Source organism: Primulina eburnea, chromosome 2, assembly GCF_022965805.1.
Source record: "Primulina eburnea isolate SZY01 chromosome 2, ASM2296580v1, whole genome shotgun sequence".
NCBI lineage: Eukaryota > Viridiplantae > Streptophyta > Magnoliopsida > Lamiales > Gesneriaceae > Primulina > Primulina eburnea.
This window is the reverse complement of record NC_133102.1, coordinates 37663279-37735367: the sequence shown is the minus strand read 5'-3', so window position 1 is coordinate 37735367 and position 72089 is coordinate 37663279. Positions and strand designations below refer to the sequence as shown.

Genomic DNA, 72089 nt, shown 5'->3' with positions numbered 1-72089 from the left:
CCGAGACATAGACCACGAACTTCATGGTAATCTCGTTTATGTGGATCTGATCGTACTGCCGATGCCAGAGTTTGATATCATTCTGGGTATGGACTGGCTATTAAGGAACAGAGTTTTGATTGACTTCCAGAGGAGATATGTTCTAGTCCGACCGCTTGGGAGAGAGCAGTTCTTATTCGAACTTGATAGGTACTTTCCTTTACCACGCATTATACCTTGTGTCCAGGCTAGGAAGCTTATGCGTAGAGGGTGTCGAGTGTTTTTAGCAACTTTTGTATCTGTTCCCGAGACACCCAGTCAGTCAGCCTCCGACTTCCCAATTGTTAGAGACTTTCTAAACGTTTTTCCTGACGACGTCTCTGGTATGCCTCATGTGCTGGAAGTGGAGTTTTCTATTGAGTTTATTCCAGGTACGGCACCGATATCAAAAGCACCGTACCGATTAGCACCGACAGAGATGGCAGAACTTAAGAAGCAGATTCAGGAACTTCTCTACAAGTAGTTCATTCGCCCGAGTTTTTCCCCATGGGGCGCACCAGTCTTGTTTGTGAAGAAGAAGGATGGTTCGATGAGGCTCTGTATTGATTACCGGGAATTGAACAGGGTTACAGTGAAGAACAAATACCCACTCCTGAGGATTGAAGATTTATTCGATCAGTGGCAGGGAGCTTCAGTATTTTCAAAGATTGATCTGCGTTTCGGTTATCACCAGTTGAGAGTGAGAGATGCCGATGTTCTCAAGACTGCTTTTAGGACTCGTTATGGCCACTTCGAGTTCCTTGTGATGTCGTTCGGTTTGAAGAATGCGCCAGAGATCTTTATGGATCTCATGAATCGTGTATTTCAGCCGTATCTTGATCAGTTCGTGATAGTATTCATAGACGAAATTCTCGTCTACTCAAATAATCAAGAAGATCACAGCAGAAATCTGAACGCAGTTTTGCAGACCTTGCAGAAGTATAAGCTATTCGTGAAGTTCAGTAAGTGAGAGTTCTGGTTAGAGAAGGTGGCGTTCTTGGGCCACATTCAGCGGTATCGAGGTAGACCCAGCGAAAGTTACAGCAGTCAGAGATTGGGTTGTACCGCAGAATGCATCAGAGATCCGTAGTTTCCTTGGGCTAGCAGGATATTATCGGAAGTTTATTCAGGGATTCTCCTCTATCGCAGTTCCACTCACGTCGTTGACAAAGAAGAATGCGAAATTTGTGTGGTGCGATGAGTGTCAGAAGAGTTTCGATACTTTGAAGCAAGCTCTTATCCCAGCACCAGTATTGGCCATGCCGCCAGGGCCTGGATACTTTGTTTTGTATACCGATGCTTTGAAGCTCGGTTTAGGCGCAGTTTTGATGCAGCATGGGAAGGCGATATCGTATGCTTCTCGTTAGTTGAAGATCCATGAGAAGAATTACTCTACCCACGATCTAGAGTTGACAGCCGTAGTATTTGCCTTGATGAATTGGAGGCATTATTTGTACGGAGAGAAGTGCCAGATCTTTACCGACCATAAGAGCCTCAAGTACTTCTTTACGCAGAAAGAGCTGAATATGCGTCAGAGGCATTGGTTGGAGCTAGTGAAGGACTATGACTGTGACATTAGCTACCACCCGGGCAAAGCTAATGTAGTTATGGATGCACTGAGCAGGAAAGTCGCAGTGATGGCTCATTTGGTGATTTCGAGACTTCTTCAGTTTGAGATGCAGAGGTTTGATCTAGAGACATATCCTCGAGGTAGAGTTCCCCGTCTCTCTACTTTGACGATTCAGTCTTCTCTCCTATACCGTATTCACAGTGGACAGTCAGCAGATGAGCAGTTGGCGAAGTGGAAGCAGAGAAACGAAGCCAAGGACAGTATCCTGTATACAGTTAGCGACGGTATTGTGAGGTATCGAGACAGAATGTGGGTTCATAGCAGCGGTTCTATTCGAGCAGATATTTTATCCGAGGCCCACATGTCACCTTACTCTATTCACCCTGGGAGTACGAAGATGTACAAAGATCTTCAGTTATTATATTTGTGGCCCGGGATGAAGAAGGATATCAGACGTCTTGTATCCGAGTGTCTGACGTGCCAGCTAGTGAAAGCGGAGCATCAGAGACCAGCAGGCTTGCTCAAGCCTCTTCCTATTCCCGAGTGGAAGTGGGAGAATATTACCATAGACTTCGTGGTGGGTTTGCTGAGATCAGCCAGAGGATCAAATGCTATTTGGGTGATTGTTGATCGTCTTACCAAATCAGCGCACTTCTTGCCTATTAAGACGACTTTCACCATGATTCAATACGCAGAGTTGTATATCCGAGAGATAGTCCGACTTCATGGTATTCCCGTTTTTATCGTGTCTGACCGAGATCCTAGATTCACTTCCTCATTTTGGAAGAGTTTGCATTCGACTGTGGGTACGAAGTTGTTGTTTAGCACAGCTTTCGACCCTAAGAAAGATGGGCAGTCAGAGTGAGTTATCCAGATTTTGGAAGATCTTCTCCGTGCTCGTGTCATTGATTTCTCAAGGAGTTGGGAGTCGAATTTGCCATTGGTAGAGTTCACCTATAACAACATTTTTCAGTCTTCTATAGGTATGGCTCCGTATGAAGCACTGTATGGTCGTAAGTTCAGATCGCCTGTTCATTGGGATAAAGTAGGGGAAATATCAGAATTGGGTCCGGAGATCATTCAGCTGGCTGCCGATGTAGTAGTCAAGATCCGTGATAGGATGAGGGCTGCTCAGAATCGATAGAAGAGCTATGCGGATCAGAGGAGGAGAGACCTAGAGTTTGCCGTTTTCGACCATGTTTTTGTGAAGATAGCACCTATGAAAGGTGTCATGCGATTCGGGAAGAAAGGAAAGCTCAGCCCTAGATTCATCGGACCATTTGAGATCCTCGACAGGGTTTGGACGTTAGCTTATCGTGTTGCTCTTCCGCCGAATATGGCCGAAGTACACAATGTGTTCCACGTCTCTATGCTGAGGAAGTATATGGCGAATCCTTCGCATGTCCTGAATTTTGAACCGTTGCAGCTCACTCTGAACCTGTCTTATGAAGAAAGACTAGTACAGATCTTAGACAGATAGGGAAAGAAGCTTTGGAACAAACTGGTAAAGCTAGTAAAAGTCAAATGGCTTAACTATTCGGAGAAGAAAGTTACGTGGGAATCTGAGCCAGAGATGAGGAGTCGGTACCCCGAGTTATTCGATGAGTTTTAATTTCGAGTACGAAATTTCTTTTAAGGGGGGAGAGTTGTAGAACCTGTTAAATCAGACTACGTATAAGCCATGCATAATTACTATTATTTAAATTAAAATGATTTCTTTTATATTTAAAGCATTTTAAAAGTTGTTTAGTCATGATAATTTATTTTAAACAAAAGTTTATTTTTTATATTTTCGGTTAAATAAGCGAGGCTGGACCGGAGTTCGAGTATTGAGATAAAATTTAATGATAAGAAAATATTCCTAGAATTTATTTAAGATAAATAATAATTTATTTAAATGAAAAAGAATGTTTAGAGATTTAATTAATTAATTGGAGTTAAGTAGTAAATAAGTTCCTTTATGTCCAATAATTTAATTAAAAGGTATGACCAATTGAGATAAATTAATCTAAGCCTATTTTATTTAAGAAATTGTAACTTAACATGTTAGTAATTTATTTTAAAGAATTAGCCATATATGCAAGATAATTACTATCCTAAATGAATTTATTAATTCACTAAAACACATAATAAGTGTTTAAAACTTTAAATAGTTAAAATTCAAGAATTAAGCAATATTTTACCCCATTTTAATCATAGAATTCGGCCACCTCCTTTGTAGATTTAATTAAGTTTGACAACTCACTATTTTTAATTCCTTTCCTTATCCTTTCTTGGAAGATAATTCCATCACTTTTAATCAACAAAAACTAATAATTAAGCAATATTTCTACCTTAATTTGATGAGCAAGATTTCGACCATTCACCTCTCCAAATAAAATCATATCACATCTCATTTCCTTATCTCTCAAACTCTATGATAGAAAGATTTTATCTTTCCATTCAATCCCCATTTATTTTGCAACTTCCTCATTCATTTCCTAGCCTTCTCTCCTTTCCTCATTCTCGAAATTTCAGAGTAGAAAACTTCAGAAAAATCGTGAGTTTCTTTGAGAGAAACAAGAGAGAAAAATAGAAAAGAAAGAGAACTCCGTCTCCGCCGCGCCGTGCCGTCGTATAGTTTGTTTTCTTTCTAAACAAAAATTTCCAAGCATGTATATCTTGTTTATTTCTCTTCAATCAAGTCATATAATTATTTTTAAACATCACATGTACATGATTTTATTAGAAAAACCGAAATATGACAGCAACCATGCACAAAAAATCTGCACAGAATTTTCGGCCTTCCTTGTGCCTTCACGGTTTTGGTTTGTTTTTGTGGTTTCAGGGTTTGGCTCGGTTCCAGGCACTCAAGGCTGCATCTATACACATTATAGAATGTGTTAGGGGGGTGTTGGTTCATCGTTTTAGGTTCATTCGCCCCAGCAACACGCATTTGACAGCAACTTTCCATAGCTGCCATTTCGAGTCTCAATTTCTGATTCTTGTTTGTCTAAGGCAAGGGTTCGGATCTTGGTTAGCCCAGGGCTTGTAACCATGGTTGAAACCCTTCCTTAGCATGTCTAGGACGTGACCAAGATGACCTTCCATTGCTTGATTCATGGTCCCATCGGTTTTTTAAAACAAACAAGACAAGTGCCCCTTCGGTTTTCATTTCTGTTTTGTGTGAGTAGTTTCGGTTTCGAGGCTTTTGATGGATCTTGGTTGGCTTTTAGCCCTTAAATTTGGTTCATACAACACTTCATCATGTCTAGATCATGCCACGTTCGATCATATGGCCACTGGAATGAAAATGACAGCAAATTAAAAGCAACACCCCACACGTGCAGTATGTGTTCTCGGGTGAGGCTTTGAGTTGTCTTAGGTGTTGGCTTGGATTGTGGTTGGCCTAGGGCCCTTAGCCATGGTTAGATCCACACCTTATGATGTTGGTTAGAGGTTATGATCGGTGGTTCAAGCCCCAATAGCCATTAGCCTTGTAAACGAAGCAAGGAAGCACATCAGCTGCTGCTGCATTTTTTGACAGCAGCTTTGGGTTCGGTTCAGAGGTGATGTTTGAGTTCTTGGTTGGATTTTAGCCTATGGCCTTGGACTGGACACTACCTAAATGAGTTAGGAAGGCCACATTCTTGGCCGTTCATGATTTGGTTAAGTTTAGAGGTTGTACGAGAATTTACGATGCAATGTGCCAAAGTGACTCTCGAAAGAGCGTTTCATGATTTTGGCCTCCATTCCCATTTTTCGTGCATTACAGCCCTAGGGATTTATTTTCCATCATTTTATGTGTATTTTAATCATAGCTAAACGATGGTTTAATGTTGGTTCGGGTTGGTACGAAGCCATGGTTGAATACTAAGTTTGTTGGGCGTAATTGTCTCGTTTTTTGTTCGATTATGAAGTGTTGTTCAAGTTAAGTTTATTTGCATGTTTCTCATGTTAGAATTAGGTTGCAGCGAGCCTGGGAACGATCCAACTCAATTGGTAAAATTAAACAGGACTTTTAATTATATTACGTGTATAAAATAAATGTTTATTTTTGAGATATATGCGATATGTCTTGTGGCCAACTTACGCTTATGGGATTGCTTCATCCAGTGACTTACGACCGGTTTATGTTTATGTATGGGTACGGATATCCAGTCCAAGGGCTGTGATGATCTTTATCGCCGAGTATACTGTGGTTTAGTCTGATCAGACGTGCATGTTATGTTATAGGCCACTTGCGTAGAACATTATCTCTACAGAAAATTATGATATGCTAATTTATGACAGGGCTCTATCGAGCAACTCTTTTACGTACGATTACCCATATATGCACGAATTTATAGTTATCCATGACACGATTTTCACCTTACGCTTTACGATACGATATTTTTATGTCACGTGAAATTTTATGATATATTTACTTGTTATTCACGATATATGCATGTTGAGTCTTTAGACTCACTAGACTTGATTATTTTAGGTACTGATGACGTCGAGACCGAGGGCGGGGACCAGTGAGCTAGCTTGGATCGGCAGTAGTGAGAACCCGAGGACCTCATTTTTTATCATTTACTATTTATGCTCAAACTCAGTTTTACTTTGACGAATTATTTTAAGTTGTTGTTTTGAAAACGATATTTGCTTCCTTGTTGTTTAATTAAACATTAAATCTTTTTATCAGATTATTTTATAAATGATGTATGTTATTTATTTAAAAAGAAAAATTTTAAATAATTTCGCAAATTTTCAAATACGAAATACGGGCTTCTACATCTGAAACTCGTCCAAGCATTATAAACTTTCAGTTTGGATTCAGCAAATGCGTTGACCTGTTCCCAGATAAGGTCAATGTGAGTTTGAATTGCATTTGATGGCCTGGGCTCTTCGATCAACTTGCCCTTCCTTTCTCATCAGACAGAATGTGTGGAATGTTCAGTCCAAAATGAGTAGCGTCCACTAGTTCCTGAATTTTGATTCCTTTGGGTCGAGCAGGAGCAAAGATGGTAGGTCGATTGATATTGATCAAAAGAGCTAAAACTCTTGCTGATTCCTTCTTTTTACTAGCTGTGGTGATGACCTTTTTGGATGGATCAGTTGGTGGAGGTAACTGATCTTTAGCTGAAACATCAGCTGGAATGGCTTTTAAAGGAATAGCCTGAATAGGCTTTTGAGCGTCTGATTGCTTCAATCTATCAGCTGGGAAAGATTTCAACATTGCTACCGGCTTGGTTTTCTGTGTCCTTTGTTTCTTTGTAATCTTCTGAGAAGGTGTCTCCTCAGAATCTGATTCACTGGCAATCAATTTTCTCTTGATTGTTTTCAGTTGAGCCAAAGTTCTTTCCTTCTTTACTGACTTGGGAACATCCTGCTGCGTCCTTATCTCCTTTTTTATCTTTACAAACTGATCAGGAGAGATGTCCAGTTTAGTCTTGGGTGGCTGAACGTTCTTGGCATTGAAGACTTTGAATTTGACTGATTTTTCAGCATTATCAGCCACTATCCCCTTGATCTTCAAAAGATAACTGATTTGAACTGCATACCCCCTTGACTGCTTGGTTAATTTGAGCATGTTGCGCAGAATGGTGAAGATGATATGCCTCCAGTTCACCTTCTTTTCAGCCATAATCACAGTCATCGCTTGAAATTTTTCAAATGTAAGGGCAGCAAAAGAACCGAACTTAGCGAAGATCCCCTTAGCCACAATATCAGCCAGCAGTTGAATTTCTGGCTTCAACTCTTTCTTGGGTTCGGAAACTTTGATTTTCTAACCATCTGCTGACAACAACGATTGCATCTCTTCAATATCGGATGTATTAACCTTAGAAACGTTTTTGAGCCCATCAATAGGCAATAAGAACAGTTCTCCAAAAGTTTCTTCAGAAATGGTCAACAACTGACCATTGATAGTAGTTATGACGTTTCAACCAGAATTGACATACCCATTTAAGTAGAAATCATGAAGTTCCTTTGGGTAGATTTCCTGAGAATATTGTCCCAGAAACGTCCTCAAACCAGCTACTTCCAATTTCAGAAATACGTTCTTGATATATGTCTCGTTGATTGATAGAACTGATTCAAAGTCAATAGTCATAGCATTCAAAATGCGTGCTGGAACTTGATTTGCCATTAGAACTGAATGATTTTCTGCGAAAAAGAAAGCTTGAATTTTCTTTTGATCTGAGAATCTTAGGTAAGCGTAAGAAAGAAAAACTGAAATTGAGCGGGCAAAGTACTTATGTACGTGATTGTTCAAATTATTGGACACGTGTTAGTCCAAGAAATTTTGAATAAAAGATGTGTGTATGTGTGGTAAAAGCGTGTGTTGAAAAGACATGGATTATAAGGGTCCACGTTTCAACCTACTATTTGTTGAAAGACAACATTTAATGCTTTGATAATCAGTCACGTTACTTGATTTGGAATATAAAATGGTTAATCTGTTAACTTATGTGAGAATATTAGAGAAATAATCAGTTGAACGATCAGTTATGAAACTGTGTCTTTTTCAGTTGAAGATTTACTAACTGATGTCTTCTCAGTTAACCTTTTAAAGCAATATTCCCCCTTAATAAATGTATATTTAAATTACGAGAAGTTAAGCAAGACGAATTAAATTAAATCTTATGCTTAGTAGGTTAATCGTCTGCCGTAATGACTTCGTCCATTCAGTTGACCCTGGGCTATAAATAAGAATAGCTCGGTTAGTTTCAATCATATTAGCAAAGAATTATCCAAAACTTATAATGGCAGGTGCAAGTAGCTCGAAGACTCCTGATATGGACGAAGCATTTAAGGACTCAACTCTGGAGAAAAGAAAGACTGACATGGAAGATGAGGTCTTCCACAAGATTCTCCAATACTGGGAAGAGCTTCAAGAACTCTAGTTCCTCCAGAAGTGTGGAGAGGCTACCACCCCGAAACTGGTGGAAAAAATGAAGAAATATCGGGAGTGCTTGCACGTTGCTGATATGGTGGACATCTTCGCAGATGAAGGTGTCTACCTACTAATGTTCCAGAAGGAAAGGAAGCTCCTAGAACAAATTGCTGAATCAGACAGCTTCCTTAAGACTTCCACTGGAGATTTAACCGGTTGGTTGGCCAAGTGGAGGTCTGTTGTTGAGGAAGAATATTTCACTGTACTTCGTGCTTATTTCTTTAAATGAATAAAATGTTTCTCTAGTTTATCTTTGTCTTTTATCTTCCTGCAAGAGTTAATCTCATCGGTTGATAAGTAAATCACGAACTGAACATAGTAACTGACAAAAGATTAACTGACATTAGTTGAAATTCAAATAGATAAAAGACGAACTGAATGAACAGTAATTGTCAATAGAACTGATTAAGATAAATCAATTAATCCAAGTATATTGTGAAAGTGAGAAAACATAGTCTCAGGCAATGGTTTGGTGAAGATGTCAGCTGCTTGCTGTTCAGTTGAGACATATTCCAGTCTGATGTCCTTTTTCAAGGCATGATCTCTGATGAAGTGATGTCTAACATCTATGTGCTTGGTCCTTGAGTGAAGAACTGGATTGTAAGTGATAGCAATCGTGCTAGTATTGTCACAAAATATGGGGATTATTTAGCAATAACTCCATAATCTTTCAGTTGTTGCTGGACCAGAGCAGTTGGGCACAACAGCTACCAGCACCAAGATATTCTGCTTCAGTTGTGGAGGTAGCAATGGATGTCTGCTTCTTGCTGAACCAAGAGATCAGTCTGTCTCCTAGAAACTGACATGATCCACTTGTACTTTTATGATCAAGCTTACATCCTGCATAATCTGCATCTGAATATCCAACTAGATTGACAAAGGAGTCTTTAGAAAACCATAACCCAACATTTTGAGTGCCTTTAAGATATTTTAAAATACGTTTGGCAGCTGAAAAATGTGATTGCTTAGGGTTTGCTTGAAATCTAGCACACATACAGACAGCAAATACAATATCAGGACGACTAGCAGTTAGGTACAATAATGAACATATTAAACCTCTGTAAAGTGTCGCCTTAATTGATATTTCCCCTTGATCAGTGTCCAGTTTAACTGATGAGCTCATGAGAGTACTAGCAGCTGAACACGATTCCACGCCAAATTTCTTCAGCAACTCCTACGTGTATTTAGTCTGACTGATAAAAATGTCTCTGTCTCCAGTTGCTTCACTTGTAGTCCAAGGAAAAATGTCAGTTCTTCCATCATGCTCATTTCAAATTTCTCATGTATCAGCTTAGCAAATTTCTCGCATAATTTGGGGTTAGTTGACCCAAATATAATGTCGCCAACATAAATTGAAGGAGTAAAATGTGATCATTCTTTGAAAATTTGAACAATGTCTTAACAACTGATCCAACAGAAAAATCGTGATCAGTTAGAAATTTTTAAAGAGTCTCATATCAAGCTCTTGGAGCTTGTTTAAGACCATATAAGGCTTTGTTCAAATGGTAGACTTGATCAGAAAAATGATGATTGATGAAACCTGGAGGTTGTTCAACATAGATTTCTTCTTGCAACTGACCATCAGGAATGCACTCTTTACATCCATCTGGTAGACTTTGAAATTCTTGAATGATGCATAGGCAAGGAATATTCTGATAGCTTCCAGTCTTGCAACTGGTGCATATGTTTCATCATAGTCAATTCCTTCTTCTTGCATGTATCCTTGTGCTACCAGTCTCGCTTTGTTGCGCACAACTGAACCGTCTTCGCTCAGTTTGTTCCTGTACACCCATTTTGTACCTATAACAGTTTTTGAAACTGGTCTTGGAACTAGGTTTCAGACATTGTTATGGGTAAATTGATTCAGCTCCTCTTGCATTGCATTTATCCAGCTTGGATCAGCAAGAGCTTCATCAGTTTTCTTTGGTTCTAATTGTGATACAAAAGCTGAATGAATAAATAAGTTGAGCATTTGATTTCTAGTTCTCACCGGATCAGATGGGTTACCTATTACCAATTCTGGAGGATGTGATTTCTTCCATCGTATTCAGCATTTGTTGTATATAAGACAGCAACTGCTTCAGTTTGCAACTGGGTGTTTTCTTCAGTTTCAGTTGCTGCTGCATCAGTTGGTAATTGACTATTCTCAATAAGCTCCGCCAAATGATTATTAGGAACAGCTTCCTATTCAACTGGTTGATCTAACACTTTTGGTTCAGGTGTTTGAAGGTCGTCTTGATTGATACGATTTTCTTCTTCATCATCATCTTCCAAATTGATATCTGTAAATCTATCCAGTAGCTCAACTGGATCAGTTGGCTTATCAGTTAGTACATTTTCTTCAAAAACAACATTTATAGACTCTTCAACATTTAGTGTGCTCTTGTTAAAGACTCTATCAGCTTTGCTAACTGAAGAATCTCCTAGAAATATTCCCTCTGCAGATCAAAGGCTTTTAAATGATTTTTGCCATTGTCAAGAATAAAACATCTGCAGTCGAATATTTTGAAGTAAGAAACTACACTTTTTCGTCTATGCCAGATCTCATATGGAGTATTCAAATTATTTTTATTAATCATCGATCTGTTCTGAGTATAACACGCAGTATTTATTGCCACTGCCCAAAACCTTTGAGATATACCAGAATCAACAAGCATTGTTCTAGCAACTTCTTTAAGGGTCTGATTTCTCTTCTCAGCTACACCATTTTGCTAAGGAGTTCTAGCTGATGAGAGCTCATGCTTAATTCCAGCATTTTCTAAAAAATTTGAAAGAATTTGATTGATGAATTCAGTTCCTCGATCGGATCTGATTCTATTAATTCCAACTGATTTCTCATTTAATAGTCTTTTGAAAAGCTTGATCAGTTGTGCAGCAGTTTGGTCTTTGGATTTGAGAAATATAACCCAAGTAAATCTTGAAAAGTCATCCACAACCACCAAGGTGTATTTCATTCCCCCTAAGCTCATGACAGGTATTGGATCAAATAGATCCATATATAACAGCTCTAAGCATCGGGAAGAAGATTTACGGCCCTTGTTTTTAAAAGAAAATTTTACTTGTTTATCAAACTGACATGCTGAACAAATTTTATCTTTGGTAAAATCCATTTTGGGCAAACCAGTGACAAGATCGTGATTACTCAGATATGCAATAGATTTAAAGTTTAGGTGGTTTAATCTCTTATGCCACAACCAGTTTTTAGAAGATTTTGAAACAATAAAACATACTGGTGCATAAGGTTGATAATTCCAACTGACTTTGTAAGTGCTTCCACACCGTTTGCCAGTTAGGATGACCTCATCACTCGAGTCTTTGACTGAAAAAGAGTTTTTGTCAAACTGAAATGAGAATCCATTATCGCATAACTGACTGATACTAATCAGATTATACTTGAGATTCTCAACTAATAAAACATAATTAATGATAAATTTACCATGGATAAGCTTACCCTTACCCACAGTTTTACCTTTGGAATTATCTTCAAAACTGATATTTGGTCCAGTGTACTTGAACAGTTGAGATAACAAGTTTTCATCTCCCGTCAAGTGTCGTGAGCATCCACTATCTAAGTACCAGATTGATTCCTTGCTTGTACCTGTTACCTGCAATCACACACCAGATATAATTTTGGTACCCATATCTATTTGGGTCCAAAACTGATTAGTCCTTTAGGAATCCAAACGTGGATTAGTCTGATTGACTGCCCAGTTGCTGTATTCCAGATGGTCTTTCTCGATTTGTGTGTGCTTGGTGTGTAGTGTGCAGATGAGACAACATGTGATTTAGCTTTGTTCAACTGATTGTTCAGCCGATATCTTTTCTGAACTTGCTTGTTGTTATAGTAATTGGAGTAGCTATTTGAATAATTCCTACTGAATCTTTTTGACGATTGACTACGTGAGTCAGTTAAAACTTTTGGGCTATAACCAATACCATATCCTATAGCCTTGTTCGTACTTTCAGTAGGCTGTTCAACCAGTTTACTTGGCTCAGTTTGTTCTTATACCACAACTGATTTGACAAAAGTGAATGTATTTATCCCTTTATCCATATTCAGTTTTGGTCGAGTATCATTGGAAGACCTTTCATCTTGGTTACTGAACCCTAAACCAGTTTTATCAGTAACTGATTTCTGTGAGTTCTGTTTTTCAGTAAATATAACAGATGATTTACTCCAAGCATGAATAAGCTCACTTTGCTTTGAATTTTCAAGCATCAACTTCTGAATCATTGATTGATTCCTGCTTCTTTCAGCATTGAGCTCAGCAATCTCCCCTTTTAGACTCAACACATCAACTGATTCATCAATTTTAGTTTTATTGTCTATGAGATCAGTTTGCTTTGCTCTGGCCTTTTAAAAATATAAAGCAAACTTGTGGTACTCATTAACCATGTCATGAAGAGTTGAAATGAGTTCTTCTCTAGTGAAATTAGTTGAGCTGAAGTCAAATACATGTTGACTGTTTGACTCCACTTCTGTATCGCCAGCCATTACACTTCACTTCCTCTTCACCATCACTGGAACTGCATGAGGTTTCTGGCTCTGACTCCTCGCTGTCATTTTCTGCCCATTTAGATTTACTTTTTTCACCTAAGAGCACCTCATGTTTCTTTCTGAAAGACTTTTTATCATCCTTGGGTCTCCTTTTGTGCTCATATGACTTCTTCCTTCTTTCAGTCGAGCCTTAACTGTCCTTCTTAGGTTTGGGACAGTCAGCAATGAAGTGACAGGGTTTGCCACAGTTGTAGCAAGCGTTTGATTCCTCTTTAGAATTGTTTCTCTGATAATGCTTCTAGAAGTTCTCTTATCTTCCAAATTTTTTTATGAACAATGACATCGCATCATTGCTCAGTTGATCAGCAACCTTCTCGACTGAACCAGTTGGTTCTGTTCTGACAGCAGCTAAGGCAGTTGTGGCTGCTGGAGTAGAAGTTTCTCCTTCTCGAGTTTGCAGCTCAAACTCATAGGCCTTCAGATCAGAAAATAGGTCATGAAGCTCAACCATGTTTAGATCCTTGGATTCCCTCATCGCTATGGTCTTAATGTCCCACTCCTTGGAAAGACCTCTAATCACTTTTAATGCAACTTCTTTGTTGGTATACAATTTTACAAGTGTACTTAGCTCATTGATGATACAACTGACTTTTTCATCATACTCATGCATCGATTATCCAGCTCTCATCTTGATGTTGTCAAACTTCTTAACAGCAACAGAAATTTTATTCTCTTTAGTTTGTTCATTTCTTTTACAAAGCTGGATTAGTTTTTCCCAAATCTCTTTTGCTGTCTTACTCATCTTGATTTTACTGAACGTTACTTTGTCCAGCGTTTTGTACAGTATATCCTTTGCCACATTGTCCAGATTTGCTTTTCTTTTGTCCTCAGCAGTCTATTCATCTCTAGGCTTTTCAATTCTATGAGGTGCCCCATCGGTGATTGCAACTGTTGTGTTGGCTTTCAGAATCTTCATTGGTCCGTTAGTGATGACGTACCACATATTATCGTCTTGTGCAACTAAGTGACTCTGCATACTGATTTTCCAATTATCGAAGTCTTCTCTGGAAAACATAGGGATTTTATTGAAAGATGCCATGATAATCGGTTTGAGTAGAAATATTCTGAGACGAGATACAACCGCTCTGATACCACTTGAAAGGATTGGTTAGAAGGTGATAAGTGTTTAGAAAGGGGGTTTGAATAAACACTCACGGATTATAAATTATTTTCGAAGATTGGGTTCGGTTTAGTGACAAATTGACACTCAGTATCTCGTCGGTCGATAACAATCAGTTTAACTGAAAAACAGTTGCGGAAGTAAACTTACAGGGATAGAATAACTAACTGAAAATAATAACTGAAATAAAATGCACACGATTTGTTTCTGGATGTTCGGAGAATAGAATAACTCCTACGTCACCCCTTCTATCACGAAGATAGGATTTTCACTAAAAGACTTTGATCGAATACAAAAGTTGTACTGAACCACTTCAGTTTGGACTTAACACTGCCAAAACTGAAACTCTTAGTTCACAATAACTTTTACAGTGCGTGACTGAATTTAACACAACTTAATGAATCTAACAATGATTTCAAAGTGCTAACAAGCTCGTAAATGTAGCCTTGATTGCTACTGATAAATCTGATAAGAGTGAGATTTTGATATCTGAACACCAGTAGTGATTTTAGCAGCGTAACAGCAAGCTTGAATAGAATAGTTTTTCGTTGTTGATTCTCTATTTCTTTCAGCTGCCTTCTTCACCTATTTATAGGCTTCTCTTCCAATGTTAACAATAAATATAATTTGAATCCATATATTTGTTGATTGCCATGTCAATATTATCTGACATTCGTACACTGTAGATTCTGAAATTCGGCGTTCCACTCTGAGTTGCAGTCTGCTTTGTACTATTGTCGGTTGAATGCCCTTTTCAACTGATGACGTGTTGCAATATCTTTTGTGCTCTCGACTGAGTAATTGGTTTACGACTGATCAGAGAGTTGACTTGAAAATTCAGTTTCGCTCAACTGATCAGTTTCCAACTGATCAGTCAGTTGTCAATTCATTTTAGCTGGTATCAGTTGCCTTTAATATTATGCACATTAATCTTCAGTTAGGCAACTGATAGTTGATTTGCGAAGCCTGGTTACTTGATCAGTTAGTCCAAAAAATTTGATGCTTAGTTTGTCAAATCACTGAAATTTAGTTTCCGACAAATATTACCCAAGTAAATCTAGAAAAGTCATTAACAACAACAAGAGTATATTTCATTTCCCCTAAGCTCGTGATAGAGATTGGACCAAACAAATCCATATGCAAAAATTCCAAATATCTTGATGTTGATTTACTACCTTTATTCTTGAAGATAGATCTCACTTGTTTGCCAAGTTGAAATGCAGAACAAACATGATTCTTTACAAAATTAATATCAGGTAAACCATCAACTATGTTATTCTTCTTGAGATTATTGATAGACTTGAAGTTAAGGTGATTCAATCTCTTGTACCATAACCAATGTTTATCACTAAGGGAGGCAACTAAACATGTAGGAACATTAACATGATCTTTGTGACATGATACTTTTTAGGTGTTGCCTTCTCTTATTCCAGTTAAGACTATAGATTCATTGGCATCTTTAACTGTGCAGGTATGTTTTTGAAAAGCTACTAAGTAACCATTATCACACAGTTGACTAATACTGATGAAAATATAAGAGAGATTTTCAACCAAGAGCACATCATTTATAGTAATATTACCATGGATAATCTTACCCTTACCCACGGTTTTACCTTTTGAGTTGTCCCCAAAAGTTATCTTTGGTCCAGTACAACTCATTATTTCTGAGAGTAGACTCTTTTGTCCAGTCATATGTCTGAAACATCCACTATCCAGATACCATGTAGAGCTGCTTGTCTTGGCGTTCTTCAACTGTTCTTGCAAGAACAAGTTTTAGTAACTAGTACCCAATCTATTTGGGTCCAAGCCTTATAGGTCTTTTAGGAACCTACATTTGTACAATTGTAGGTGACCTTGTACTTTGGGTATTGTAATGCCCGAGATTTAATTGTGGTAATCAGACGTTGATTAATTGGTAGAATTGAGGTTGTAGGAGCTCACGTGGAAAAAGCCGGGTGTCGGTGCAAGACCAACAAGATGTTTGTACAGAACTCGTGGCGCCCGAGCGGTAGAAAGAGACCGCCCGAGCGCCAATGCACAATAAAAATGATACTCGAACAGAACGTTTGGCGCTCGAGCGGTAGAATATTACCGCCCGAGCGCCAATGTGTGATAAGAAAAGGCTTGGGCAGAACCTTCCGCGCCCGAGCGGTAAATCGTGACCGCCTGAACGCCGCCTGAAAAGTGTAAAAATGAGACACGTTTCAATTACATGCAAGGATATATATATAAATATATATAAACGTAAATCTTCAGAAATTCAGGAAGGAATAATGGAGAAAGGGCCGAGGAAAGTTACGAAAAAATCCTTACGCCTTTTGTTAGAAATCCGTCCGTCTGATTTTGAATCCGACTTCGGTATTGAGTTCCTATCGACGTAGGCTACAACTGGACGTAAGTTTTGCTACGTTTTGATATGTTTTGAAATTAGTATTGTCAGAATCTGATAGGATTCATATATGATGTTCTTGTCATGTTAGACATCGTATAATCGAAACTGGACTGAAGAACAAATACCATATGGAATTGTTATGATTTTCGGAGTAGTTTGGAGTCGACTTATATCAGAATTGAGTTGTTATTGATTTTGAGATGTTGGAATTGATATCTGACTGATATGATATGGCTGGATATATTGAGATTATGCCGTTATGTTGTTGAAACAGAATTTGATTGAATTCTGTTTATATCCAGTATTTATTTGAACGGGTATTGATAGTATACTCCTTGGTATTGTCATTGCCAGATTGATATTGACAGGTTCTGAGTTCGAGACTTCGACAGAGTCAGAGTATCAGAAAGAAAGGTATAAATTAATGTTGAGTTGAGATTGCACAACTCGAGTGAGGTTTGACTCGAGTTTTCCTAAATCACATACTTAGTTTATTACATTGATATTTGTAATTGATGAGATTGATGTTTGTTGTCTATTGATTTATAACCACTGCATGTATTGACTACTGAGTTGTTTATTCATTGGCTGATTCGCCTAGTCACCGGCTGATTCGTCTGGTTATTGGCTGATTCGTCTAGTCATTGACTGATTCGTCTAAACTTTGGCTGATTCACTTAATTACTGGCTGATTCGTCTAGTTATTGGCTGATTCGCTTAATTCTTGACTGGTTCGTCAATTCTGCGGCTGTTTCGCCCAGACAGTGGATATATCAATTATATCGATGCCGTTTAGGGATTGATTCATTCCTATCGACTGAGATTCGGTATATTTATCATTATCCAGACATCGGGATCCCTAGGTTAGAGTTGAGTCGAGTCTGAGACGACGCGTTGTTTGAGTCGAGTCTGAGTTTGAGTACGATTCATTGCTTGATATTGATTTATGTTTCTGATTTGATACATGTTATGAATATTTATTATATGCTTTTATATATGCTTTTATATGATTGCATGTTTACATTGTTTATACTGGGATTTATTCTCACCGGAGTTATCCGGCTGTTGTCTTGTTTTGTATGTGTGCATTACAACATGTGGGGCTGGATCAGGGTCATGAAGAGGATGAGAGAAGACAGTTAGCGTGGAGATCCGAACTTAGGAGTATATCTGTTATATCACCTGAGATATAGTGAAGAAACAGTAGTTATTATGATTTCTTGTTGTACAGGACTGGTACTTAGATCTGATTAGTGATCTTGTAAATGAGATAAGACTTATTTCATATGCTGCGTACTCTCGTGTTTTAAAAAAAATTTAGAACCTGTTTATTTTAATTGATTAATTATTCCCAGCAAGTGATTAAGAATTGAATTAAGTTCGGGTCCCCACAGGTATCCTCAGATGTGTGTGCAATAAAAGGTCTATTATTTCTAACAGAATGCATTACAGGATATTGTTCTTCCCTTCTGTTCTTATCGTCTGGTCTGTATCTCTTCTGAATTGGTCTGAAATTATGGTACTGGTAGTTTCTAACCTTCATAGAGGGTTGTCCTCCTGAGTTGAAACCTCTACAAGATCCAGCACTCTGGTGGACTCTTCTCTTAGGTTCAACATAACCCAGACCATAATGTTTTCTTTTGTTCGTCTGATTTACAAACCTTTCAACTTGAATAGTTACTTCTGGTTTATGTATCACACTGGACTTAACAAAATGAATGTATTTCTCTTTGCTCATATCCAGGGTTGGCTTAGTACTTGTTTTAGAAGTGCTTTCATTATTACTGAATCTGAGACCACTCCTGTCTCCATATTGCTTCTATAATTCTTGCATCTTCTCTAAAGAACAGAAAACTTATTTCATGCATTTACCAGAACCAATAGCTTTTGATTCTCAGACCTCATTGTCTGGTGATCTGCATTTACTCTGTCATTCTCAGTTTTCAACTTACTTATCTCAACTCTTAAATCATTGCAGCTATTTTCTTGCAAGCAAGTAAACTTAGTGATTATATCTTTTAAGTTATGATTTTCAGTTTTAACTTCCTCGAATAATTGAGAAATTCTTGAGTACTCTTCCACCATGTCATGCGTACTTTAACCAAATCAGTTTGTGTAAATTCATCAGAATCAAACTCATAAGATTTCAAGTCTGCAAATAAGTCATGTAGTTCTAACTTGTTCAGATATTTTGAGACTCATCGTCATTGTCTTGACGTCCCATTCTCTGGGTAAAGCTCTCATCACTTTGAGTGCTACTTCTCTATTGCCATATTCCTTTCCCAAAGCTGCTAGCTCATTTACTAAGCTGCTGACACATTCATCAAACTCGCTTAGAGTTTCTCCAGCCTTCATTTTTAGATTTTCAAACTTTTGTATTGCTACATACATCTTGTTTTTTTTCTGTTCATTTCCTTCAAAAATCTGGATGAGTTTCTCCCAGATTTCTTTGGCTGTAGGACACATCTTGATTTTGCTGAAAGTGTTTTTATCAAGTATTTTGTAGAGAATATCCTTCGCAACATAATCTAAGTTTGCTATATTCTTTTCCTCGCATGTCCATCCACTTCTTGGTTTTTCAAGCATTTGTGATGCTCCATCAGTGATAGCAATAGATATATTAGGCTTTATAATCTTCAATGGACCATATGTTATGAAAAACCACATGTCATCGTCTTGATCTGCAAGATGAGCTTTCATTATGATCTTCCAGTCATCAAAATCTTCTTTTGAGAACATAAGGACTTTACTGAAATATGTCATTTCTGTTGTAAATTTTTGGGAAAAGAATAGCCTGCTCTGATACCACTTGTTGGGGATCGATATCGAGTTTAGAGGGTGGGTGAATAACCCCGTTCCTTTGTTGGACGTTTTTGCAAAGGGTGCTAGAATCCTGTTAGATATTATAGCTTATCTTGTTCGAATAAATATTATGCATATCACAATAATAAGTGCGGAAACGATCTAATGATAAGAGGGTGAAAGCAATAAAACAGTAGGCAGTAGACAGTTGTTGTTTATGTAAATTCAAAGATTAAATCTTCTACGTCTCTCATTCTTCTGTTTCCAAAAGGTATCACTAAATGACTTTGGTTATTACAGTACAACTTTTGGACATACCCAATTCAGTAGGACTTACCCGTAGCCTACTGAAACTCTTGGCTTTACAAAACTGTAAAATGAATATAGCAAAGTTCTGGAAAAGACTCTTTCCCATATTACAGAACAAGATGTAGTAAAGTGTATAGCTTGTGAAGAGATAACGAAACAACAACACAATATGTTCTTAAGATCAGATATCTAATATAAAGTTTGTGTTGATTGTCTGTATGTTGAGCTTGAAGATAAGTAGTAGTTGATGATAGCTCAAATTGGCATTGTAATAATCGTCGCGTTGATAATAATAATAATCTGGTTTTCTATAAAGGATTGACCATTATATATAGAAAGCTTTGAGTCCAATGTCTATAAGTAAAAACGACTTTTGTGACGTCTGAGCAGAATCAGCTTTATCACCTAAAAAGGGCCCTGCAGAAAGCTTCAGAGTAATCAGTCTTGTTTCATACCAAAACTAGTAAGGAGCGATAAATGTCTTTGTACAACATTAATGGTGCAATTAATACTAGTACTAGGTAAAGTAGCGGTAACATTTAAGACTGTAATGATCACGCAAAAGACGTTAAGTTCTGATAAGTTAAGCTTCTGTTTTTCTAAGTTCTGCTTCTGCTTTTATAAGCCGAGTTCTGCTTCTGCTTTAAAGTGATACGAGGGCTTCTGCTATTTATAATGTCTTCTGATTTAGCTATTACGGCCTACTGATTTTGACTCTCATCATCACAATTCAATTAAGTCTAACAAAAACTATTTCATTGTATTTTTGTTGCTAGTAAAATTATTTGATTGCATATTTAATTCATATAGTATCCATTATTAAATGTTATATCATGATATATCTTTACGTATTAATTTTGTATCAATAAATTTATTATTTATATTAATTTAGTTCAAATTTCCTAATAATTCGGGTTCTGCCCAACGTCCCAAATCTGTAAAAGTTTTTGTGCGAGTCAAATTTATTTACCAAACAAGATAATCCGACATATTTTATACGAGAAAAAATATCGTATTTTAGGTATATCGAGATTATCGTTCCTAAAAAATATCGAATTTTCGATAACCGAAGATTTCGGTACGCTGCAGTAACAATACCAAATTTTTTAGTACGGTCACGTAATAAAATTGAAAATTTCGAATATCAAAATTTTCGCTATGCATATTTGGCAGTTGCCAGTTTTGTGAACTCCTTGCATCTGAATCAACTGATGAACTCCTTTATAAGCATTTTGTTTGATCACATCACACTAAAAACCCTAAATTCAACTCCTTGAACTTTGACTTTCTCAACAGGAAGACAAAATTCGATAATTATGTGACCCTCAATGGATCAGGTATATAGCTAGATGTTGGTTCACATCTTCATGTAATTCAGAATAATATTTATTTTTATTCGGGCTTACCCTAACTAGCCACATTCTTTTTATCAACATCTTCATCAAGAATGGCAGATTTCATTTCTGACTGCAATCATCGGATCACGATAAAAGCGTTTAATAGCATACCACATGATCTCCTAGGTATCACTTATAGTGCCTGCAAAAATCTTAATTTATAGTTAGCGTAAAAGTATGATCCCTTCAACTTATATATCTCGATCGAATCATTGGTATATCGAGAGTTGCAGTGCATCATCATATGATCACCCATATATGTGAATGGTCATCTCCATATCCTTACAAATGAAACATGACGTTAACATCACAGATGCTAGTCTCGAATTCAAGTGAACTTTATCCTTATTTTTTGTAGCTGAATCGACTATAAACATGTTTACAATATATGGTACACTGCCTAATGAGTTTCATAATCTTATGTCGCGATGTAGATCTCGTGATACATATTATATATTTAAGAACTTTATCTATGTAACTTACATATGTATTAAGATAAAGCAAACGTCATAATTGAATAAAATCATTAAATGTTATTAAAATAAAACGTGTTTTACATTAGAGTCAATAATGCTCAAGCCACAAGTTGGTGCGTTAGGCACATACTTTAACAATATGTACCGAAAATTTCGGTATTGTATCGGTATAAAATTTTATTATACCGTAATTTTCGGTATGGTATACGATATATAATTTTCAGTACGATACACTACGATATATCACTTCTAGTCTTGTGAGTTATTATCGTTCTTGTCTAAATTTTCTAGGTAAAAATCTTTAAATTTGATAGATCTTCAATTTTGAATCAATCTTTAGTTGTTGTGTGATAAGTTAATATTTTGAAGATTAAGACCTCAATGGTGAAAATTGTTGTGTTTATACTTAAAATCATAGTACTCGACTCAATTCAAATATCGAATAGTAATCCAACTTAAATGATGTGGAATCTTTTTTTATTATTAATTTTGTTATGAAAAAGTAAAAATTTATGGTAAAAAGTAAAAATCTCAAACTCTCAAAATTTACCAAACTACACACTTTATAATATTTTTCTCTCTACTCAATTGTGATTTTCTTCACAAATGAGATATCTATTTATAGGAAATCTTTACAAATAATCCAAAAATAAAATTCATCATCACCTACATCATCACACACTAATTTTCAATATTTACAACTCTTATTTTCAACATTCAAATATTCAATACACACATTTTAAATTATTTTTCAACATTCCCCCTTGTGATGATGATCATGATACGATGATGTCTTCATTACGTGTTTTTGTACTGCCTCGTTAAAAACCTTACTAGGAAAAACCCATTGGGATAAAAACCATAGTAAGGGAAAAAGAGTGCAGTCACGTAAACTCCCCCTCATGTTGACACGAACAATTCTTTACAAATTTCGTAGATTGCGCATCCCAATATTATATATGTGCTTTCTGAATATTGACGTAGGAAGTGCCTTTGTGAAGAGATCTGATGAGTTTTCAATTGATTGAATGTGACTAACATCAATACATTTATTCTTCTCAAGCTCCTTGGTGAATGCGAAGAACTTAGGAGGAATATGTTTAGTTCTGTCGCTTTTTATGTATCCTTCTTTCATTTGAGCAACACATGCATCATTATCTTCATATAGTATCACAGGCTTCTCATCGAATGATAATCCGCATGAGATTTGGATATGTTGGGTCATTGATTTTAACCACACACATTCACGACTTGCTTCATGTAGTGCAATAATCTCGGCATGATTTGATGAAGTTGTTACGAGCGTTTGTTTCTGTGAACGCCAAGATATTGCAGTGCCTCCACGAGTAAATACATATCCAGTTTGGGAACGTGCCTTGTGTGGATCAGATAAGTATCCAGCATCAGCATAACCAATTATACTTGGGTTAGCATCTTTTGAATACAAAAGTCCCAAGTCTGTCGTTCCTCGTAGATAACGGAATATATGTTTAATTCCGTTCCAGTGTCTCTTTGTTGGATATGTGCTAAATCTTGCCAACAGATTCACGGCAAAAGATATATCAGGCCTTGTACAATTTGTAAGGTACATAAGGGCACCGATGACACTTAGATATGGTACTTCTGGACCAAGAATATCTTCATCATCTTCACATGGACGGAATGGATCTTTTTCTATGTTTAATGATCTAACAACCATTGGATTACTTAAAGGATTTGATTTATCCATATTAAAACGTTTAAGGATCTTTTCTGTGTAATTTGTCTGGTGAACAAACATTCCACATTCTTTTTGTTCAATTTGTAAATCCAGACAATACTTGGTTTTTCCAAGATCCTTCATTTCAAATTCTTCCTTCAAGTATGACACAACTTCTTGAATTTCCTTATTCGTTCCAATGATGTTTAAATCATCAACATATACATCAATAATTACGCATCCGGATGTTGTTTTTTTAATGAAAACACAAGGGCATATTGAATTATTTACATATCCCTTTTTCATCAAGTGATCACTTAGTCGATTATACCACATTCGACCTGATTGCTTTAACCCATATAATGATCTTTGTAATTTCACAAAATAACATTCCCTGGGTTTTGAACTTTGTGCTTCAGGCATCTTAAATCCTGCAGAGATTTTCATATATATATTACTATCAAGTAATCCATATAAGTAAGCTGTAACAACATCCATAAGACGCATTTCTAAATTTTCAGATACCGCCAAGCTAATCAAATACCGAAACGTAGTTGCATCCATCACAGGAGAATACATTTCTTCATAATCAATTACAGGCCTTTGAGAAAAACCTTGTGCAACAAGTCGAGCTTTATATCTTACTATTTCATTTTTCTCATTTCGCTTTCGAATAAAAACCCATTTGTATCCAACAGGTTTTACACCTTCAGGTGTAAGGACTATAGGTCCAAAAACATTACGTTTATTTAGCAAATCTAATTCAACCTGGATGGCATCTTTCAATTTTATCCAATCCTGCCGATTTTTACATTCACCAAAAGATTTTGGTTCATGATCTTCGTTATCATTTATGATGTCGATTGCCACATTATAAGAAAATATATCATCAATTTCATCTATATCTTTTCGGTTCCATATTTTTCCAGTATTAATGTAATTGATAGAGATTTCATGATTCTCGTAAATTTTTGGTTCTGACAAAACATTTTCATCATCATGTGTTTCTTCAGGAACACCATTCTCTATTTTGTGATCATCATGTGTTTCTTCAGAAACATCATTCTTTATTTTGTGATCATCTGTTTCTATATGAATTTTCTTTTTCGAGGATTTTTATCCTTGGAACCGACTGGCCTTCCACGCTTCAGGCGTTTAATGACATCATGAGTATCTTCCATTTGTTTATTTGGAATTTCAATTCGAGCAGGGGCATGTGCAGCATGTATATATAATTTAGTTACCCCTTTTGTGTCTACAAATGCAACTGGTATTTGATTTGCTATTCTTTGCAAGTGTACAATTTGTTGTACATCTTTTTCACATTGTTTGTTCTTGGATCCAGATGTAACAATGATGATACAAACCATGTAATTTCTTTTTCGGTATGTTTCTGTTCTCCCCCTAACATTGGGAAGATTTCCTCATTAAAATGACAATCAGCAAAACGTGCTGTGAACACGTCGCCTGTCTGAGGTTCAAGATATCGAATGATTGATGGACTATCATAACCGATATAAATTCCAACCTTTCTTTGAGGTCCCATTTTTTTTCGTTGCGGTGGTGCAATAGGCACATACACCATACATCCAAAAATTCTCAAATGAGAAATGTCTGGTTCTTTACCAAATGCAAGCTGCAATGGGGAGTATTTATGATATGCACTTGGTCTGATGCGAATTAATGAAGCAGCATGTAAAATTGCAAGTCCCCATATAGAAATAGGGAGCTTTGTTTTCATAATCATTGGTCTAGCAATCATTTGCAGACGTTTAATCAATGATTCAGTCAATCCATTCTGTGTATGTACATGAGCAACAAGATGCTCAACAATGATTCCCATAGACATACAATAATCATTGAAAGTCTGGGAAGTAAATTCACCAGCATTATCAAGTCTAATTTTCTTGATTGTATAATCGGGAAATTGATTCCTCAATTTTATTATTTGAGCAAATAATCTTGCAAATGCAACATTTCGAGTTGACAATAAACATACATGTGACCATCTGCTGGAGGCATCAATCAATACCATAAAGTATCTGAATGGTCCACATGGTGGATGGATTGGTCCACAAATATCACCCTGAATACGTTCAAGAAACATTGGTGATTCAGTTTGGATTTTGACTGGTGATGGTCTTATAATAAGTTTTCCAAGAGAACATGCTTTACATTGAAACTTATTATTCTGAAAGATCTTCTGGTCTTTCAGTGGATGATCATGTATATTTTCTATGATTCTTCGCATCATTGTTGAACCAGGATGTCTCAATCGGTCATGCCAATTTGTTAATATTGAAGAATTATCAACTATCATGTTTGATTTAATGGGACTTATATGTGTATAATGCAATCCAGTAGGGAGCATTGGTAGTTTTTCAATCACATATTTCTTTCCTGATTTATATGTGATAAGACATATATATTACTCATTCTCTTCATTCATTGTTTGAGTATCAAACCCATGGAAATATATATCATTAAAACTCAACAAATTTCTTTTCGATTGTGGTGAATATAAAGCATCATTAATCAAAAATTTTGTACCATTAGGTAAAAAAAATTGTGTTTTACCACATCCTTTAATCAAGTCTACAGGACCTGATATTGTATTCACCGTTGTTTTTGTTGGTTTTAGTTCCAAGAAATATCTTTTATCTCGGAGGATAGTGTGCGTTGTACCACTATCGAGTATGCAAACTTCAGCTTTGCTCATAGCATTTTCCATATTTGAACTTCAAAAAAATATGCTATGAAATAAAATTACTGACAATACATATATAAATATAACATATATCATAATTGTACAATAAAACATTATTATATGAAAAAAAAATTATGGTACATTTATATTCTACCACTATATTGTTCATTTTCAGAAAATCATTGAGAAAATCTGCAGCATCAAAATTGTTCATTTCTATCCCACCAACATGTTGATCATTTCCACAGAAATCATTCATAAAATCACCAGTATCAAAATGAGTTGAATCACTCAAACGGTCACTGCGTTCAGTGAAGTTGGTCTCCTTTTCTTTCCCCTTTAATGATTCTTTATAAAGTTTGCAAAGATTCTCAGGGGCTCGACAAATACGGGACCAATGTCCTGGAGTACCACATCTGAAACAAGAACTTTCATATCTTTTTGAGTGATTCTCATTAACACTTGTATTCTCATGATGCCTTTTCGGTGGATGGTTTGAGACGCTCTTTTGAGATGAGTTATAAAAATAACTATCTCTATTGTTTTCAAAACCACGGCCTCGACCACGACCACGGCCAATTCCACGTCCACGTCCACGTCCACGTCCACGACCTCGACCTCGACCAAAATCTTGTCTTTGAATTTGATTTTGGTTTCGATGTTTAAATTCATTTTTACTTACAGCATTTACTTCTGGAAATGTTGTTGATCCAGTGGGTCGGGACTGATGATTTCTCATTAATAGCTCGTTGTTTTTTTCCGCCACAAGAAGACAGGCGATGAGTTCAGAATATCTCGCGAATCCACGTACTCTATATTGTTGTTGTAGAGTAATATTTGATGCATGAAACGTGGAAAATGTTTTTTCAAGCATCTCAGATTCTGTGACCTCATGTCCACAAAATTTTAATTGCGAGATTATTCTATACATCGCCGAATTGTAATCACTGACTTTTTTAAAGTCTTGGAATCTCAATGTATTTCATTCATCCCGGGCGGTCGGAAGTATAACTTCTCTTATATGTTCGAATCTTTCTTTTAATCCCTTCCACAAAGCCATGGGATTTTTTTCAGTCAGATATTCACATTTCAATCCATCGTCGAGATGTCGACGCAAAAATATCATGGCTCTTGCCTTTTCTTGTGACGTGCATATGCCATTTTCTTTAATGGTCTCACTTAGACCCAATGACTCAAGATGCATTTCTACATCTAGAGTCCATGGCATATAATTCTTTCCCGTGATGTCGAGCGCAACAAATTCGAGCTTTGTTAAATTTGACATAGTGGTACTAAAAAAATTACGATGCATTTTATTAGTTAATAAATATTGCAATACAAAGTAACGGATAAACAACAAGTACAAGTATTTGTAAAAATAAAGAAAACGCACGAGGAGGATATTCTCCGATAAATACAAGACTCGTGAGTATGATAACCAAAATAATTAAAAATATCCTTGAGAAAGCCATCTTCTTTTTTCTTCGAAAAATTTGATAATAAATAATTTTTAGAGAAGAAGAGAAAGTTGGAGTGATTGAATGTGTTTGTGAGATCATATTTATAGGGCAAAAACTAGCCGTTTTTTTACTATTTATGACCGTTGGTGTACAAAAAAATAAAGGTATGTATTTCTATAATTTTATGGTAATAATATGATGTATATAATATTAGACATGTTTAAATAATTATGTATATCATATCACATTATTATAATGAAGTGTCATAATTTATTTTATTTAAAAATCTTGTAGGCTTTTATACTTGTCGTACCCCTTACCGGGAGTGTGGGATGTCGTCTTAACATCCTCCCAGGATTTATAACAAGTTTTTGAAAAATTTATTTTTATTATTTCTAATAATAACATTATATTATATATTAAATAAATAACAGTAAAATAAATATTATTACTTTTGTTACATTTTTCTTCTGTTTGGAGCTTGGAAAAGTATGTAGGACTTTTAGAGCTTCGTGCTGATAACGTGTTGTGAAAAAATAAAAATTTATGGTAAAAAGTAAAAATCTCAAACTCTCAAAATTTACCAAACTACACTTTATAATATTTTTCTCTTTACTCAGTTATGATTTTCTTCACAAATGAGAGATCTATTTATAGAAAATCTTTACAAATAATCCAAAAATAAAATTCATCATCACCTACATCATCACACACTAATTTTCAATATTTACAACTCTTATTTTCAACATTCAAATATTCAACATTCAAATATTCAATACACACATTTTAAATTATTTTTCAAAAAATTTGACAATGGGAAATTTTGTTTTTTTCACTCAGACAATGGGAAACTTTTGAGAATCCCCAAATCATCATCATATTATAAAGCAAGCAAGATACACCAAGTCACTAACTTTGGTGTCTTAAATCTGCATTTACTATTGTGTAAAGACATTTTATAAGATGATTATTATAATAATTAGATATGACATTCAATGATTATGAATAAATAATAATTTGTTTAGTTTAATAGATTAAAATTGTGATCATAATTGTGATTAAATAAAAAGTTGCAATTTTTTTCCCTTTAACTATGATAGAAGGGAAGAATGATTTATTAGTAGTTTTTTTCATTTTCTTTCTTTAATATATATATATATATATATATATATATATATATATATATATATAAACATATTAAAAATAAAAACCCAGATAGACAATAAAAAAATTATTTTACCTCTGTAAATAAAAATTATATGTTACTAAAATATAGATATACTTGTGATGTGCCAAATTCATTAGTTTTTATTAATACATAAAAATTATATGTTAAATTGCATCTGTCACCCCTATGAAATTGTTAAGATATCGTGAAAAAAAAATGATCTACTACTCCAAAATGTTTTCAAACATCGAACACACATATTTCCGTGTTTTTAAATTTTGAACACGCATACCCTTGTTTGTTTGTGTTTTCAAGAATATGTGAGTTCAAGATTTGAAAACTCGGAGACTTAATACTCATTAAGAAAAGTGTGTAAGTAACCAAAATTATATATTTGATGAGTTATAAGCTCAATCTAATTATTTAGTCCACTTCGCCTACAAAAATAAAAGTCTGCTAGACACTTCTTCATGATCCAAAGTACACTATCTCATTTTTCTATCTAATCCTCTACAACTTTTAGATAATATTGGTGAATTGTTTATTGATTTCAGCATCTACACAACATAAACCTATTTATGAGTCATTTGTCTACAATTATCTAGACCCGTTTTCGAGTCAGACACATCGTCTTATTTCGATATACGTAATCCGATCAATTATATTTTTTTGTTACATCACATGAACCTGTTTACGAGCCCGTTGTCTACTACTATCTAGACTAGTTTACAAGTTAGACAACACATCGTCATACTTCGATCTACCTAATCCTATCGATTATATATTTTGATTACATCAATGCTAATATTAAATCTACCTAATCCTATCAATTATATATTTTGGCTACATCAATAACTAATATTAAGCAAATTACTCACGAATATGGATTCAAAGATTTACTTTAACACAAGTCAATTATTAAATTCGAACCAAACAAAATTATTCAAATTTAAAATATTTTAGCCTTCAGATAGTTTATGAAAAAAGGACAATAATATGTAGATACTGATAATTTACGTGGGCCAATAAGAGAAACCCTCGTGGTCATAGAATATTCACATAATATCTTTGCAATAATGACGTGAAGTAAATGAATTTGTTAGTATGATTTATTTTCATTAAAAAATAGAATAAGGTGACATGTTTCTTATTATGCCCTCTGCTTAATTACAAGTGTATGGACTGTAACTAATTAATTAATATATGTAATTCATGTATCTAATTGAGGAAATTTTGATTTTTTTTTTGTGTGTGTTTATTTATCTGTTATTTTCGTTATTTATGTTGTTGAATTTCAGTATTTATCTTTTACATTTCGATTTTTAAATTTTATCCATTTTTTATTGATCGTATTGATGTGATACTTAATATGTTAGATCATTTATCATCAATTCCCTATTTTTTGATGTTATTACAATAAAAATACTAATTAGAGATCAACAAATCGATCGATAATGGGTCTTTATTTCTTAATAGAGACCGATTAGCGATCGTTCTCAATATAAAAAAACTAGTTCACTAATTATAAAAAATGTCACAAATTAGAGAATGGCATATAGTTTCTCTAATCCGTCTCCAATTTGTGACGACGGTAAAAACTCAATTACAAGAAATATATTTTGAATATAAAACATAAAAAAGAAAGGTTAAAGACAGAATGTTTTCGTCTCGATATCTAATCAGATACCATATCATAAATTAGGTCTCTAACTAGCGACTGAAGTTCAAAATTGGTCGGACAAAGTAAAATATATAGTTAATAGGAATGAATAAACGGTAAGACGAAATTTAATAACATCGATCTCGAATTGAAGACATTTTTTTTTATCGAGTCTTACAAACTAGTGTTTCCCTTGTAACAGTCTATGAAAAGATTCATACCCAGACTAGTCCTACCCATGCTACTGAAAAAAATTTGGGCCCTTATATATTATGCTTTTAAGTTGACCTACTGATCCATACATCTATTTTTACCCTTTTCGCTGAATTTCAACCAAAGTTTCAAAAAAATCTCTTCATTTACTCAAGTTTATAAGAGTAGGTCTTTTGTGAGACGGTCTCACGAATCTTTATCTGTGAAACGGGTCAATCCTACCGATATTCACAATAAAAAGTAATATTCGTAGAATAAAAAGTAATATTTTTTCATGGAGGACCCAAATAAGAGATCTGTTTCACAAAATACGAACTGTGAGACCGTCACACACAAGTTTTTGTCAGTTTATAAATATACAAATAATTTTATAAATTTTAATTTATTCAATATAGATTTTACTAATTTTGTTTGTACTAAAAACTTATTGGATCAACCATGTTACCTTGAATCTAAAAAAAATTAATTTTTAAATGAAACAAATTTCTCTTCATATACTTAAATAAAGTAGTTCGAATTACTTCAAAAATCAAAATGATACAAAGCAAAACAAAAATTGTACCGAACAATGGACTTTGTGAAAGCCCACATGTTTGCAAGTGGGCCTCTAGATGCATTTATTCTCTATTCACATGGACCCAGCCAACTTCTTCAACTTTGCCACCGATATCCAATTCTTAAAAAAAAAAAAATCTTTATTTGGGAATATAGGAAACCAAAAATTGAAATTTTGAGTAGTCATGACTCGGATTTCCAATAGAACTTTTAGAAAATTTAAGAAGAGACTGACCCCGTGCAATTTTTTTCATAAAAAAACTTGAATCTTATATGATATTTTTACAAATAAAAGTTTCTTCATTCCCAATTCCATCACTGGGTTCTAAAAAAATATTCGCAGGTTCAATTCTTGTTTATCAACATGTATACACGTACGCTTGTCCGTTCGAAAACATAATAATAGGGATGTAAACGAGCCGAAACGAGTCGAATAATATCAGGCTCGAACTAGCCTCATTTAAGTTGGATATATGCTCCAGTTCGATTCGATCTTTTATCATGAGGTTCGAGCTCGGCTCGTTTTAAAATTATTAAGCTCGCTAATAGCTCGTTTATTATGTTTAACGAGTTTGGCTCGAACTCAGCTCGTTAAGCGAGATCGTTTTCAAGCTCGTTAAACAAGATCGTTTTTTCGAGATTGTTAAACAACCTCGTTTTTTAGCTCGTCGATTATTCTTCGTCAAGAGGTCAATTAAGATATGAAAATTTAAGGTGATAGACTTATCGTTTTATAGTCTTTAATCACTTTTTTTACGCTCAAATTTCGATGTGCAGCAATGCTAGTTATTATTGTACATTCAAGACCCAAAAAACTAGTCGAGTTTGACACAAATGAGCTGATATCGCCAGTCGAATATCCTTAATCTCGAGCTCGACTCGATAAAATTGTCGAGCTCGGCTCAATAAGCTTAACAAACAATCTCGAACAAGCTTTTTATCGAGTAGCTGGAAAGCAGTTTACATCTCTACTTAAAAGAACAGATTACCATATTGTATAAAAATAAAGAGAAATTGCAATTTTGATCTTGTATGTTTTTGTTTTGTTTTGTTTTGTTTTTGTTTTTTGTAATATTGGTTTTATATGTTATCGAATTTCAATCTTTGTCCCAAGATTTCAATTTTTGACAATTTTCATTGTTTATTACAATAATTGTCTCTGTTATGAAAGCGTCGAACCGTCACACTTAGACTAATATACGATCTAAAATTTGAATTGTATGGTTACCACCAACTATAAATTCAGTAGATCAAATGTTATGATTTCAATTTTCATTAAATGCCAAAAATATAATTATTGGCAGGAGATTGTTCAGGTACAATAATTTCCTCTACGAGGAGTGTGATTAAATTGCGACATTTAGACCATTGCACAACCATGAACTATAAATGTCGGTAAAACAACAAACGCCCGGTCTTATATTAGTCTTTTTCATCATAAATGCTTATATGACACTATACATGTAAATGCTACATCAACACCTCATTAGTGTCATATCGGAAAAAAATACTAGAATTGCACAAAAAGTAAACAAATAAAGATATCAGACTAAAACCGAAATTTTATAATATAGAAGATCGAAATTACGATCAGACAAATATATAAAATCAGAAAATGGTTTATTTGGAAATAATAATTTGAAAAATGGTGAGCCAAATATTCAAATTGAAGATATAAATCTCTCGTCCAAAAATATAAATATCATAATGCTTTATGGATGAGTGATTTTTCAGTTAATCATAGCAAGAATCCAAAAGGCAAAGTGGGTTGGGCAAGTCATAGATCACATATAATTTGTGCCACTATTTTATCTCATCGTTTTTTTTAGTGAAACAACATGTCTATTATATTGTATTTAAACTTATTATAAAATACCCAAATTACTAAAATTTATATTACACATGTCACAAATTAAATATAAAATACCCAAATTACTAAAATTTATATTACACATGTCACAAAAAATAAAATTAATATGCTTATACAAGTAAATCGACTAGCTTTTGTCAAATAAATGAGAAAATATAATTTTTTTTTATTTTTTTCTGATATAAAATTTTCATTTCTTGAAAAAAAAAATTGGAGATAAAAATGACAAAATTAGTTCAGCCAAATACCTAATAACATTTTCCAATCTTAATTGATTTTCAACTATGGTTGACTGGTCAACCATCGAGTTTTTAATGCACATGAACAGTCAAATGATTCCCTACAAAATTAATGTTAAAAAGGAATAAATAATAGTTAGATTTATAATTGCATCACGCGGTGGAACTTCAATTTCAATGACCTAATTAATACGCACACATTAGTATAGTGTTTTTCATAATTTTTATCGATATAGATTTGTTTTTTTCTTTCTTTCAAAATAATCAAATCTAATTCTCTGGATCATCTCAACTAATGAAAACATAAAATTAAAATAATTAACTTTAATTAGATTTATTACAATAAGAATCAAACCTTCTTTTTTTTTCCGACCTTCTAAATGTAAAAATAACAAACGAAATTCAATGAAATCGGTTTAAACAGGAATCGAAATTGTTTAAAACAAGATTCGGAACCATACCCAATATTGTATTTGATCAGAATCAGAACTGTCGATTTCAGAACTGTGTTCAGACCTATCTACAACAATCCATTCTACTACACTAGTTATACAACCACCATTTGGTCATAAAATCAGACGATGAAAGATGCATAATATGAAGATGATAAATCAATATATCTAGATAAGATAATCATTCGACAATAATTCTCTGTAGAACTTGAGCTCAACATTAAACAAAACAATGACGAATAATTAATCAATGCCTTACCAACCACACCAAAAAGTTCTACATCTAATATCTATCAATGCAAGTATTGTAGAAGCAATCTCAAGTACATAGACCATGATAGAATAAAAGAATCAATTGTGTGGTAATACACATGGATGAAGCAACAACAAAATGGTTGGGTCCTATAAAAAAACAAGATCCAGCATGGAATTTCTATGCATATAATAAAGCTGCCTAATCACGCACATGTGATGTTGTAACCCAACAGTCGCCATGTTTCCAATTCGCAAATCCGTTTCACATCGACTGGCCCAAAAATTTAGACCAATGAAATAATAATAATAATTATTATTTTTAAAAAATAATAGACAAAGAACAATGGAACATATTTTGAAGGTGTTACAAACCCGAGACAATATTTTTTTAGACGAATCATACATAAATTTTAAATTTTTTTTTTTTTTGCTCGAATTTGAATCATCATCCTCCAACTCTGTCCACCCCCAACTACTATAAATTGCCCCCACCACCTCTTCAATCAATCTCACGACCCCCCTTTGTGTCTAGAATCACATATCACTCATACAAGAAAACACAAACTTTCTCTCAAGAACCATAGCTCCAGCTAATACATGGAGTATTACATGGATGAGGCATCCAAGGTGAATAGAGCTGACAAGAAGAACAGCGATCTCCATTTCTACAGCAAGTCATCTCTATCAAGGAGTGTTTCTCAAAGGAATTTTTCCCAGAAGAATTCTTCCGGTCTCTCAAGAAGTTCATCACATAAGATCCCTTCAACTAAGTCCAGTACTCATACCACAAATTCATCACAAAGGTATTCTGAATTCACCCGTATGGCCAAGGAACAGAAGTCGAAATTTTATATTGTAAAGCGGTGCATCAGTATGCTTGTTAGCTGGAAAAAGCACGAGGATTCTTGAGTAGAAGTAAACAAATTACCGTAGCTCCTCAAATTGAAGATGTTCTTCGCCTTCATCGTGATAGAGATGGATCTTGGGTTTATAGTAATCTGAAGAAGTTTCCTTCCATCCCTGATGAGAGAAGTGATGAGGAAAAGAGTGCAGTGTTACACAAAACATGTCATATGCGATAAACATTGCAAAATGTTCTCCAATTCTCTCAACATTTCTCTTGAATGAATTACTATATTATTTATGTATGTATGCATCTTCATATTTTTCTGTTTTCTTCAGTGGATTTTGATCCATACACAAATGATTGGATTGTTTCAGTCATAATATCATCATACTTCATCTGGTCTGTATGAGATAACAGATTCAGTAACTTGACCCCTTGAAGAAATTCAACATCATCGTCCAAGATCAAGGCTTTAAAAGCATTGACAAGATCAAATACTAGATTGAAATTTAAGAATTTTACCGCATAAATAATTCATTTGTTCACTTTCAATGTGTAAAAGTAATGCCATATAGAAAGGCAGTTCGTGCAGCTGTTTTAGAGAAGCAAGTTTGCAAATTTGTATCTCATTCCAAAGACCAAAACCTTGTAGGGATAGGAATGAATTCATGTCGAGATTATATATTGATACACCCAGAAAATAATAATTGTATTTTTGCTAAGTTTCACAGGATATAATTTTCAGAGAGAAACAAAACACAAAATTTATGGTCTATCCAATCATGCCAACTGGTAGGTAGATAGTAAAAACGGTCACAACAGAGCGGGCAGTTCCATTAGAACATCGACTACAACTGGGGCTGGGCATTTCTTAGTAAGATTCATGTGAAATTTACTACTGACAACCAAAAATACAGCAAGAAATATTTCAAAAGTTGAGGAATCTATGGTACACCTGAAAGCATAGTCACAAGCATGCTTCTGGACATAACCACTGAATTCCAGTGATCGAGTCTCATCTGTATAAACGGAAAGATTTGCATGGTTTTTTCTGCTTTTTTTCCCTTTTTTTTTAACTGGCATGCTAGATAACTAAGCGTGGCAATTCAAGATTATCTCACGTGAACAAATATCAAAATCCGAGAATTCAAGCACTAGAGCTGTTGCACAGAAATTGCAATAAGCTTCCTCTGCTTTTCATCCCACTTCAAGGGAACAATATCGAGTATGATGGTTCCATTTTTCTTCAATAACAAAAGCTAATGAATAGTGTCTTTGTCCCATTAACAATATCAATTAAAATGAAAACACAATGCCTCAAAACTACTCACATGTAAAGGGCCAAACTTCGAGGTCAGCATTTGAAGTGACACTATCTTCAGTCCTGATCGCAAGCTATGATAAAATCTGAATTTTTTTCTTCACATCGATCCAGAAAATATGCAACAACAAAAAAACAACGCAAGAACAGGAAGATGCTTAGTCACGTAAAAGTGAAGATTAGGAAAAGCAAGATTTGCTTTCTCTGGAAGATGACACGAGCATGTTAAATGCTTTGATTTCTTTTGGGAGGGTGGTTGACTGTGGATGTGGGCTGTGAATAATGTTTCTGTAGCAATAACTGTATTCATGCGGTTTACTGGAATTTGGTATGCCAAACTAAGACTGCTCATTCTGCATTCATATATCTGGTTGATGCTTGCTCATCCAGTAAAAGGTAGAACTGCACATGAGAGGAGCTACATATTTCTTCAGCATCATTTTTTTCCATCAATTCTGAGTCAAAAGCTTGAGAAATCACCTCTATAACTTAATCAATTTCCTACAACAACATACCTCACAGGCCAAAATAGTTTTGTTTCAAAGCATCATAGAAGCAAATCGCAGCATGAATTGTCAGATGTTTAGAAAAATTTTACCATGATATACTTGAACATAGTTTCAAAGTATGCAGAAAACCTTTGTATATAGAAATACAGACATTCCTCCAAAATCTTTACAAAAGTAGATTCTTGCAGAACACCTTTAGGAAGAAATGCAAAGCTAATAATTACTTTGGATGTGAAAAATTAAACGTTTTGATTTTTTCATTTACATGGATGCACAAATTCAGTAATTTGATGCGTCAAATTTCGCTTAAAAAAATAGGTGGTTATTGTCTTGTTACTATCGGATGAACAGGAGACACAATTTCTCAGAAATTTGGTGTGCTACCGTGTTTCATATTCCAGCACAACATAAAAACTATAACCTAACTAAGATTCACAATATTTTTTCCAATCAGAAGGAATATTTGGAAGCAAGGGATTAGAGGCTTTCTGAGTATCATACATCTAGATTCGTGATTAAAAGGAACATATACTTAAATGACAACCAAGAATTTCGGAACTAATAAGCAGACTTTTGCTCTAGATAGTTCCATTACTTATGGAAGATCACTTCAATTACGATTTCAGGTCTAAATGCTTCGTCAAAGTTTAAAGCCAGGGCCCAATGTTCTAATGAAACACACTATGTCGCGAGTCCTGATAGTGATAAAGTAATGGCCATGCACAGACAATATTTATTGGAAGCATATATTTAATACAGATACAGACTGATAATAACAATAAAACTGAGGAATCACACAGAAACTAATTTATGTTGGGGAAGAGGGTATAAACTTACCAAGAAACTTGGAGTTTGTCACGTTCGGAAGAGATGCATCCAGTGGGACTATGCTTTGTGAGCCTGGTATTCTACTCAAGGTGAGGCTCCAAGGAGTAGTTTCTTTCGAGCAGATTACAACAGGTAAAGGAGATAGCCACTCTAAAATGTTCATGCATCCTGGTACAATATACCAAATCATTTAGTTCCAAATGCATCTAGGCAATCGACGCTAATATCCTTGAAGCATCGTTTTAAATCCACAAACAACAAGCCGTTCAGAAAGGGACAGCGGTGCAAACGTTTAAAACCAAATAAGCAATCCCAGAACCAGAATTCTGATCGCAAGGGAGGCAAAACTAAACAGTATCAGACTATATTTTAGCGGGAGTAACTCCAAATGCTTGCTCAGTTGTAAAAAAAAATCCATATGGAAATGGTGCTGAGTCAAAGCTTAATGCTGATTGGTTCGATTTCGTTAAGGTACTGCATGAGTCAGAATATCACGCGTCACCTCTCACCATCTCAATCATTTCATCAAACAACTTGAAGGCCTTGCAGGTTATGCCTTCATCATTTCAAACACTCACAATACATATCTAGTAGACCACGATAGAAGGATAATTACGCATTATGGGTTCTACCCATTAACCATTTGCTCTTCATAATGCTCAAACACATATTTTTTTGTTCTAACTTGCAGAACACATTGATCAAAACACTGCGAGTATAAACTATGTGCCGAAAATTTTCCGAATTCCAACGCAGCAGTCAACAAATTTAACAAATTCTGAACTAAAACTCACATGGAACAAAAAACCATAATATAGTAGCCATTTCCAAGCTCCCAATCTCCCACATGCTCGGTTTGTCCCCGGCATATAAAAAATAAATGCAGCTAAAATATAATCGATTGCTCCAAATTCATCTAATACATGAAAAAAGAGTCAACGTTTGCTTGTAAGACATCTATATGTCTGTATAACTGAGTTGTCGCAACAACTAATATATTAAATAAAAATTATTTATTAGTATTAATATATTCATTTATAACAAATTTAAAATTAATGAGATATTAAAAATATATATTTTTTATTTAAATATCTACTAAGATTATAGAATTTCACATTAAAATATAAAAGTACTTTTATGATTTCAGTAGAAAAAAAAAATTTATTTGAGAAACTTGAATCTACAATCACATAAAAAATAATTACACATTAAATAATCAGATTAGTATTTACAATTTTTTGTATATCATTAAATAAAATATTATCAATAAAAATTAAAATAACTATTTGAAAAGAAAGAAAATATATTAAATTTTGCTATAATATATTTTTAAAGGAAAAAATCATTAACAAATATTACAATAATAATGTGTTATGATGTTAAAAAATAAGCAAAAACTTGTGTGAGACGGCTTCACGTGTCGTATTTGTGAGACGAGTCTCTTATTTGGGTCACCTATGAAAAAGTACTAATTTTTATTGTGAATATAGATAGGGTTGACCCGTCTCGCAGATTATGATCCATGAGACGGTCTCACATGAGACCCACTCTAAAAAATATTAGAAATCAATAATTTAATTAAATTATTTGTCAACATATTGCCGAAAGATAACTCAATGTATAAATTTTTTTTACCTAAAATAAATTCTATAATTTTTTATTAGCAATTCCACTCAACTAACATATCATACAATGGTAAAAAAATTCAATTTGGTGACAGAATATTGTTATTCTTATTTGAATGTTATCTTAAATGATATCAACATTTTTTATATAATAAATTTTAAATATAAATATGTTCATTGCATAATATCAATAAATTAATTAATCAATCAAAATCTCATATTTGCTGATTATAATAATTAATTATACAAACACAAAAACTACTATGAGATATTGTCTCATCTGTCAATTTTGTAAGCTGATCTCTGAATTGACTGACTCATAAAAAAATATTACTTTTTATATCAAAAATATTATTTTTCATTATAAATATAGATTGAGTAGACTCGTCTCGCGAATTTCTCACGGATATAAATTCGCGAGACTTCGTGAGACTGTCTCACAAGAGACATATGAAATAACATTCATACATCACAGAGTGAAATACTACTATATGTAAAAATTGAGATTTTGAATAAAATACTAAATTCCCCCCAAAATGACTATTCTGAAAATGAAAGAATATCATGAATTTCAAAATATGTATACTATTTAATTCTACATATTTTTTATTGATATATATTTTTTGTATAAATAATTTGCTCTAATTTCTGTATCACATTAAGACATTCAATTTTCAATAAGAATAACAGAAAAAAAGTTTTAATGTTCAGTGTCATCTGTGAAATAAATCATTCAAAAATTTATCGGAGTTTAAAATCTAATTGGTTTGTGTTACAATTTACATGCATATGGAAACAACAGAGATTTCAATTTAAAATGTATCTCCCATGATGAAGAGGTTAATAATATTTTCATACATTTTTTTCCTGATTATAAGGATATTATTTAGATTTTTTTTAAATTTTATGGGGTTTGCGCATTCATTGAACAATCAAGTGTCTTTCCATGGAAAGAATGAAACATCCTGTCAAATAAAGTCATATCTTTGCAATAAATTAATGTCACCGTGGAAGAAAATCACACGAAGTATGAAGACAAAAACAGTTACAAAAGTAGTTTTATCGTTAAAAATATATGCGATATTTTTTATGATATACTTAATTTTCTGTTATTTATTCAGTTTTTACAGTACCTCACACTAAGTATTCAATTTATATTTCAGTCTAATTTTGCACTATCATTAGTTGACTGATTTATATTGATAAAAAAGATTTCAGGATCAGTTCAATCAAAGAACTGATTCATATCCAAAAGTTTGCAAAAAGCCGGAGTGTTTATTCACCCTTTTCTGAACACTCCGAGTGAATAAACCCTCAAATCGTTAATTGTGACTTTGTTCAGCTGTAGGTCGATGTATCCATCTACGTATAACCATGGTACCAGTCAGTGAGGACATCAGCGACACTCTCACCCGTCAACTAAGCATTGGTCTTACATATTGTCACATCCTTTCGATGAAAATACGATCTTCGGGCTTTCTTTGGAGCCTTTTCTCGTAAACGGGCTCCCTCTAGGGACTTCTCCCATAAACGGGCTTCCTATGGGGTCTTTTCCCTCACGATATCCCCAATCATATCCTTTTATGTTACAACCAAATCATCTCCTTCAACATTTCATTATTTTCATCAGTTATAAAAATTCATGCATATATATATCATTTTTCTTTTAAACCAAGTATTCGACATGTCTTTTAGTATTAACGTTTCATCATAAAATTCCATAAACATTTAAAATGAACCTTTTAACATTCATTATAGCATTTAGGGCACTGCCAAGACGTCTAACATTTTTCAGGTGTAAAATGACCGTTTTGCCCATGAAATCTTAACTTTTTCAATTTATCCTTAGACCTTAGAAAGACAATTCGAATCCATCCAAAATTAATATAACACCTTAAAATACACCCGTAAATATTTCTTATACGTAAACTTACGTTCCTCGACTAATTTCCCAGTTCTTTTTAATAGCTTAATCATATGTCTCGGTTTTACCCCGAATCGACTTGAAACTTAACCAAACTTTATCAAACTTGAACCATAGCTTATTAACACCTAACCATACCTTATACAACCCAAATTGATCCAATTAAAGCCTTTGCACAAGATTAGAACAGCCGCTGAAAATCTGCACTATTTCATTTGAACCGTAGCTTGATCAGCCGATATGTCCCTCGACTCCAGCCCTTAACCACCATGTTCAGACCCTAACCAGCCATCCTAGGACCTAGACTGAACCTTAGGACACTCCTGGACCAGCCTCTACAGCCCTTACACGACCTGCCCTCCAACCCGTGCCCTTCAAGCCCTACACGACCCCAAACGACTTGCAGTCTTCCACCTCCCCTTCCAACCCTTTCACAGCCCGTCTAGGACCATGACTAGACCACTCTAGGACCCTTGAACACAACCTAAACATGAGCCAACAGTTGTGCCCACCTAGAACCCAAGTTCGAAACCCTAGGACTCTAGAAACCCAATTTTCGTGCATCATGTTACACTATCTTGTCCAACCCTTAAAAATGTACCTAAGGACCCTTAAACATGTGGAAAAACGAGCTTTCTAGTAACCCTACCATATTAGCCCTTTTGTGCATCGCAAGAAAGATTTTTAAAAGATGAAAACTCTAGTTTTGTTCATGTAGCCACTGTACCGGACGGCGGGGATATGAGCGACACTCTCACCCGTAAACTGAACCTTGGCCTATCATACCATCATATCATGTCAATGGAAATACGATCGTCGGGCTCCCTCTGGGACCTTCTCCCGTAAACGGGCTCTCTCTGAGGCCTTTTCTCTCACGACATCTCCAATCATATCATCGTGTCATCGTGGTAGTCACAACTAAATCACTTTCTTCAAAATGTGTCATCATATTCATCACTTAATAAAAACATACATAAACGTAACTTTTTCCTTAAAACCAAACATGCACTGTAATTATCATAATTTCATAAAAATCATACACGTGATGCATAAACATTTAAAACATGATAAAATGTGCTCAGGGCACTGCCAAGACCAAAATCTCATCTCGGATGCAAAATGACCATTTTGCCATGGAAACTCAAAAATTCTCGATTTAACCCTGGACCTCTAAAATTGACCCGAAGCTTACCAAACTCCTTAAAATGTCCCAAAACATTTTAAAAGCATTCATAGACGTAAACTCGAGCCAAATTCTCAACTTAACCGATTCGTTTTTAAACTCGGATCGAGGTCCCGGTTTTAACCCGAATCGACTCAAAATTTACCCAAATCTTCTCCAACTTTTACCATATCTTAAAAACCCTTAATAAGTCCTAAAACAATGTCATTAGGCCCCCAAAACCACGGCTGAAATTTACAGAACTTGACAAAACTCTCGGTCCTATCCTAATTCACCACCTCATGCACACTTTTCTTCCAAAAACTCACGCCTCAAGCTAAACCCATCGTACCAGCCATGAACCAGCCTACTGTGGACCTAGACCAGACCCCAAGGAACGCCCTTGAACCAAGCCACCCGCCCCATGCATGTGGCTAACTCCTAGGAACCGAGAACACGACAACAGCTCCCTACCAAAACTACCCTTCCCAACTTGGCTCGATCGTTTGATCCATCGACACCAGCATGGTTCAAGCCATTCTAGACCCCATCTCAAAATCACCAGGGTTTGGTCCAGGGCTGGAGAAGCCCCTCGCATAGCTGGTGTAGCAGAAGAGCATGGATCGAACACACACAAACCACACACTCGATCAGCACTCGCCAACTACAACAATACCCGATCAGCTGTGCACACTAGCACTCAAAAATTATCAACCATGATCTGAACAGCCATATACCATCACACTACAGCAGCCCCTTGCAACAAAAACCAGAAAACGTGAGCACAAATAAAAAGGTAGCATGAACATGTGAAAACCGAACCCATGTCATGTATAGGGCTGGATCGAAAACTTTAGCATGCATAAGCACATCCAACAGTATAAAAAACATGTGTGATGAGAAAATAATGGATAAATTGCGTGCCTGATAAGTATACTAGGAAAACCGATCGAGGAACCAAAAACCGAGGAGATGAGCTCTTTGCTTGGAAGGAAAAATGGAGTCACCGCCACTAAGCAGCACGAAATCACGAGAGGGATTGTGAGTGGAGGAGGTGGGCGGCTGCTGAATGTTAATTAGGTTTAGTGGGAGCTTAGGGAAATATTAGGTACTAAATATAAGGTTTATGATTAAATAAATGGGCCCTAAATGTTAATAAAAAATTTAAAAGAAATACTTAAGTCCAATAAGCTTAAAAGTAGGCACATTAAATCCAAACACACTTTCGAAAAATATTTCGTGTTAAAAAGATTTTGAAAATATTAGTCGAACTCTCAAAACGTCCCCCGATTCGATTAAATTTGCGTACCGATAAAAATAAAATCCTGTGTGTAAAAATGCTCGATAAAATCCCCCTTTTTGAAAAATACCCCTAAAAACACCTTATTTTAATTAATAAAAATTAATCATATAATAAAATAATTTCCCTGATAATTCTCCGGTCTCCGTCCCTCGTTCGAGCTAAATGCATCTAGAAACCCTAATGCATGAACTTATAAAATTTCGTTAATTAACTCCTATCATGCATGAATTATGCATAAAATGCATAAATAAATAAACAAATAATAAAAAAATAAAAATTCTAGATTACATTCATTCATGTTATGTGAATTGAATTCCTGGACCTTATACTCTCTCCCCCTTAAACAAAATTTCGTCATCGAAATATAGAACGTACCGAATAGCTCCGGGTAGTGACTTCTCATCTCGGTCTCGGTCTCCCAAGTAGCCTCCTCCTCAGAATGATTCAGCCACTTGACCTTGACCATCTGGATCACCTTATTCCGGAGTCTCTTTTCCTGTCTGTCCAGAGTCTGCGTAGGTCTCTCCTCAAAAGATAGGTGTGGTGTCAGCTGAAGTGGCTCATAGTTAAGCACATGTGAAGGATTCAACATGTACTTTCGCAGCATGAAGACGTGGAACACGTTATGAACTCTCGACAGATTCGGCGGTAACGCAACTCTGTATGCGAGTGTCCCAACTCTCTCTAGTATCTCAAATGGCACGATGAATCTAGGGCTGAGCTTGCCCTTCTTCCCGAACCCCATCACACCCTTCATAGGTGTGACCTTCACAAAAACATGATCCCCTACTGCGAACTCAAGATCTCACCATCTCTGTAGTGCCCAAATTTAATACACGTATAACCCATGCATTCATTTAATTATTAAATCATTTAAATTAATTTTAAATGAGTTTTAGCGATGCATGATTTATTTAAATGCATTATTTTAAATTAATTATGTTTATGCGATGCACGTTAAAACGTTTTTCGAGTTTCATGTTTCAGGCGATTATTCGAAGCGGGATTGAGGAAAAGACCCGGTGACGATTTTTGGCAATTTAAAATGTGGTATTTTATTTTAAGTTGAGGATGGGGAAATTTATTAAGTTATCAAGTTTTAATATTTTAAAGCATTATTGTGTATTTAGAGATTCAAGAGTTTGAAACTTTTAAAATTGGTGTGTAATTATTTTAATTGTAGAGTTTGATTAAATTAGTGTGTGTTAACTTTTTATTAGTATTTTAAATAGTCTATTTAGCTAGAGTTTCTCCTAATTAAAACACACACACACGTTACACACACTCACACACACTTACACGTTTTTACACACACTAAACACACACACTCACCTTACGTTTCAGATTTTATATTTTTAAGAGAGAAAAATTCTAGGGTTTTTCTCCCCATAGCAGCCGCCCCCTCCTCTGAACTTTTCCAGCAAGCTTTGTGAATTTTCTTCAAAGAATTTTAGCGTCACAGTCGTCCCGGATCAAGCCTCGCTCCATTTCCGTTTCGGTGTCGTCGTACGGTATTTTTAATATAAAAAAGGCACGTATAATCTGTTCTTGCTGTGTCGATCAAGTCATATATTGCATTGCATTGTTTTTATGCGTAAAAGTTATGTATGATGATAGTAGTTTGAGCGGATCATGAATCGGATCAATTGCGAAGGAAAATTTTTAGATCTAAAACTCGTTTTTACTGTTCATGTCAAAACTGCAATTTTTCTGTTCATATTTTGGGAAAACTTTCAACGGCAAAAACGTAGAACTTTTCGATACCTTCGATTTGATATATGATTCGAAATTTTTGAACGAAAATTGAGTGAGTTATGGCGTTTTTCGTGGGACTGCTCAAACTGCGTTTCAGAAAAGTGTTGATATTGATAATTTTTGAAGTTTCAGTGTTGCAGGCTTCGTTGGAAATCGACGGGCGATCGTTGCTGCGTAGGAGTATGTTAGTATTGAGGTTTGTTGTATTTTTCAAGGTTTTGTTGGACGTCGTTAGGCGTTTGAGTTAGTTTAAAGTCGTAGGAACTCGATTGATGTCAATTGCTAATTAGCGTTTTATTGGGTAGTATGGTGGACGTCGTATCTTGAAGTGTTTATATAAGTTTTATGCAATGTTATGGTGTCCTTAAGGTGTTGAATCATAGTGTTCAAGTGTCAATTTGGGTGTGTAGGCATGTGCATAAGTTTCTCGCAGGTTTCTTCGTACAGTGTGCAGACGGACCCCCATACGGACCCGAGCACGGGGTCCGTGCCCTTGTTTTCCATTTGGTGTTCCAAGACAGTAGCCACACGGACCTCAACCCGGACCCTCACACGGGGTCTGTGTCCTTTCCTTTTCGAGACACTTGACATGCAGTAACTACACGGACCCCCATCCGGACCTAAGCACGGGGTCCGTGCCCCTTCCGTTTTCCGACACATTTTAGGCAGTACGTACACGGACCCTCTCCCGGACCCAAGCACGGGGTCCGTGTACCCTTGTTTTAGGGAAATATTTGTGAGTTCATTTTAAGTTTGATGTCATGGTTTAGTGCAAGGATTTTCTAGGTCGTGTCATGGGAAATGTTAGAACGTCCTAAGTATTGATTTGGACTTGAGGGTAAGTATGATTCCTACGTTTAAGTTATGCAAATTCATGATAGTTGGTGCAGCAACGGCCCCGATCGAAGTCCAACGAATCCCTCAATGCCAAGTAAGTATGCTGACGTGCAAAGAAAATATTTTAAGTTTTGAGGTATGCTAAATGTCTTGTGACCAAATTATGTTAGGATTGGAAAGCGTTAAATTATGAACGGGGACCAATCCGCCCGTTAAATTATGAACGGGTTAGATCATGGTTGGAAAGCGTTAAATTATGAACGGGGACCAACCAGCCCGTTAAATTATGAACGGGGATCTTATGTACGTGGCAGTGGATACGTCCCTGTCAGCCCAGTACTGCGGTGTGTCTGATCATGCGTTTATTATGTTATGGGTCACTTGCTTTGAAACATGCCTCTACGCAAAATGATGAAGTTATGTATGTTTACGTATGCAGTATGTTTATGAAAGTTTATGTTGATGGCACGTCTAGTTTTGTATGTACGTATGTTCAAGCTTCAAATTATGTATGTCCTATTTTAAAGTGCATGTGATTTTTATTATGTAGTACTCGTTATTCCAGTTTATACGTGTTGAGTTTTTAGACTCACTAGACTTGATCGATGCAGGTGAGTACGATGAGCAGGAGACAGGAGGTGGCGACCAAGTGGCAGGCTTGGGCTGAGCGGCAGGCTAAACCCGAGGACCGCAAGTTTATGTTTATGCAAACTTTTAAAATACTCTGATGTTTTGATTTGAATGTGAGACGTTTTGAGACAGCGTTCTTTTAGCAAACTCTTATTTGGTGATGGATTATTTTAAAGATATTTTATGTATGTTGGGTGACGACCGTACGGATGTTTTATTTGATTAAAATTTTTAATTTTCCGCAAATTTCAAGTATGAAATGTACGGTTCGTTACAATCTCTGATCAGCATAACTCTTCTGACGGCTCTGTGTAGTCCTCATCCTGTCTCTAATCCTGGTCACTAAATCTGTTGTCTCTCTGAAAATATCCGGACCCAACTCTGCTCGCTCTCCTACCTCATCCCAGTATACTGGCGACCTACACTTCCTCCCGTACAATGCCTCGTATGGATCCACACCTATCAATGCCTGATAACTATTGTTGTATGTGAACTCCACAAGAGTTAACTTCGGCTCCCAGCTGTCCTGGAAGTCGATCATGCATACTCAGAGTAGGTCCTCCAGAATCTGAATCACCCTTTCTGACTGACTGTCTGTCTGAGGATGGAAGGCGGTACTGAACAACAATTTCGTACCTAAAGCCTGGTGAAGACTCTTCCAGAACGCAAACGTGAACCTCGTATCCCTGTCTGACACTATGGACACTGGAATTCCATGCAGTCTGACTATCTCTCTGATGTACAGTTCTGCGTACTGAGTCATTTTGAATGTCTTCCTGATCGGTAAGAAATGAGCTGACTTAGTGAGCCGATCAACAATCACCCAGATGACATTGAATCCCCCAGTAGTCCTCGGAAGCCCTACCACGAAATTCATAGTAATGTTCTCCCATTTCCACTCGGTAATAGGGAGTGGTCTCAGCTTCCCTGCATGTCTCTGATGCTCTGCCTTAACCTGCTGGCAAGTCCAACACTTGGAGACAAAATGCAGAATATCCTGCTTCATGCCCGGCCACCAATACAGAGTCTGCAGATCCTTATATATCTTCGTACTCTCTGGATGGATGGAGTACGGGGTGCTGTGGGCCTCGCTCAAGATATCTGCTCGAAAGGAATCACTGTCAGGAACCCATACGCGGTCCCTATATCTGGATATACCGTCCACAACTATATACAGTCTCTGGCACTTAGCCTCGTCCCCCAGTCTCCACTTCCGTAACTGCTCATCAGAAGCCTGCCCTGATTGGATTCTGTCTCTCAGAGTCAGCTGTACTGTCAGAGTAGCAAGATTGAGGCCTCGCCCCTGGCATAAACTGCAAGCTCAAATATCTGAATCTCAGCCTGTAGCAGTCTCTGCACTAACAGATGGGCAATCACTGCATGCTTCCTGCTCAGATAGTAATTAAAAGTCCCATTAATCATAGTATATTAGACCAATTAGGCCTATTAGATAATAATTAAAATATTTTGTTTATGATACTTTTCGAAAATATCAATCGAATCTCCAAAAAGTCCCTATATTCATCACAAATTGATTACTGGTTTAAATTACGACTCGACGTGTAAAAACACCTCAAAATACCACATTTTCGAAAATACTCCTTGAAATATACTATATATTAAATAATTAAAATAATCATTTAATAAAATATTTTCCTTTCGTGGTTCTCGGTATGCGTCACTCGATCGCGTCTCGAATAACTTGTAAAACACATTTTCACGCATTCTAGTAATATATTCAAATAAGCATGAAATCATGACTTAAAAATTTATTTCATGCAATTAAAATACATAAGATATTTAATAACTTGCATGCTTGTGGTTCACGTGGACCTTCAATTTTTTGGGACGTTACAGTCAGTAATAGGGAATTGAGTGCATAATGGATGTTAAATAACATTAGGGTTAGCTATCTCCTTTAGGGTTCTTTGAGCTGGTTCTGCCATTACTTCTTCGTCACTCTCACTTTTTTCAATGTTAAGAAGATCAAGATTAGATTCTCCTTCAGTTTCAGTTTACTCCAATGCCTACGTTTAAACCAGGAGATGACAGTGATGATGGTTGTTTACTCCGTAGCCTTGTTTCTTTCCACAATCTTCTAGTTGTCTTCTCGATTTCTGGAATATATTCGAGTTCACCTGTACGAGAAGAACTAGACATAAAAAGAAAAGAAAATAACTAAACTCAAAAGAAACTAACCTTGCACCGCTCTCCGACAACGACTCCAAAATTTGATGTGCTGTCGCTGAGTCACCAAAGTTAAATTTCTACTTCCAAATATAATGAATGTAATGGTTAATAAGGTCGAATCAACATGGAACGAGGAAGTTAGTTCTTTCGAGAATAAAACAAATAAATATGAGAGATTTTGTGATAGAAACTAAATAGAACATTAAAACTAAAATTAGCAAGCTAGGAGAAATAATACATTTAAAACGATAATTTAATCAATCAAGGTAATTGAATTAAATGAAGAGTTCATTATGAGCAAATTCTGATTCAAGAGGGTTACAATATTCAATTATACCATCGTTTATTGTTTAACATTTGATTTATTCATGCATTTTCAAGCAATTAACTTTAGGGTTATAGATACTAAAATCCTTGTATTTTTCTATTTTAATTGACCAAACCCATCATCCAGTCAAAACTTATTAATAACTAACTGGGTACGATAGCGTTTCATATTAATTAAAAATAGCATTTTCGTTATGTGAAAACAATTACTTCTAAAATCTAACAATCGAGATAATTGTAATCGATAAATTGAGTTTCGTTGATTTATTTAGACCGAATATGCTATGATAGCACAACATACTTAACCTAGCACTGCTCATGTTCCAATCGTTCATAACAATTACAGATCAATGAATTCTTGGATAGCAGTAGAAAATTATATATCAAATTAACTTGTCAGATTATCTATTAATAACTTTCATAAAATTAAATATAAGAAAATACTTGAAATAAATAAAAATATTAAATTAAGTATAAAACCTCACAGTGATAAAATAGAAGCAACATAATTATCCCTTGAATCAGAAATAAGACCTTAGCCAAGCACGACTCGGTTTATAATATCCATGAAAAAATAGATAAATGAATAAAAAAGATGCAAGCTAGTGTTCTTGAGAAATTGAGGGTAAAAACCCTTCAGCCCTCCTCCTTGCTCTTCACATGAATAATGATTGAAATCTCCCTGTCAAATTCGTGCGCCTCTCGTTTCCTTTGTAAGTGTAAATTGTTTTTAACGGGCCCAAGGAAAAAAGCCATTAACAAAGAAATTCTAGTGTAAAAAAAAAATAATGAAAGGGGTCTAGAGTTTTTTATGAAATAAAACTATATCTTATCTTTATTTCTTCCAATAAAAAAATCTCTATCCAAATATTTTTCATAAGTCAAACTGTCACGATTCATATTCGACGACTGTCATCACTGTACTAAGACGAGTCTTTCCAACGTGCTTATGTCCTCACTCACACGCACCCCAGAAACTTCCCAGGGTCACCCATCTCAGAATTGTCCCAAGTCAAGTACGCTTAATTTTAGAGTTTTTATGTGATGAGCTACCGAAAAGAAGATGCACCTTCTTGATATGAGTAGTACCTATCAAATGTTTTAGACCCTCCTCAATTGCACAATCCTATACCTGAACAGTTTTGGAATCCCTCCCTTCAGGTGTAAGATCGGTTGATTCATGTTCCTTTTGCATAGATGCCTGCTAGGAGCCGCTCATTATCCGTGCAACCTCATGGCACCGGCAATCACCCCCCGCCCTCTTCGGTCCCGTGCCTCACACAAACACTATAATTAGGAGTCTAAAAATTTGATATTATCTTTTCAATTTTCGAACCTCAGATTCAGTTGTGCATGCAGATGAAGAGTAGTCACAAGGAATGATCACGCCTTGTGGAAAATCCACTTTTTAATTTTTTCTGCTTCAAGTCCGTCACAAAGTTTATATTGACAACTTTAAATGTGATATAAAATCACTTTTTTTAGCATATATTTATCCCAACATTAGAAAAATTCTTCCTAACAAAATAACACAAAAATGTATCAATTAAATACGTCAGAAGTGCTAACAATGAGAAATATGACAAACAAAAAACAAAATATTTCGAGCTTATTAGTAACCAACCTCATGAGGTACGAGTGTATCATATCAGTAAAATTACAGCATTTGTTATGTTGAATGTCAAAACAATTTTCCTTGGTTGGGAATACTCTCAAACACTTTTAATAGAGACAATGGCCAGAATGTGATTCCGACAACAATGCCGATCATGGTTTGCGCCTAGCATCCGCACTTCACAAGGACTTAGATATAAATTAACAATACCCTACGAGAACCTGTCAGTCATAGCTAGTGCAATGTGTATTCATTTCATTTATGTCCCGATTGAATCTAGGACATTGGATAGTCAAAACCCTCATGATTTCGATAACTATGTATTTTGTTTCACGTTACATGATTCATTGCACGCGTATATGAACAACTCAACTTTCACAAGCATTACTTGAAGAAATTCTAAGTTTATAGTATGACACGAGTAAGGTCAGAGCTTGGATTTTATGAACATGATAATGTAATGCGATTAGATTCACTCTTCATGAGTGTGATATACAATCAGTTATGCCCAAACTAAAGTACAATCTTTCAAAAGTAATATTTCCCTGCACACGTCGATCACTTCGGGGTGCTCATGGACTATGTTTGAGTAGGTAGTAAGATGTACTGAAGAAATTTAAAGCTAGACATATAGAAACTGTGTGACCATATGTCTGGATTTTTTTTTATAATAATGACATGTAGTAAATTACTAAATTAAGAGATCGACGACATAAAATAGTATGAAATTTATATGATGAAGAGATGAAAATAATTTTTGATCGTCTGAATTGGCTGTTCGTCCAAATTAGTTGATAATTCAGTTTGGTTGATCATCTAAAAATTTTCATTTCGAATAATATTGCTCTTTAACTACATCAATTTTAGATCAGTATTTTTTTTTAGGAATTTTAAAACTATGTGATTCATAAGAACAAACAATAAAACATTCATGATGATAACATGTTAAAAATTTGATGGTGAATTATGATAGAGAAATAAAGAGAATGAGATAATTGAATTGTTTTAATATGATAGAATTAATGAGAACATTTATTTTTTGGCTGAAGGGACCGACACGGAGTATATGAAATTTAAGGGGGAAATGCGTCTACATTTTCATAATCCAGGGGGCAAAATGCTAATTCACTGGTTAGACTTTCTAAACGACAACGTTAGATGCATATATCCTCGACTGTTGAGACTACAACTTCCAGTGCTGCAGCTGCCCCATCTCACAGAGCATAACAAACCCTAGAACAATGTCGGGCGGATTTTTTCGGGTAAAAATCTCATTTTGATTTCTCTATTAGTTATGTCTGTTCTATGTATTCGAGCATCCTTTTCTGGAATCTCGATTTCGCCGTTAATTTTTTTATAATGAGTATATTGGTGTTATTTTCACGTGAATCAGGGCACGTCCACCGATCAGGACACTCGTTTCTCGAACAAGAAAGCAAAGCTTCTTAAATCTAAAAAATTCGCCTCTGAATTGGAAACCCTGGTTTGTCTCTGTGTTTTGTCATTGCTATTTTTTTAAGCATGTCTCATTTTTTTTATTGGCTATCTTTTAAGTACGCGATTAGTTAGAAGTAATATATTTCTTTGATGAATTGTGTATGAAAAAGATGGTGTGGTAGAACACTTAACCTTTTTAGAAGTATTTTTTGCTTGAGCAATTGCTGGAAAGTCTAAGTTGTGAGGTGGGTATTTTCTGTATTAAGTTGGAAAAACCATTTCACTCCCATCTAATGGCTTCAGTGTTAAATCAGCCAAGGAAAAGGTTTAAACAAGAAGCAGAGGAAAAAGGGGATACAAAACACCCCTCTTATGCATTTCTAAAACAAGAATCTTTAAAGATATTTTTATGAAAGTTCTCTATGAACACTTTATTGCAGATCGATGGACTTGAAAAACTTGAAATGGATTTCATGACATGTAGTGGCTGCTAGACATAATTTTGTTGCTTTTTATTAATTCTATTTTCCATTATGTCGGTGCTTGGAATTGTTTGTGTAACTATCGTTGTTACTGGAAATTTGTTTTAAGGTGGACATGACAAAAGTGAAGTTGGATGTTATGAGGCCATGGATAGCAAAGCGTGTCACTGAACTAATTGGATTTGAGGATGAAGTACTTATCAACTTTATCTATGGACTTCTAGAGGGAAAGGTAATTTGTAATGTAATTATTATTATTTTTTGAGAGAGAAGAAATGTTGATGCTTATCCCATTTCTCATTGTTATATCATGATAATTTACTGGCTATGCAAAGAGGCATAACTGAATCTCTCTTGGATATGGCCGTGTTCAAAGTCAGACGAGTCATCCTGTAGTTTTGTTTTTTTGAATCCTGGAGAATTTTATGTGCTTGTATTGGTTGCAGGAAGTTAATGGAAAAGAAATTCAAATTTCACTTACTGGATTTATGGAGAGAAACACTGGAAAGTTCATGAAAGAATTATGGTTGTTGCTTCTAAGTGCGCAGCAAAATTTCAGTGGCATTCCACAGCAGTTTCTTGATGCGAAGGAGGAGGAAACTAAGAAGAAGAAGGTTGGTCTCAAGGTTTCTTGATTTGAAAGTTCTTCTATTTTTACGTGTCTTATCTGCTCTATTACTGTCTGATTACAGGCTGATACAGATCGTATAGCTCATGAAATTCTCAGGAAGAAAGAGAAGGAGAAGCAAGAATTGGAACGCGAGACTGCGAAGATGGTATTTATAATTTTTCCATGCTACAGTTGTATTGAATAAAACGGGAATTCTTTTCCTAATTAGTTTTCCGTTTTCACACCATTCAGATTGCTTCTGCTTCTGCAATTATTTCGGTTCATATCTGTTACCTCAAACTGCTGTAGGATGGTGATGGTGATACATTGAGAGATAAGGCTGCTGAGTTGGAACTCAATTCAAAACCTGGTTCCATGGTGTCTAGCTTTCAGCCAGCAGATGAGAACAAGCAGAGGGAAAGAAAAAGCATGAGAGGGCGCTTTAGGTACCGATGGTATTATATTTGGTAGTTGCTAACTATTGCTAGGAGAACTCACATTATAAGAATCTAATTTGTTTATTTTGGCTTGGTTTACATGATGGAGAAAGAAAAGTCAAAGCAACAATAATAACTGAATGAAGACTGAAGTAAATATCAATGAAATGGATTTACCTGACTTACCGTTCAAATAAATAATTATCTTATCAAATTGCTCGGGTTCAGACAGATTCTTGTTAATTCTGCTTGCAAAAGATGAATGAACTATAAAGCATGCTGGTTAGATTTTTTTGGCAAGCCTTGGTAGGCAAAAATAATAAAATTCACTGTTCTTTCCTCAGTGTTTTTTCCCTGCTTGCCTTTCAAAGATTATTCTCGGGTTTAATTAAGAAATTTCACTGAATTTAGCTGAATCAATATGGTGACAGCCCGACAAGGAATTGTTTCCTCAACAGGTGAGAAATTATTAGATTCTTCCACTCCAATGATAAATTGACCTTGATTCAGACAATGAACTTCTAAAATTCTTTTTTGAGGTTGAAATTGTATAACGTGATAACAAGCTGAAGCTTAAGATATTTTGAAAACATTTGATCCGTCTTTGTGAAAAACTTACGAGTTACAACACATTTATAGCTCTTTATGAGTAAAAGATACCAAAATGAAATGTTTTACTTGTTAGTCGTTGCTTATTACTAAAAGTACATGCACCAGTTTTTGTGTGTGTGTTTTAGGTCAGGTGCTGATTTAATTTGTTCTTTCATTATCTTGTCTTTCATTGGAAGAATCATGCAAATTAAGTCTCATGCTGGCTGTCCTTTATAGTTTATAATGAGGTTTTGGAATACCATTATCATGAATAGTGTCAGGGGAAAATATGTCCAACCTGTTTCTTAATTTTGCGTTTTATTTTTGACAACTGTCTCTATCAGAGATACCTACTCCTAACTTGTTTTGGTTTTGGCTTATGCTTTAGTGTTTGAGAGGTAAAATTATTAAATGGCTATCCACATGTGTGTAAGACTAATATTAATTCACTCTGCATAGGGATTCAAAATCTCCAGATTTGGGTTATCATTCCTCCTCTCCAAGGTATGCATTTTCATCATGACAATCAACCTTGTATTATGTGACTATATTGCATTTCTCTTCTTCCCAAAGAAAATTTATTTAGAAAACTTGTGTTTTCTTGGAGTAGACAAAGGAATTCAATGCCACCTAGCAAGTTCTTTTTGAATTCTAGAAGTCATTCAGAGTAGGTTTTTATTTGTAGCATTTTCTAAGAGGTGATATCTAATCTGGTTCCAAAGTGACAGGTGGAGTTCAAGAAGTGTTTCTAGATCACCTCCACGGAAAAGTCGATCAATGTCATCTGAAAGACGGTATCCCACTTCTCCAAGACAGTCCCCAACTCCTCGCAAGAGGCATGTTGTTCAGCCCTCTCCTTCTCCACCAAGGCGTAGATCGTCCTATTCTAAACGAAGATCAATATCTCCTCCACGACGTAGATCTCCCTCCCCTAGTAGATATAGAGCGCGTTTACCTAGGCGAAACAGATCACGGTCTCCATTGAGCCATAGATCACGATCTCCCTTTAATCGAAGATCACGATCCCCGAGGCGTCGGTCGAGGACACCAATACGGACCTCAACAGCACATCATAAATTCCCCTCTCCTTTTCGGCGTAGATCACCCTCTCCTTTACGGCGTAGATCTCCATCTCCTGTTCGACGCAAATCACCATCTCCTGCACGACGGAGGTCACCGTCTCCCCTAAAACATAGGACATCATCTCCTTTGAGTGACAAATCACCATCACATGGGCAGCGTAGGTCCCCATCTGCCTTGCATCACAGGCCACGATCTCCATTTCATCGGAAGCCTCCGTATGTTGGTCGGGAGTCACGATCTCCTGTAAGAAGGCGATACCAACGATCTCCTTCAACTCCGCGGCAGCAATCTATATCACCAGCTCGGCGTATGTCCTCGATGATCGGTCGAAAAAAATCTTTATCCCCAGTCCGTCGAAGATCTCCTCGAGAATCTAGCTCTCCCTCTTCCATTCAACGCAATTCCATTTCTCCTGTTTGGAGAGAATCTTCGAAAAGCAAGAGATCACCTCAACAATCTCATGGAGAAAGGGTCAGGTACTGAAGCATGTTAATCTGGCAGGACTGGATTTTTATGAATTTTATTTCATAAGAGCCTTTTTGAAATTGAGTTCTTATCATGAAATTTCAAAGAACCCAAATTTATATCTGCAACAACTTTACTTGATTAGTGGCATCCCATTTTTTATGCACTGTCCAGAAAGGCAACAATGAACCAGTTTATGAAAGATGTGATGGTTGTATCGAAAGATAAGAAATGGGGGAACATTACCCGAGTAAGAAACAAAATAAAAATGCTGCCTTTTCTTTTTCTGTAAACTGAATTACTTCAACACAATTTAAGAAATCCAATCCTGTGTTCTTTTTGTATAGAAAATAGCTGCATTTACCAGTTTACTTTATCACAAGCTTGAAAATTCATGCATTACCTTTTGTTCAACGATAAATCTGATTAGTGAAGTTAAAGTTGTAAACTTTTCACTTGAAGGGTGATTATATACATTTATTTGAAGTAAATCGGTTTTATAAAAATCCTGAGTGAGTGAGTTACCATCAAGTTTGTAGTTTCTGCTGTTATCTCCTATCACCAGCTAGATTAACTACTTTTTGCCTGACAACCATACAGAAGCTTAGAGAAAAATTCTCCTGCTCATTTTAATTCTCCAAGTGAAAGAGCTGAGCTCTCTGCCAAGAATCATAGAGGATCAAAACCTGTGGACGTTAGACCCTTTATTTCTTTGAGATCACCACAGAGGGATATGCTGGATCAAAACGACCTCCATGGGAAAGAGCCAGCACTGTCACTTTCCAAGAAAAAGACTCCTCTTGTATCAGATGCTTCTAGGGAAAGAGCTCACTGTGAAGAGCAAAGGTTGGGGCTCTATGTTTATCTACCTTTTATGTTTCCATGGTGGGGAAATATTTCTTCGTCCATTGTTTATGGATTTTATTCTTGTAGGTCGTCCATTCCTCGTGATAGTCTTCATCAGCGGATGGAAAGAGTCATTCGTCCTGAGAGCCCAATCCCTATGTTGAAGGCTGCTGGGCCTAAACATCACAGTGATCATTATGGGGCAAGTGTTGAGGATAAGAACTTCTCTGCCAGGTTTTGCATTAATTCCACATTGTTTGTAAGCATTCTTTTTATGATATAAAGTTCTTAATTGGGCGCTTCACATTTATTTAGGGAGATTAGAGAGCAAAAATATGGACGTGGAACGATTTCTCTGGCATCTGATCAACGTAAAGATTTAATTGACTCTACCAAAGTTCACGTTCTTGATGATGACGCAAAGTCAACAAAGAGCCAATTGACAAGCAGGTCACTGTTGCAATGTATATTTATCTTGTCATTTACTGTTATACAACGGAACTCATTTTCTGAATGTTCTTCTTGTGCTTGAACAGTGAAGGAATACCTGACAGGATGAATCGCAGAGAACGCTATGAGAAACCAGAGTCATCAGAAATTCGTAAAACAACCACCGCGAGTGAGAAAAAAAGTGAGTCATATGTCGATGAGGGTGACAGAGCTGGCGACATGAATAGTGGTCCGTTAGGTGATAGCAAGAGAGATTATAGGTTGCAAGAATCGGCAGTTTTGCCCAAGTTGTCAAGGAAGTCTGAGCTGAATGATCTGAATGGTTCTACAGATTCTCCCTCCAAGGAATTTGATGAGCACAAAACTAAAGTCAAAGAAAAGAAGAAACGCAGCAAGTCAGATAGGCATGATGTGGAGTCGGATGATTGTTCCAGTGATGATTCTTATGAGGAGAGAAAGGAGGTCAAAAGGAGGAGAAAAGAGGAAAAAAAGCTGAAAAGAGAGGAGAGGCGTCGGAGACGAGACGAGCGGCATCGTAGAAAGGAAGAAAGGCGTGCAGAGAAGTGGAAATTGAAGTCAGTGGACACCGGTAACCCATTATCTGATCTTGAGGGAGATTATTCAGAAGATGACAATGATCATAAACGGGTGTCGCAAACAAGAGGAAATAAGGATACTAAATCCGAGCAGAAAAACCTCGAGATAGAGTTACGTGAGAAGGCTCTTGAGTCACTTCGAGCCAAAAAAGGGATCGGCAATTCAAAGGATTGATGCTATAGTATATTTAGCTGTTGTTTTGTCTTTGTTACCAAATACTTCTTTTTAACTAGCAATTTGAATGAATGAATGTACTTTTGATATAAATTTGACATGATCTTTACTGGTGGCAGAAAAGGATGAGTGATGATTTCGTGAGTGGGCGTTATGAGTGGACTTTTGTGCAGACTTTCCTGCTGAGATTTTCTGGTGATATGCCTCTTCCTTCTTGCGGATGCCTTGTTGTTTCCATAGGCTCATCTTTATGGATATCAATAATTTTGTTGGTTGCCAGTGATGGGATATCAATAATTTTATTGGTTGCCTGTGATTCCTTTTACGGTTGTGACATTCTTTTTCTAATCTTAATAATCTCTAATTTAATATGTATTATCGGTTTTTTACAGGGGGTTTGGTTTTTTTCTTTTTTATTATTCTTGTGATAATGATAATCGATACAAATCCTTAAGGTCTTGGCAGCTATAGACTCCCGGTGACTTTGTTACTGAACTTTGCTTTCTTGTTAATTGATAGATGGGAGTATTGTCAACTAGTTAACTCTGGGTTGAGCAGATCTTTATGCAGCTCCTTAATCTGGACTCTGCTAACAAGCAAAGTTCCACTATATTGTCCTCCTCTCTCTATGATATTGATTGAGCAACAAGTTTGGAGTACTACAGTGCACGAAAATTCTGTTTGTGTCTTGTTATTTTTTGCCTGGAATTTTATTTTTATTAGGTCCGATACCTTAGGTTATATTTATCATCATCAATATCAATGTTGATTGCTGCAATTAAGCTACAATATATAATTGTTTGTCAATGCTATGTTATAGCTACATGATGGTTTTAAACCATAGATTTTGTTCTTTCCTGTTAACTTTTTTGGTCTGAGGTCGGGGAAGGGTAGGGATGGAGTACTCCAGGTCCATGTTAGTTTGCAATATGTTGAAGGTCTCAAGATCACTTTAGAACCCCAAATGCTGCACTAGGATGCTTGTGCAGTTGTGCTGCTCTTTTTTCCTTCTCATTCCTCTGTTTGTCGTATAGTTGGAGGAGGATTTTCTTTATTTGTAGGTGGGGGTTGTTGCTCCTTTTTCTCATGAAATTTTATGAGAAAAATATCACAGAAACTTAATATGCCTCGTTCATTCGATTAAATTATCGGATTAATTTAGTTGATTGTGTTATAATGTGCAAAATATTTATATAATGTGATAATATTAATTTGGTATTTATGGACATCCAATTTTCTATTTTCCCAAGAATTGCTACCTTTTTAGGCCACCCAAGTTATCATCATTATATATTTTGAAATAGTCAATTTTTAAGGTATATTTATTCATTAATACATCTTTTGGAGAAAATCCATCTTAATGACCAGAAGCGGACAATGCAATTGAAATGTTTGCGAATTTCTTTAGTTTTATCGACGGTTACTCTGCGTCTTTGTCGGTATTAAAACTAGCGATGGACCCGAGAATTTAGCGATGGACATAATGATTTTGGTGGTGAATCATACATAAGTAACACGTCAAACTAATTTACTCTTTTGTCATGAAAGTGCACAGGCGTAGCCTCTAGAGTTGATTAGTTGAATGTCTGTATAAATTTACCAGAGGTGGTAATAATGTTGTTACTTGTTAGATGGTTGGATTTTGCACACTAAGTTTAGTGGTGAACGATACATAAATAACACACTAAACTAATTTACTCTTTTGTCTTGAAGGCAACAAGCACGAACTCTATAGTTGAATTATATTAGAGTAGGTGTCCAGTGAACCAACTTGTGCCTTGAGCTTTACTTTTATGTATAAACAATATTTATTTTAATAATATTTTACGGTTTTATCCATTTATGACATTTACTTTATTTGTATACTTATGCAATCTGCATAGAGAAAGTTTTTAAATATGCAAAAGGTACCATAAGATCTACATCTCAACGTAAGATCATGAAATTCATTAGGAAGTGTATTCTAAACATGTTTCTAGTTGAATCAGCCATCTAAAATAAAGATAAAGATCACTTGAGCTTGACACTAGCATATGTGATGTAAACGACTCGTTTCATTGGTAAGAGTATGTCGATTCATACATATGTGTGATTATATGATTATGCACTGAACAACCCACCCTCGGACTGATCAAGTGGTTATCAATTATCGAGTGACATAGTCCGCGGTTATGGTTGTATACCATTAGTCTTTTCAACCGGGACAACGTAGATACGTACTAGCATGCACTTTGATCTGTTTACCGACTACATTGATGGTCATCAGATGATGAGGTTGAGTGTAGTTTCCAAATACGTAGGAACCAATATATTGCAGTCGAGGATTCACCGTTTGTCTACAGGTGAAGATATTATATGTCATCTTATAAGTTAATAGTTCAAGAAGTCTCTGGCCAGAGCATGAAATGTGTTAGGGAAAGAGGTTTTCCTGTTTCCACATATGATGTCACTATTATTACTCAATGATACATCATATCATTATCGAATTCAAATGCAACTCTTATATATCAATGGTTGTAGATTTGAATGGAATATGTTAGTTGAAGGGACCGTACTGTACGCTAACGATAACTTATGGTTCTTGTAGATACTATCAGTGATACCTAGGAGATCTTGTGGCGACTCTATTAGACGCTCTTGCCATGATCTGATGGGTTCAATCAGACTTGAGTTTTGACATTCTTGATCAAAGAGTTGATGAAAATAATAAGGCTATTATGGTAAGCCCGAATAAGAATAAATGTTATTATTAATCACATGAAGTTGTGAAATCACGGCTAGCTGTATCCTTTAACCATTGATGGTCACACAAGTATCAGATTCTGCGTTCTCATTGAGATAGTCGAGTTCAAGGAGTTGAATTTGGTAACTGTAGTTTGATGGAGATCAAACATATTGCTTATAAATGACTTTATAGGTTGATTCCATATAATATAAGATATGGAAGTCAGCTTAAAATCTAAATTTTAAAAAGAGTAGAACTGTCTGTTTTGGTGAAAAAGTTCACAAAACTGTCAAAAATGGATCATTGGAAACTTTTATATTCAAAATTTTTAATGATCATTATGTGAACAAGATTTGTATCCTTGATATATCGGCGCTGTCTGATCATCAATCGTAGTTATAATGAGTTCACTTTTATTTATTCAGTAGATTTAGAATCTATTAATTAAATAATAATGCTGGTAGTGATGACTACAAATATGTACAAGATTCTAAAAGAATATTTTAGAGGGGTCTAGAATTTATTAACTAATAAGTTAATCAAGAATTGACTTTGCATTAAATATATAACATGATAATTTTAATTAGTTAGTGAAAATAAGAATCATGATGGAATCAATATTATGAATTCTAAAAAGAAAAAGACTCCTCATATGATTAGGAATTAAAGTCTATAAATATTTTATTAAGGTTCATATGAAATATCACACGTTTTATACACATATTTTGACTGAAATTTTTTTTATCTCCCTCTTCTCCATAAAGAATTTTTCGGACTCCTTGAATTTTCACAAGGAAAATTCCACGGCCACTTCCACGGCCATATCACCCAGGATGTCTGAAATTCTGGCTTAGTCTTGACACAAAATTGTTTAAGTTCTCTAGTAGGATCTAAATAAGAAATCCAGTTTCCGATCATGAATTGGATTAGGCAATCAAAAGGAGGAAGATCAGTTCATACTGATTTACAATAATGACCAAATTGGCTAATGCCAAACTGATTTGATATCCATCGTCAAATACGCGATTATAAATAAAGTAAAGTAACCTATGAATATTATAAATAATACGACACCCAAGAAACATTTTGACGTCGAAATAAAAATTTTAAACTTTAATTGCACCTTGTGTATAAGAAAATGTATTCCAACAGAATATCTGTCTAAATTTACCAAATTTGGTAATAATATTGTTGAAAGGTGCATTAGATATTTGTTCATGTGGAGTCTCATCTTGATATGGATAATCTTAATAAGATATGTGCATACAAGTGATCTAGGTATCTTAAACACTTGATGTTATCAACATGGTTAGCCAAAATGGAAGAATGTCATGCACAAAATATTTGATGATATTCAGGTGAATCGGGTGAGCTTAGTGCAGTCCACCAGATGATAATACAAATGTTGTGTTTAAGGAAATGAGCAAGAGATATATTTGTGATGGAAAATATATCTGTAAGCTATGGCTTCTAACATAACATGCAAACAAAAGATGAACTCGTGAATTGGCACCGGACAGCCGGAAGAGTGTCTGGCGTAGCCACTTCGATGCTTAATTCAACAAGTGAAGAATAAGAGTAAAATGGCTGTATATGTGTGAATATACATGATTGCTTGAGAATTCAAAATTCCAGAATCTGTAAATGAGAAGTATACATGCTATTTATAGGAGGAAATCCAATTATTACCTAGTTTTCAGTGCCCACCTGCTAAGCATGGTAAGGCGGCTGCCCATACCTTGCTTCTGATGACTTTTCTGACACGCCAAACCCATGTAGTTCTGACAGTAATGATTGCCAAGCACAATGTAGCCCATACTGATACACTCGAGTGTGGTGCGCTTCTCGAGGTAGCCTGGGTAGAAAGTTCCCGGGAGCTTGCATGAGAGCCCGGGCTCCTGATTGCCTGGGGAGAAAAGGTCTCGGGCATCTCCCTACCCGACTGTTGAAAAAAGCATTCTGTATATTGACTCTTATTTGGGCTATCCATTTAGTTTCTCGGGTCATTCATGACCCGAACTCTTATGGAGATATCACCACCCATCCCTTAAATAGTCGGCCTAGAGTCTTTCTCGTTGTTCCGATCAGTCATGCTTGGGCTTCGATAGAAAGAAATCAATTCAGATTCATAAAAGCATCGGGGGCTTCAAATATCCCAGAGATGAGATGAGGTGCCAGGAGCTTCAGTCTCCCAGGCTTTAAATAAGATTTCGGTGCCTCGTGTCTCCCGGACTTTGAATAAGATACCAGGGCCTCGTGTCTCTCGGACTTTGAATATTCTTGTCGTTTAGTATTCTCGGGCAGTCGGGCTGATGTCATGATAACGTATTCCCTAGAATTCCAACGGTCCGAAACGTTTCGTATCCCGAGAATATGATAAGTCTAACTCTTCGATATTCCACATCCTTTCACCTACCTGCACAATTTCCAAGATTCATCTTAGCCATACGATTCATCTTTAGATCAACGGTGGAGATCACCCCCCCTTCGCCTATTTATAATAACCTACCCTCTTCATTTGTCACTTTCTGAAATTTCAAATTATCTCCATATTTCTCGCTTTCTCCGACGTGCAGCGCTCCTCTACTCCGGCGATCTCCCCACGCTCAAGCCTTCATCTCCGATCTATTCTCATAAGTTCTTTTTAACTTTCTTAGAAATGTCGAACTCCACCTCAGGGGCGAATGCGCAAGGTTCATTGGAGTATGAATCAGCGGCGGTTCGCTCCGATTCCTCCTCTTCCCTTCCCCCCAAAATTTCTTTGACTATCCCTCCTCAGAAATCGAAGAAACCGAGGGTTAAGCCCTCTATTGCAAGCCCTTCTCGAGCTTCTAAGAAGGGAAAGGGCAAAGCCCTAGCACCCAGCCTATACTCCTCTGAGGCCCCGAGTGCCTCGTGGTTTTCTACCATGGCAAGCAATTTTCGTCCCGGGGCCGAGGAGGAGATTAGAACCACATGATCTATCCCTTCTTGCTTTTCCATCCTTATTCTCGGCCCTTCGGATAGGACAGATAAGCCCCCGAAGGGTTTTTATACTTTCTTTAAGGACCAGCTTCGTAGTGGTCTTAGGTTTCCCATAAACCAACTCCACCCCAACTTCTTTCGTATCATGGCCTCGGTCTTTATCTTTTTAAAATGCATAACCTTCTTATCAATCCCCTCATTCTCTTTTACTTTTATATTTGTCGCTTCGGTGAAAATGCTTTTTCACTCTCTACCCGGCTAAAGAGTCGATTCCTTGATGACATCCCGTCTTCTCTGAAGGGGTGGAAAGGTAGATTCTTCTTCATAACCCTTCCTTCCCATCCTCCCTGTCCAACCAGCTTCTTACCCAATCTCCCTACCCAACTCGAGCTCCCTCACGGCTACAAACTTGAAGAGCCCTACTCCAGGAGCCACGATCTAGTAGGGGAAAGAAAATTCTCTTCCTCTGTCCTCTTGGAGGAGGAAATTTTTTGTTACATACGGGTTGAGTACCAGGGTTGAGGACCCTATTGACAGGGTAATTGATGAAGTGGTTGGCTTGGGTGCTCAACCTTGTAATCTTCTTTTACTCTTATGTTATTTTACTGCTTGTTAACCCAAAATACTAATTATAACTCTGTTTTGTAGGTGAGACCGAGATGCAAGCCATATTTGCAAAAAAACTAGCATTTGAGAAGGCAACAACGGCTGAGAAGAAGAAAGCTGCTAAAGAAGCAGCTGCCAAGAAAGCCCTGGCCCGGGGGGCTAATGAGAACGAAGTCCCGGTCACTACTCAAGGTCGAGGTGTGGTGCACTGAGCTAGGGTGTAGAGCCCTGGGCTTATTAATAACCAAGGTACGGAGCCTTGGGCCAGGGATCATGTCCCGGGAATTGGGAATGGTCGATGTGTGGTGCTTCGAGCCAGGGCATTTAGCCATGGGTTTATTAATAACCAAGGTACGGAGCCTTGGGCCGGGGATCATTTCCCGGGATTTGGGAATGGTCGAGGTGCGGAGGCCCGAGCCAGGGTGCAGAGCCCTGAGCTTATTAATAACCAAGATACAGAGCTTTGGGCCAGGAATCATGTCTCGGGACTTGGGAATGGCCGAGTTGTTGTGCCCCGAGCCAGGGTGCAGAGCCATGGGCTTAATAATAACCAAGGTACGGAGCCTTGAGCACAGGATCATGTCTCGGGACTTGAGAATGGTCGAGGTGCGGATCCCTGAGCCAGGGTTTGGAGCCCTGGGCTTATTAATAACCAAGGTACGGAGCCTTGGGCTGTGGATCATGCCCTAGGACTCATATATTAACCGGGGCTTTGTACTTCCCGGGTTTAGATATAACATTTATATTCATACACTTTCTGAGAAGAACATAACTTTCATTATGTTTTCAAACAAATAATTACATATTTCAAGCATAATACTTTTTTAAATGAAATATATTCTAGGGTCGCGTGAGAGAGCGTCCTTGAGCATCCTATAGATAAAAATCTCCAGAGCTAACCTTCCGGGTTATTTTAAAAGGTCCTTCCTATCGAGCTTCCAATTTTCCAACATCTCCTGCTAGATTGACTTTTTTCATCACCAGATCTCCTATTTGAAAGTCTCGGATTCAGACTCGCTCATTATATGATCTCATAACCCCGCCTTGGTAAGCTTCCATTCGAATCATAGCCTGCTCTCTCTTCTCTTCTAGTAAATCCAACTCCATTGTTCGGCTTTGCTTATTGTCATCCGGGTAAGATTCTACCGGGGTAGAAGATTGTCCAATTTCAACTGAAAGAACTGCTTCAGATCCATATACCAGATTAAAAAGGGTCTCTTGAGTAGGTGCTCGGAGAGTAGTTCTGTATGCCCACAGAACGCTAGGCAATTCTTCCACCCATTCTTTTCCTTTGCCCTGTAGCCTAGTTTTCAAGGCTTGAAAAATAATTCTGTTACCACCTCTGTTTGGCCATTTGCTTGAGGATAGAAAACTGATTTGAAAGACTGAGTGGTTTTTGTTTCCTGGCACCAGGCTGTGATCTCTTTTCCCTGGAACTGCCTCCCATTATCTGAAATTAGTCTCTTAGGAACTCCAAATCAGCATACAATATTCTTCCATAGAAACTTCAAAAATCCAGGGGGTCGGCTTCTACCAACTTAGAAAAATAATCAACTGCCACCAAAAGAAATTTTTTATGAGCCTGGGCAACTGTAAAGGGACCAAAAATGTCTATCCCCCACTGATCAAAAGGGCAAGATGCCCAGATGGACTTCATGAGAGTGACTGAGCTGTGATGAAAATTAGAATGATGTTGACAACCCTCATATGGCCGGACCATTCTAGCAGAGTCTTGGCTAACAGTGTGTCACCAAAATCCGGCAAGCATTGCTTTTCGGGATAATTCTATTCATCCGATATGCTCTCCAGAACACCCTTCGTAAATCTCCCGGAGGATATAATCCACTTCTCCCATAGATAAGCATTTTAACAGAGGTCCCTGAAACGATCTCATGTACAAGATATTATTCAAGAGAACAAACCTGAAAGCTTGTTTCTTGATCTTCTGAGCTTGATCTTTATCTTCAGGTAATTCATTATTGACAATGAATTTGATCAGAGGCGCGATCCAAGAATCCTATAGTACTGGAAATATCTCCTCATCTGTGGAAAGAATTAGCCGGGTAACATGCAATAATTCCCAGGTATTGACTTCCGATAAGGAGGCGGCCATTTTAGCCAAAGCATCCGCTTCCCTATTCTTGTCCCAGGGGATCTGTTCAATACTCCAATCCACAAAAGATTCGGTCTGGGCTTTGATGAGCCTTAGATATTTAAGTATCTTGTCATCCTTAGCCTCATAAATGCCCTTTATCTCCTGAGTAATTAATTATGAATCAGAGTACAAAATGATTCGGGAGGCTCCTATCTCTCGGATAGCTTGAATACCGGTTAGAACAACCTCATACTTTGCTTCATTATTAGTCACCCGGGAGTCAATTCTGAGAGCCAATTTAATCTTTTCTCCCGAGGGAGCTATTATCACTACTCCTACCCCACATCCAGAAAAGCTAGACGTCCCATCCAAAAATACCCTCCATACCTCCTCTTCATCAGGCTGAACCATCTTTGTTAACAAATCTGACAATGCCTGCGCTTTGATGGCAATCCGGGGCCTATACTCAATATCATATTCTCCTAGCTCCACTGTCCACTTGATCATCCTCCCGAATACTTATGAATGAGTCATAATCCTCCCGAGAGGACTATTAGTAAGAACAATGATTTGATGCAACAAAAAATAAGGTCGCAGCTTCCAGAAAATTATAACCAAAGTCAGGACTATCTTTTCCACCTCACTGTATCGTAGCTTCGGGCCCTTTAGAGCACGACCGACATAATAGACAAGATTATGATCAGAGCCTTCTTCCTTTATCAGTACTGAGCTGACAACATACTCTATAGTGGATAGATAGAAAAATAATTTATCCCCGAGCTCTGACTTCACTAAGATAGGAAGCTCTGCCAGATGAATTTTAAGGTCTTGGAAGGCTTGTTCCAATCTATCATCGCACCCAAACTTTTGTGCCTTCCGAAGAACCTGAAAAAATGGATAACTCCTATGTGCTGACCGTGATATGAACCGGGAAAGAGAAGCAATTATCTCGGTTAACTTCTGCACTTCCTAGACATATCGAGGGGACGACATGTTTAACACTGACTTGACTTTCTCTTGATTCACTTTGATCCCCTGGTCAGTGACCATAAGACCCCAAAAATTATCACTCTTTATGCCAAAGATGCATTTGGGCGGATTGAGCTTAATTCCATATTGAATCAGAGTGACACAAGTCTCTTTTAAGTCAGATATGAAACCAGAACCTCCCTAGACTTGCCCAAGATATTATCAACATAAACCTCTACATTTCTTCTTAACTGCTTCTCAAATACTTTGTTCATGAGACACTGATATGTGGTCCCGGCGTTTTTCAACCCAAGAGACATGACAAAATAGCATAATGTGCCTCCCGAGGTGATGAATCTGGCCTTTTCTTGATTCTTATTGGCCAGGAGAATTTGATGATACCCCTGGTAAGCATCCATGAAACTCAACAGTTCATATCCAGATGTGGAATCCACCAACTGATCAATTATGGGCAGATGATAATGGTCTTTGGGGCAAGCTTTGTTAAGGTCCTTGAAGTCAACACACATCCTCCACTTCTCGGTATATTTTGATACCAACACCACATTCGAGAGCCATGTAGAAATTGTATTTCCCGAATATGGCCGGCTTGCAGCAAATCTCTAACATGTACATCTCTTACTTTGTCCTTCTCAGGACCAAAGTGTCTCTTCTTCTAATTCATAGATTGAGATCCCGGGAGGATGTTCAAATGATGCTCAGGTACCCGGGGAGAGATCCCGATTAATTCCTACCGAGATCAGTCAAAAACATTAACATCAGTTTTTAAACAATTTATTAAACTTGCCCGGGTGGATGAGTCAAGATCCCGATCCACCCGGATCTTCTTGCCTGGTCCAATCTCCACTTCTTCCTCCTCCTCCGCCACAAACTGAACCTCTCCCTTATCTACTATCCTCTGCACCACCTCCCCACCATTATCTCTCATGACTACCTCCACATAGCATTTCTGGAAAGATGGTTGATCTCCTCGGACTTCTCCCACTTGACCTCCCACTGGAAACTTTATCTTTTGGTGATAGGTGGATGCCACAGCTCTTAATTCGTTCATGGCCGGCCGCCCCAGGATGATATTATAAAATGATGGGGCATCCACAACAGTGAAAGTGGTCATCACAGTCTTCTTCAACTCCCAAGTGCCCAAAGTTAAGGGCTGTACAAAATCCCTTCTTCTCAGGCCTGGTAAATTGTTGAGATGAAACCAAATCCCTACTACATTCTTGGGCCTCCCTGTCCCGAGTAATCTTCAAGGGCACGTGATGAGAAAAATGCTCCGGGTTACCCCTTCTCTGTCCTCTCTCCGCGGGCTTAGATACCCGGTCTCCCCTCTCTCTCATCACCGCCTCTCTCTTTTGTTTCTGCGCCTCCTCCATATTAATATAATTTTCTGTCTGGGCCAACAAATCTTCAAAGTACTTGGGCGTCTTCTTTGTCAGTGACCGAAAACATTCACCCCCAGTGAAACGTACCGTACTTTTTACCATTCAAAATTTGCGGAAAAATTAAAAATTTTCTTAAACATAAAAGTTCATACGGTCGTCACTTGTCATTTAACTTAATAATATTAAAATCAACATTCCCAACTAAAATTTTCCAACAAAGTACTTATTTCAAATCTTCTCACATCCAACATAAAAACATAATATTTTAAAGTTTTCATAAAACATAAACATAGTGGTCCTCGGATTTAGCCTTCCGCTCAGTCCAAGCCTGCCCCTTGGTCGCCACCTCCTGTCTCCTCATCAACATACTCACCTGCATCGATCAAGTCTAGTGAGTCTAAAGACTCAACACGTATAAACTGGGAATAACGAGTATTACATAATAAAACCACATACAACTTCAAAATATAACATATATACTTGAAACTTAAACTTTGCGTAATAAACTTAAACTTTCATAATAACTTTGAACTCTCATAAACTTCTTTGAACTTGAACATACATACTTTGAAACTTGAACTTGCATAATAACTTGAACTTTCATAAACTTGAGCTTTGCATAAACTTTGAACATACATGCATACATAATATGATGTGCCATCACATAAACTTTTCTTTAAACATGCTTTCATACTTCAACATACTTAACTTCATCATTTTTCGTACAGGATGTTTCAAAGCAAGTGACCCATAACATAATAAATATCTGATCAGACAAACCACAGTACTGGGCTGACAGGGACGTATCCACTGTCACATACATGAGATCCCTGTTCATAATTTAACAGGCCAGTTGATCCACGTTCATAATTTAACGCTTCACAACCACGATCTAACCCGTTCATAATTTAACGGGCGGATTGGTCCCCGTTCATAATTTAACGCTTTCCAATCCTAACTTCAAACCCGTTCATAATTTAACGGGGTGGAGAGGTCTTCGGCCACGTTCACCGACTTCCAAACCCATTCACTTTTGGTCACAAGACATTTAGCATACCTCAAAAACTTCAAATATTTTCTTTGCACGTCATACATACTTACTTGGTGTTGAGGGATTCGTTGGATGTCAATCGGGTCGTTGCTGCAACATACTAATATGAATACATAAACTTAACTTGTACAACTTAAACGTAAATGTCATGCTTAATCCCAAGCTAAATAAATTCTTAGAACATTCTATAATTTCCCATGACATAACCCTGTAAAACATCATATTAAACCATGGTATAAAACCTCAAATCAAACCTTAAATAATAAAAGAATATACCTAAAATCTGAAGGTACACGGACCCCGTCCCTAGGTCCGTATCATGGTCCGTGTCCGTGCGCTTAAAAATTGTTGTGATGAAATAAGAAGGCACGGACCCCGTGCCTGCCTCCGTGTCTGGGTCCGTGTCCGCTCTGTTCGACGAATTATTTTATGAAAATTTTTCGACATATCTATTCTCCCAATTAACACATAATGCATCAAGATTCATCACTATGAGACCATTCTAGGACACCATAACAACGAACTAAACTTTTATAATCACCCTACAATTCATACGACCCAAAATACTGTCATTTATATTAAAGTTTATTTCTTACGACTTCTTAATAATTCAAGCTCTTAACGACATGAATCAAAACCTCAAAAAAACTCTAAACATCATTACTAACTTTCTTATATGCAGCAACGATCACCCGTCGATCTCCAACAAAGCCTGCAACATAAAAACTTCAATAACATATTAAAATTCATAACTTTCTTGAAACACGATTTGAGCAGTCATACTAAAAACTCCATAACTCACTCGTTTTTAATCCAAATAACTCGAATTTTATATCAAATCGAACGTATCAAAAAGATCTACGTTTTTGTAGTTAAAAGTTTTCTCAAAATCTTTACTGAAAAATCGCAGTATTTTTCAGAACAGCGAAAACGTTTCTAAAAAAATGCAGTTTGAGCAGTCCTACGAAAAACGCCATAACTCACTCAATTTTCATTCAAATATTTCTAATTGTATATCAAATCGAACGTATCGAAAAGATCTACGTTTTTTTAGTTGAAAGTTTTCTCAAAATATGTACCGAAAAATTGCAGTTTTCGAAAGAACATCAAAACAGGAATTTTCGGTTCTAATTTGAGCAGTCATACTAAAAACACCATAACTCACTCGTTTTTAATCCAGATAACTCGAATTTTATATCAAATCGAACGTATCGAAAAGATCTACGTTTTTGTAGTTGAAAGTTTTCTCAAAATATGTACAGAAAAATCGCAGTTTTGGAAAGACCATCATAACACGAAATTTCAACTCCAAAAATACTTCCAAATACGTTTGGTAGATTTTCTGCTCAAACTTCTACATCATACATACATTTTTATGCTTAAAAAACTTAATACATAATATGACATGATCGATGCAGCAAGAACAGATTATACGTGCCTTTTGATATTTAAAAATACCGTAACGATGATACCGAAGCGGAGACGAAGCGAGGCTTGATCCGAGACGAACGTGACTCGATTTTCTTGAAATAAACTTAATGAAATATTGTTGGAAATTTCAGAGGGAGAGGCAGCTGCTATGTGCTCAAGAACCCTCAATTTTCTTTCTTAAAAATTAAAAGTAAAATGAAGAGTAAGGAAAGGTGTATGTGTATATATTTGTACGTGTGTGTGAGATATATATATTGTTAGAAAAAGAGTTTAAAACAAACTTCTTTCTCCTTTAGTCAAATGAAATAATATAAATGTGTGGGAGTGTGTGATATACATGTGTATATATATATATATGTGGTGTATGTGTTCTTTTAATAATTGAATGTGTGTGTAGGTGTATGTGTGGAAGTCAATATGTGTGTGCGTGAGTTTACTAGTTTAGGGAAATAGATTTTTGCTTAAATATCCATTAACAATACTAATTAAAAATGAAAGACTAATTAAGTAGCTACTTAAAATACTAACTATATTATTAAATTAATTAAACATATAAATCCCTAAAAATCTCGAATAAATTTCCTTGGTAAAAAAATAAAGTGCACCCTAGCAAAACTTTAAAAGTTTTAAAATGTTAAAAATCGCTAAATAAATAACTTAGGCTTTAAAAATGATGAAACTCAAATAAATTATTTAAATTAGGCTTTTTTTTAAAAAAAAATATTAAAACTCCATAACTCATTTAAAATGTCTCATACCTAACTTAAAGATTAAATACCACATTAATATTTACTAAAAATCGTCCCGGTCTCCTTTCCTCGAGCCCGCATCGAATAATCGCCTGAAACATAAAACTCAAGAAAGCATTTTAACTTGTAACTATTTAAATATAACTATTAAAATAATGTAAATTCTTAAATCATGAATTAAAACACAATCTAATGAAATAAGCATGCATTAA

At 36.1% G+C, this 72089-nt stretch overlaps 2 protein-coding genes and 1 long non-coding RNA gene across 11 annotated transcripts; 1 reads left to right on the top strand and 2 right to left on the bottom strand.

Moving 5' to 3' along the window:
- Nucleotides 1-18740: 18740 nt before the first annotated feature.
- LOC140824277 (uncharacterized) lies at nucleotides 18741-19340 on the bottom strand. The gene has a single exon (XM_073185876.1). The coding sequence runs from the start codon at nucleotides 19338-19340 to the stop codon at nucleotides 18741-18743; it is 600 nt and encodes a 199-aa protein (XP_073041977.1).
- A 14281-nt stretch (nucleotides 19341-33621) lies between these two features.
- LOC140823098 (uncharacterized) lies at nucleotides 33622-38307 on the bottom strand. 5 transcript variants are annotated; one of them, XR_012116143.1, is made up of 4 exons: nucleotides 38139-38307; nucleotides 36018-37512; nucleotides 35642-35930; nucleotides 33622-35087 (listed from the first exon to the last, which is right to left on the bottom strand). It is a non-coding gene; the product is annotated as an uncharacterized lncRNA (long non-coding RNA). The 5 variants fall into 5 exon arrangements; XR_012116145.1 differs by having other exon boundaries at nucleotides 33630-35087; nucleotides 36018-36093; nucleotides 37354-38307; XR_012116142.1 differs by having other exon boundaries at nucleotides 33633-35087; nucleotides 36018-38307.
- A 13529-nt stretch (nucleotides 38308-51836) lies between these two features.
- LOC140823097 (uncharacterized) lies at nucleotides 51837-58068 on the top strand. Of its 5 annotated transcripts, none has more exons than XM_073184237.1 (13): nucleotides 51837-51974; nucleotides 52106-52195; nucleotides 52741-52863; nucleotides 53078-53245; nucleotides 53324-53407; nucleotides 53551-53687; nucleotides 54110-54136; nucleotides 54729-54773; nucleotides 54998-55828; nucleotides 56418-56663; nucleotides 56751-56897; nucleotides 56979-57113; nucleotides 57200-58068. In XM_073184237.1, the coding sequence occupies exons 1-13, from the start codon at nucleotides 51954-51956 to the stop codon at nucleotides 57882-57884; spliced, it is 2739 nt and encodes a 912-aa protein (XP_073040338.1). In that variant the 5' UTR covers nucleotides 51837-51953; the 3' UTR covers nucleotides 57885-58068. The 5 variants fall into 5 exon arrangements, with proteins under 5 accessions (XP_073040338.1, XP_073040337.1, XP_073040340.1 ...); XM_073184236.1 differs by having other exon boundaries at nucleotides 54992-55828; XM_073184239.1 differs by lacking the exon at nucleotides 54110-54136.
- The last annotated feature ends 14021 nt before the right edge of the window (nucleotides 58069-72089 follow it).

Excerpts from the sequence above, each read along its gene's own strand:
- LOC140824277 (XM_073185876.1), bottom strand. The coding sequence starts at position 19,340 with ATGACATATTTCAGTAAAGTCCTTATGTTCTCAAAAGAAGATTTTGAT.
- LOC140823097 (XM_073184236.1), top strand. The coding sequence starts at position 51,954 with ATGTCGGGCGGATTTTTTCGG. Across the intron at positions 54,774-54,991 it reads TATCATTCCTCCTCTCCAAG|TGACAGGTGGAGTTCAAGAA; the intron begins GTATGCATTTTC and ends CTGGTTCCAAAG. Across the intron at positions 55,829-56,417 it reads TCTCATGGAGAAAGGGTCAG|AAGCTTAGAGAAAAATTCTC; the intron begins GTACTGAAGCAT and ends ACAACCATACAG.